The sequence below is a fragment of the Mya arenaria genome, chromosome 16 (genome assembly GCF_026914265.1).
Source record: "Mya arenaria isolate MELC-2E11 chromosome 16, ASM2691426v1".
In the NCBI taxonomy this organism is placed as follows: domain Eukaryota; kingdom Metazoa; phylum Mollusca; class Bivalvia; order Myida; family Myidae; genus Mya; species Mya arenaria.
The window spans coordinates 47,740,951-47,797,095 of record NC_069137.1 but is presented as its reverse complement, the minus strand read 5'-3'; the positions used below and the strand labels follow the sequence as shown (position 1 = coordinate 47,797,095).

At 35.1% G+C, this 56,145-nt stretch overlaps 5 protein-coding genes across 6 annotated transcripts; 2 read left to right on the top strand and 3 right to left on the bottom strand.

The window, feature by feature from the left end:
* Positions 1–7,693: 7,693 nt before the first annotated feature.
* Positions 7,694–10,833, bottom strand: LOC128221819 (microfibril-associated glycoprotein 4-like). Its single transcript, XM_052930423.1, has 7 exons — positions 10,805–10,833; positions 10,099–10,251; positions 9,945–9,980; positions 9,355–9,482; positions 9,025–9,121; positions 8,467–8,631; positions 7,694–7,956 (listed from the first exon to the last, which is right to left on the bottom strand). Exons 1-7 carry the CDS (start codon positions 10,809–10,811, stop codon positions 7,706–7,708), a joined length of 837 nt encoding a protein of 278 aa, XP_052786383.1. The 5' UTR covers positions 10,812–10,833; the 3' UTR covers positions 7,694–7,705.
* A 16,033-nt stretch (positions 10,834–26,866) lies between these two features.
* Positions 26,867–27,757, bottom strand: LOC128221738 (ctenidin-3-like). The gene is made up of 2 exons (XM_052930339.1): positions 27,523–27,757; positions 26,867–26,982 (listed from the first exon to the last, which is right to left on the bottom strand). The coding sequence occupies exons 1-2, from the start codon at positions 27,755–27,757 to the stop codon at positions 26,867–26,869; spliced, it is 351 nt and encodes a 116-aa protein (XP_052786299.1).
* A 9,399-nt stretch (positions 27,758–37,156) lies between these two features.
* On the bottom strand, positions 37,157–38,015 carry LOC128221737 (acanthoscurrin-2-like). The gene is made up of 2 exons (XM_052930338.1): positions 37,781–38,015; positions 37,157–37,272 (listed from the first exon to the last, which is right to left on the bottom strand). The coding sequence occupies exons 1-2, from the start codon at positions 38,013–38,015 to the stop codon at positions 37,157–37,159; spliced, it is 351 nt and encodes a 116-aa protein (XP_052786298.1).
* Positions 38,016–42,942: 4,927 nt separating this feature from the next.
* Positions 42,943–46,282, top strand: LOC128221821 (uncharacterized). 2 transcript variants are annotated; one of them, XM_052930426.1, is made up of 4 exons: positions 42,943–43,054; positions 43,919–44,117; positions 44,583–44,839; positions 46,161–46,282. In XM_052930426.1, the coding sequence occupies exons 2-3, from the start codon at positions 43,925–43,927 to the stop codon at positions 44,792–44,794; spliced, it is 405 nt and encodes a 134-aa protein (XP_052786386.1). In that variant the 5' UTR covers positions 42,943–43,054; positions 43,919–43,924; the 3' UTR covers positions 44,795–44,839; positions 46,161–46,282. The 2 variants fall into 2 exon arrangements, with proteins under 2 accessions (XP_052786386.1, XP_052786385.1); XM_052930425.1 differs by having other exon boundaries at positions 43,001–43,071.
* Positions 46,283–48,518: 2,236 nt separating this feature from the next.
* LOC128221736 (mucin-2-like) lies at positions 48,519–55,843 on the top strand (the record flags this gene model as incomplete). Its single annotated transcript, XM_052930337.1, has 2 exons — positions 48,519–48,594; positions 52,266–55,843. Coding segments are annotated over 2 exons (3,654 nt in total), but the record flags the coding sequence as incomplete, so codon positions are not given.
* Between the last annotated feature and the right edge of the window lie 302 nt (positions 55,844–56,145).

The window sequence follows — 56,145 nt, the reverse complement described above, 5'->3', positions numbered from 1 at the left end:
GAGTAGCAGATACACATTTTTGTGGAATTTTTCGTTAGGTTTGAGTAGCAGATACACATTTTGTGGAACTTGTCGTTAGGCTTGAGTAGCAGATACACATTTTTGTGGAACTTGTCGTGAGGCTTGAGTAGCAGATACACATTTTTGTTGAATTTGTCGTGAGGCTTGAGTAGCAGATACACATTTTTGTGGAATTTGTCGTTATGCTAGAGTAGCAGATACACATTGTTATGGAATTTGTCGTTAGTCTAGAGTAGCAGATACACATTGTTGTGGAATTTGTCGTTAGGCTAGAATAGCAGATACACATTTTAGTGGAATTTGTCATTAGGCTAGAGTAGCAGATACACACTTTTTTGTGGAATTTGTCGTTAGGCTAGAATAGCAGATACACATTTTCGTTGAATTTGTCGTTAGGCTAGAGTAGCAGATACTTATTTTTGTGGAAGTTGTCGTTGATAACAAATATAAAATCTAAGTTTATACAAATAAGGTCCACAATTGTACTAACAATTACAGAAAAGATGAAATTACGAAGTAAATAAGTATTAAACATATTGTACAATTTAGTGAAAAGTATCCCCACCTTGTAAAATTGTTTGAAGTTAGATTGTTAGATAATCTAGTATTATAAGTAATACAATATGACAACAATCTTATGTAACATATAAATTATATATTCATTGACAATTTTGACAAAATTACAATTAAAACATAACAATATTTTGATTGTCAATATATACAATATAATGTCAATATTTTTGTTTTAAATGTATGCTTTGTTTGAATTGAAATGTTTAAATAATGGGTGATGGTGACCTAATCTAAACAAATTATGTACGTGCTATTGTTTCTAAATAAAACTTTTTCTTCAAAATAAGCCTTTATTGTTTAAAGTTAATCTAAACAGAATATTTGGTAAACAATTTAAGACAAGCATTTGTTATTTACATGGGTAACATTACATGAAAATAGACCTATTGTATTTGCACAAAATAAATATAAGGAATAGAGAAAAAAGCTTGAAAGTAGAAACTATGCAAACCGTCATTCTGTGAACCTACAAAAATTGTGTTAAGGCTGTTATGTTTAATTTTTTTTTATAAAATGCGATATGATGAAAACTAATGGTAAAGTGGAGTAAGCGAACATATTAAAATATTAAGAAGGATGAGACAGGGTAAACGATAAGGGCAGGTCAATGGTGGATTCAATTTTGTTATAATTTATGAGATCAGAAACGTTAAGATTGTCAAATATAGTGCTGAACCTCTTTGAATATAATTTTGTTTGGCTTGTCCAAACAGATTTTTTTGAGACGACAATGGCCTGATATTGGATAACATGTCAAAAAGCTGATTACTTTGCGCATGATAAGGTCGAAAGGTGAAGACGAATTGATATGTATCCTCGATATCTTTACATTGGCGTTGGGGATTATTGACGGAGAACGGATTTGCTATCATCATCATGATAGCCTCAAGGTACACCAGTTCTTTTTTTGGTCAGAGTATGCTTGAAAGAAGGAAACGGTGGAGAAGAACGAATATCTTCTAATAGAGCTTTCCAAAGAGATATGGTAGATGGCAAAACGAAGGTCGATATTAGTTGTGATTTACATGCGATATTCCGAAGGTTAATATAGTTTCTATCAGTGTACGAGTTGGTACCTCTAACTCGGAATTGAATAAGTATCCCAAGATACGTAGGTGAAATAAAATGAAACATCTTGTAGAATAAGATTTGCTTATTTTTCTGACTTTTTTCTTTTGAAGGTTTAAATCCTGTTTCAGTGTCCACGTTTGATATAGAGACAAGTCTTGTTGCACCAGTAATGCCCCCTCGTGTTGTACTTTTACTACGTCTTCGACAGCTTGATTAAGATTGTACTTGGCAACGTCTGCATATTCTCACAAAGATCTTAGGAATGTTGTGTAAAGTACTTCCATAGATTTCGGATTACGCACGTATTTGAAGGATTGGATAAGGTAGATACGCTGCCAGGCCTGTTGGTTGAAGGATTGGATATATTAATGTCATTAACAGCTACTAGAAAGTGTGACATCCAACTGTTTGAGAGTTTTAACTTCTGCTACCTGAAGGCTAGTCATGGAAATAGGTGAAATCACCAATCTTTTTATTTTACGAGATACATGATTCTCTGTATTTGCTGGATTAAATGATACAGGTTACTTCTCAGCCAACGTCTGAAATATTTCCGTTTCAGCATTTAGCTGTTCGGCAGCAACAAATGGGTCATTTACAACAATATATAAGGTAGTGTCATCCCCAAAGAGACAAATAGTGATTGAATTTCACGAATAATATCATCGATATATATAAGGAAAAGTAAAAACCCTAGAATTGAGGATTGAGGGACCCCCAGCAGTTATTGAAACGGTGTCTGACTTAGTTAAAGATATAACAACGCACTGCTTTCTACTATGATAGTCAATAATCCATAACATTAAGGATCTGGAAATGCAACTATCTCGAAGCTTGAAAAGATGAAATTCGTGCTACACGCGATCAAAGGCGTTCGGGAGGTCAAAGAAAACTGCTACAACTTCGTTTCCCTTATCTATTGCAAGACATAACGAGTGATAAGTCGATAAAAGCTGATTGACAGTTGATTCCTTTGGAATGAAGCCTGACTGGAAGGGAGTAACGCAATCGTTTTGCTGTAAGAAGTTTTACCGATATTTATGCAAAACTATTTCTAAAACATTGCTAAGAACAGTCAAAAACGATATTGGTGGGTAATTACCAACGTCTTGGGGAATGAATTCTTATTAAATGCGTTTTTTATAATGCCATTGTTAAGCAGTTCTTACAAGATAGGTTACATGGTTTCGAAACTGATCGTATGTGCGGCACTGCTGTATATTGTCAGCACGTTTTTTTCACTTTTGTCAGCCCTTCTCCTCTGACGGATAGATTTTCCGATATCAGTATTTAACCATGGAAGGTAATTTGTGCGAATCGTGCCCACCTCACCACTAGGCATACATGTTCCACAAAAAGTTGATGAGTAAATTTCACTGCATAGATATTTATGTTGGCAAGAAAATATGAATTCCAATCAAAAGATGAAACAAGCGAAAGCAGATCGCTGTTTTCTCATTGTGAACAATTCCTTCGAGATTTTGCCAGCATCACACTCTTAGACAATATCTGGCGATGAAACTAGGATTAAAACGATGAGAGTATCGACCTAGCTTAATCAGTGAATGGTTTGGTTAACAGTTTACACACGCATCTACCTAGCTTTATCAGTGAATGGTTTGGTAAACAGTTTACACACGTATCAACCTAGCTTTATCAGTGAATGGTTTGGTAAACAGTTTACACACGTATCTATCTAGCTTTATCAGTGAATGGTTTGGAAAAAAGTTTACACACGTATCTACCTAGCTTTATCAGTGAATGGTTTGGTAAACAGTTTACACATGTATCTATCTAGCTTTATCAGTGAAAGGTTTGGTAAACAGTTTACACACGTATCTACCTAGCTTTAACAGTGAATGGTTTGGTAAACAGTTTACACACGTATCTACCTAGCTTTATCAGTGAATGGTTTGGTAAACAGTTCACAAACGTACCAACCTAGCTTTATCAATAAATGATTCGGTTAACAGTTTACACACGTACCAACCTAGCTTTATCAGTGAATGGTTTGGTAAACAGTTCACACACGTACAAACCTAGCTTTATCAGTGAATGATTCGGTTAACAGTTCACACACGTATCAACCTAGCTTTATCAGTGAATGGTTTGGTAAACAGTTCACACACGTATCAACCTAGGTTTATCAGTGAATGGTTTGGTAAATAGTTTACACACGTATCTACCTAGCTTTATCAGTGAATGGTTTGGTAAACAGTTTACACACGTATCTACCTAGCTTTAAAAGTGAAAGGTTTGGTAAACAGTTTACACACGTATCTATCTAGCTTTATCAATGAATGGTTTGGAAAACAGTTTACACAAATATCTACCTAGCTTTATCAGTGAATGGTTTGGTAAACAGTTTACACACGTATCTACCTAGCTTTATCAATGAATGGTTTGGTAAACAGTTCACACACGTACAAACCTAGCTTTATCAATGAATGATTCGGTAAACAGTTTACACACGTATCTACCTAGCTTTATCAATGAATGGTTTGGTAAACAGTTCACACACGTACAAACCTAGCTTTATCAATGAATGATTCGGTTAACAGTTTACACACGTACCAACCTAGCTTTATCAGTGAATGGTTTGGTAAACAGTTCACACACGTACAAACCTAGCTTTATCAGTGAATGATTCGGTTAACAGTTCACACACGTATCAACCTAGCTTTATCAGTGAATGGTTTGGTAAACAGTTCACACACGTATCAACCTAGGTTTATCAGTGAATGGTTTGGTAAATAGTTTACACACGTATCTACCTAGCTTTATCAGTGAATGGTTTGGTAAACAGTTTACACACGTATCTACCTAGCTTTAAAAGTGAAAGGTTTGGTAAACAGTTTACACACGTATCTATCTAGCTTTATCAATGAATGGTTTGGAAAACAGTTTACACAAATATCTACCTAGCTTTATCAGTGAATGGTTTGGTAAACAGTTTACACACGTATCTACCTAGCTTTATCAATGAATGGTTTGGTAAACAGTTCACAAACGTACCAATCTAGCTTTATCAATGAATGATTCGGTTAACAGTTTACACACGTACCTACCTAGCTTTATCAATGAATGATTCGGTAAACAGTTTACACACGTATCTACCTAGCTTTATCAATGAATGATTCGGTAAACAGTTTACACACGTATCAACCTAGCTTTATCAATGAATGATTCGGTAAACAGTTTACACACGTATCTACCTAGCTTTATCAATGAATGGTTTGGTAAACAGTTCACTCACGTACAAACCTAGCTTTATCAATGAATGATTCGGTAAACAGTTTACACACGTATCTACCTAGCTTTATCAATGAATGGTTTGGTAAACAGTTCACACACGTACAAACCTAGCTTTATCAATGAATGATTCGGTTAACAGTTTACACACGTACCAACCTAGCTTTATCAGTGAATGGTTTGGTAAACAGTTCACACACGTATCAACCTAGGTTTATCAGTGAATGGTTTGGTAAATAGTTTACACACGTATCTACCTAGCTTTATCAGTGAATGGTTTGGTAAACAGTTTACACACGTATCTACCTAGCTTTAACAGTGAATGGTTTGGTAAACAGTTTACACACGTATCTATCTAGCTTTATCAGTGAAAGGTTTGGTAAACAGTTTACACACGTATCTACCTAGCTTTATCAGTGAATGGTTTGGTAAACAGTTTACACACGTATCTACCTAGCTTTATCAGTGAATGGTTTGGTAAACAGTTTACACACGTATCTACCTAGCTTTAACAGTGAATGGTTTGGTAAACAGTTTACACACGTATCTACCTAGCTTTATCAGTGAATGGTTTGGTAAACAGTTCACAAACGTACCAATCTAGCTTTATCAATAAATGATTCGGTAAACAGTTTACACACGTACCAACCTAGCTTTATCAGTGAATGGTTTGGTAAACAGTTCACACACGTACAAACCTAGCTTTATCAGTGAATGATTCGGTTAACAGTTCACACACGTATCAACCTAGCTTTATCAGTGAATGGTTTGGTAAACAGTTCACACACGTATCAACCTAGGTTTATCAGTGAATGGTTTGGTAAATAGTTTACACACGTATCTACCTAGCTTTATCAGTGAATGGTTTGGTAAACAGTTTACACACGTATCTACCTAGCTTTAAAAGTGAAAGGTTTGGTAAACAGTTTACACACGTATCTATCTAGCTTTATCAATGAATGGTTTGGAAAACAGTTTACACAAATATCTACCTAGCTTTATCAGTGAATGGTTTGGTTAACAGTTTACACACGTATCTACCTAGCTTTATCAGTGAATGATTCGGTTAACAGTTCACACACGTACAAACCTAGCTTTATCAGTGAAAGATTCGGTTAAGACTTCACACACGTATCAACCTAGCTTTATCAGTGAATGATTCGGTTAACACTTCACACACGTACCAACCTAGCTTTATCAGTGAATGATTCGGTTAACAGTTTACACACGTATCAACCTAGCTTTATCAGTGAATGATTCGGTTAACACTTCACACATGTACCAACCTAGCTTTATCAGTGAAAGATTCGGTTAACAGTTCACACACGTATCAACCTAGATTTATCAGTGAATGATTCGGTTAACACTTCACACACGTACCAACCTAGCTTTATCAGTGAATGATTCGGTTAACAGTTCACACACGTACCAACCTAGCTTAATCAATGAATGGTTCGGTTAACAGTCCACACACGTATTAACGGACGGACGGACATACACACAGACACACACACAGACACACCCACAGACACACACACACACACACACACACAAACAGACGGACAGACAAACCGACGGGCGGCCGGTCAGGCGGGAGGACGGACGGACAGACAGACAGAAAGACAGACACACACACAGACACACACACAGGTAGACATAGACAGAAATACAGACACACAGACAGACACACACACACACACACACATACACAGACAGACATCCATTCATACAGGCAGACAGACATGTTTATCGTCGTAAACATGTGTAAAGCATATTTTCTTGATATATTATCATTCATATATATCAATATTGTGTATATTACCACATGACTGATTATTCGTTGACGGTATTAATATATTTAAACAAGTCTTTCGGGATGGTTCGTTTTTACATTTACTATTTATTATTTTTAAATACTTACGAGGGTAATTGACCTGAAGAAATCGTATTGTATTAGATTTTACTGTGTTATAACTTGTTGTAGTTTTAGAAACTTAAGTATGTTTCATTTATATCATTATGATAATTTAGTTTTGGTTTTCAAACTGTCTGACAGAGTTGTGCTTGAAAGATATATTTTCTGACCTTATTGAATTTTGGATCGAAGCAGTTTTATATATTCCTGCGTGCACTCATTGCGAATACATCACAGCTTGGAGCATACATAATTAGATAACTACGCACCATGTCCAACCGTGATGTTTACGCCGCTAGATAACGCAAAAGCAAAATATATATTTTAAGTACGACCATAAACACACTCTGAATCACTGCGCTAATATCCATGACAACCACGAATTAACGCATATCCGTACGCAATTATTTTCACTAAGCACAAAAGAGTTCCAGCAAAAAAATACATTTTAACTAAATTTTGTTTATCTGAGGTTGGAGAAAAAGCATCTTCCATAGCCGCTTGTGGCTCGGTAAACCTCGTTTCCGCAAAACACCCTACGCTCGGGTCGGAATGAACCTATCTTACATTCTTGGCCATGGAAGATACTTATATTCAGAGTACCTAATGCAAAGATGCGATGCAGTTATAACCCTAGTTTATTACGCAAAGACTTGTATTAGTTGTAATTTATTTATTTGTTATGTATTGTTTGCTTTGTATTAAACAAAGCACACATAACAAACAAACGCAATATAATTTGATATGTATTAAATGAACTGAGACAAAAACAGTTGCATAAGACTTTAATAAATATAATAGAACCAAAGAGTTGTTTAACTCTTGAGGTATTAATGGAAAATGGTATTGTATTATAACGGTTTTACTGGAGTCTTATTTAAACATCATTTTACTTTTTTTTACACTTTCAAAAGTTGCAAATGGCATATATACCATCCCTGTGTAATAAGGGAAACCGTTAACGAAGTAGCGTCCGTTAAGGTTAGCAGCGTAGCAGCCGTTATACCACCAACCACCGTGGTATGTAATAGCACAGCTGCTTGAAGAATGTTGATCCATATCGTGATCGTAAGTCGAAAATGGTTGGCCGTCGTGGTATGGCGATAGTAAATGGCCATAAGGCACTATGAAAAATAGATAAATTTAACATAATTATGTATACATCATTAAGGTATAAGCATGTACTTCCTTTTAAAAGTATTTTCACAGTTGACGATCTTCAAGGGCTTTGCATTTTTTTTCTTTTTTTGTGTTTTGTTTTTGCATCCTATGAGACATCTAATTTAAGAAATTTAAGAATCACCTTTAAATATCTCTGAAGGGAAGAATTACAATTATTGTTTCCATAGGAATTAACAACATCAGGATGACAGTTTTAAGAAAAAACGATATGTTATTAATAACCACCATGGTTTGACATGGTTTGACATTATGCGAAATTTACAATTACATTGATCATTTAACTGATAAACAATAGCACTCCTAAAGTTCCTATTAATTATTATCTATGTGGCATACCCAACCGAACCACTTGTAAAAAATGTCAGAATTATTATATTTCAATAGTTTAAATATTTGGTGAAAATCGACTGAAATTCATGATAAAAGAATTAAACCAGAGAATGTCAACATACGGTGTAATGAATCAACTCTGTGGTCCACATGTAGTGTATAGTTTGAACCAGCTCCAACACTAAATCCATCGTACACGTCATACATCCTTGTACCGTTATGTGCCTTAAGGTCTATACGTAACGTGTGATTTCGGCGTGATGTCAGCTCATTTAATAGCCGCAAACCTTAAAGACAATTCGCAAATTATTTTACGGAGTGCGGAATGCATAAAAATACTGTTTGCCATAAGATTTAACATTTCTTCTTTGGTCCTTAATACCTAGTGCATATAATAGTTATAATATATACTTCAAAGGAACATACAATACAGGGACATGCCACACACCAAAAACCAGCATAGAGTATCAGAATGACATTTTTTTTAACAACATAAACTGCAAAACAGATGCAATACCCATATTATGTTATGTATAAGTGGCACCAAAGATTTAACCGAACGTGACAAATGAACATTTTAATCATATAAAGATATTATACAACATTACCTATCAGTTTGAAACAGTACTGAAACATATTTGAGTTTGAAATATCTTTCCGAATATTCAATAAACGTCTACCTAGCCAGAACTCTCCATGGGGCGATCCAAATCCATTTTCATAGCTGCTAAAATTCTGGTAAAAATCCACACTTCCATTGACCCTGTGTTTGAACACCTGAAACAATTTCGTCTACATTTTCCTATTGATTTCTTGTGTGGTCACGTACCTACGTAGCGCATATGTAATTGCTAGTAATACGCTCAGAAATACATACGTTCATAACTGTGGTCTTAGCTCATTTCCAAACCATCACAGAAACGTAATAGTATTTCATTTGGCTGTCAGTGAGTTTCGTAATATATATATATTAGAAAATATAAACAAAATTCACAAATAGTTTGACTAACGGTCCATCCACCGCCATCTGTGTCCATGTCACAGAAAACATCTACTGTTGTGTGTGTCTTCCAGGTAACTATGGTGTAAACGCCAGAGGACCAAGAACGACCTCTCTTCAACAGGTCCGAGCAATCAGCTGCAATATTATTATATACTTATATCATCAACAGATATAAGCTTGATATTAATGTTATGATTGCTCATTAGATCTATGATGTCTTCAGTTAGTACATTATAAATATCAAATGTTATAAGATTACTCATAATGGATATGCTTGATTCACATAATACGTCCGATAACAAATTATTTTTTGTAATTAAATAACGATTGTTCATCAAAATTAAACGAGATTGACACATACGGATTGTAGAAATTTGAATATTTGTTAACACATGTGCAATACACAAAATAAGTCAAACTGGAAACAGGGTAAAGCAGAGATATATGTTTATATTGCTTGATGACCACTCCAGCTCTTTAAATATATTTTGAAGTAGATCTAGAACTCAAAATACCAATCGGATTTTGAACATACCAAAGTTTGAAGCCAGCATATTGTCTTGTTTTTGTATACAGTGTGGGTTAAAATGCATTTACCTGTCGTGTCAGCTTGCGTTGTTTGCGGAACATTTGCTGAAATATACCATTGTTTTATTTGAAATTTAAATCTATGTTATTCAAAGGCGTTTTTATAAAAATCGAATTCAACTGTAAATCTTTTAAGCAGTTTAGACACGAATATTTGACTCACGGCATCTGTTGCACATAACTGGACATGTGACTTCTGCGATAAGGGGGTCTTGACAGAGTTGCGGGTTGGTCCGGCAGCCGGTCACATCCAGGTCCACGCATGACCCAGAAGCTAGAGCCAAATTAAGGCAAACGGCCCCAATAAAAACAATTGCTGAAAGAAACGCATTTTTATATCAGACCTCTTGTCGGGAGACAATACATAACTTTATTAGTCACGTTTATATCGTAAAAGATATTGCCCTTACCGGGAAGAGGTCGAGAAGCGCTCTGTACGAGAATAAAATGTTTGACCTGTATCACGGTTAATATTTAGATTACTGAAACACATGTCTTTAGTTCATTTTATGATTTTTAGAAGGATAGCGGTCGAGGAATTCTCTGTACGAAGGTATTTTGTTGGCCCCTTGCAGGTATACTATTTACTTAACCAGCATATGTCTTTATTTAATTTTATAATTTTAAATTATTTGATCATTTTAATATGAATGATGAATATCGTTACAAATAAAAGTATATACTGTGTTTGTAAAGAAAATTGTTAGTGTACCTACATGTATATTGCGATATGCCGAATTCACTGAGAATTTGGTCGATTCAAAACAAGTCTTTATTATTAACAGTTTTCTTCAAAAATTACAACAAGTTAAGTTTGGAAATATAACTATAACATGTTTGAGAAAATTAATTATGTATTTGAAATTTACCTTCCATATGGCTTACAACTTTCACAACGTCGAACATGTTATCGCTTGAATAGTGATCTCTTCTACTGTGTTTCCCTTATATAATTCTAAATGTGACCTACTTACGATGACACTGCTCGATAAGGCCATTGGAAACTGGTTGTTAGCGTCACGTTCCATTTTAAATCTACAAATCATGTTTAGGAATACAAGCACGAGTCGACAACTAAAACAGCGCATCAGTATTACTCTAAATCAACGTGTTTGACGTACATACGGCAGGGAACAAGTCAAGCGTGGCTAGAATTCAAGACAAACCTGCATACTTTAAGGATCATGAAAAAATGTCAGAAATTTGTTTCAAGGTTCTACTATTAAAACATTTTTTTATAACATAGTCATAATAATCACGATATTTATATTAGCTATTTTCATCCTAGTGTAATGCTTTCTAGATATTGATATTAGAAATATGTTTTATTAGAGTTCAAACAACAGTGATAACTACTGCTTATAACGTTAAACAAATGGACAATTGATCATGGTATTTTCTTGATCCCTAGATCCGGATTTCGAGGTTCAAATACATTGCTACAGGTCCAAAATTGATAACTCACTTCTTCAAGTTTAAATACACTATAAAAATATAAAGGCACAGTTTTTACAAAAAAGGCAAGTGTTAACATTTTTGATACGTTTTAATCTTAGCAATGAAAAATGAAAAAGCGAATAGCTTGTGACCAACGCGTTATTGGTGCAATCATAAATGCATCATCTAGTAGTTTAATACACTAAATGATAAAACAGAGAACGCTTTCGATTTCTACCGATATTTTCTTTTAATTGTCTTCAGTGAATGTTGCAGTTTGGTGAATTAATTCCTTGTTTATGATAGTGTTATACACGGATTGCTTGGTCTCAATAAACGTGTTTTGTATTTCTTTAATTTGAACAACATTGTATTCGGATTGGTAATATAATACCGGCTGGTTATTTTAAATATCCCATTTGAACTCATCTGATTAAAAACGTTGTCTTTTATTTAATCTCAGTTGTAAGTCGCCCTCTTTTTACAAGGCTACATAAACTTCGAATTATGTCATTTTAAATGGCAGAAAACACACGAGATCATTATTTTTCGGACAAATGTAATGTTGGGAGCGAAAAATGGCAAAATATCTTTAGAGCAAAGTTAGCGAGAGGAAACATTTGTAGGAACAATAGATATGGATATCATACCATCAGGTACAAAGCAGGCATTCAAAAGAAAAATCTTTCTAGAATGAGAAAAATCGGAATAGTACAAAATAACACTTTCTTTTGCCTGTGTCCAATTTGTCTGCTTTATTGTAACAACGATTTGGAAACATGTAATATGAAAATACAAATAACCATACGAAAAACTGCATGAAATCAAACAAATAATTTGTTTACCTTTTATATGAAATGAATAAATCATCAACATAGTTTAATAACATTAACATCATATTTTTCTAAGCAGGATATCTTCGTCTTTTACCATTTTATCAAATTAATTTTGAGTTATGCCAATGTAAAAACGTTTGCACAACACTGAGGTGGCAACACACGTAAAGCCGACGTTACACCACTCCAATTACTGGAATTGATATAAGGAGTTAAGGCATTATTGTTTTGAACTTGAATACAATAAATAGGATGTTGTAGAAAAAAACGTAAGAGATTTATAGAGTATATCTGCCAGAAAAAAGTAAGACTTCTCTACTCAGTTATCGTGACAGACTCAGAATTTTATTGAAAGGGGGTTTCATGTCAAAGCTATTGAAGAAGCAGTATAGGGAGTCAACTGGATGGTATACCTGTATACAGAACACACAAGAAAATTTGCTGTATTCACAACACCCCGATGAATTGTTTTCGAACAACAACCGAGGTAACTAATATTATTTAAAATTAGGTTTGCAACTGTCCGTGAGAATAGGACATGAGATTGTACCCAATCAACAAATATGTGAAATTTAGATGCTCGATGACCCATCTAGTCTTCCGATATTATAGGAACGGAATCGATATGCGAAAAAGAGAAGCAATTTTGGGTTTTGAACAAAATTAAATTTATATGAATAATGTAGTTTTTGGTTATTTCTTTAACATAAGGACATAATAAAGCGGCAATATTCTTTCAAATGATACTGAAACCTTATGGAGTCATCCAATAAAACAACTTAACATTATTGTTAACGGAGCTATCAGAGCTTATCTTTGGGTCGGTTTTCCCAGATGTGGGCAAAAACACGCACCTGGCCAAAATTGTAGTAGGTGCATTGGACAAGTTAGCATTATTTGTGAGCCGCGATTAAACAAAAGACACTAATCGATATCTTTAGGTATAACGGGCAATTCTCCGTGCATGGCTATCACTATAAACACTGCTCCAAAATACACTATTTTCACTATTAAACATACATATTTCAAGTCAAAAACTTAATTTTACATTATTGCGCCCCTACCCCAAATATTTGGACATATCACACTTTCCCTTCCAGGACTTGGGGTCTTAAAGAGGCAATTTTACGGTAAAATATAACGGCCCACAGCCCTCAGAAATTTGTGTACGAATATACGTCGTCATCAGATTGAAAATACTCCGATTCCGAAATGTTTTCGTATAATATCACCTATTCCTTGTAGATATCTCGAGTACGTACAATTAGTTCCTCTAATGACAAAATATCATTTTGTAAATCCTAAGCTTTTTTCTGAAGCTCTGAATCTAGTTCTGACCTACCACGGTTAGAAAGTCTCGAGTAGACTAAAGACAACTAGAGGAATTGTAAACAGAAATAGTACCTATGCCTACTCTGCTTTTCCCTCGACTCCATGTTTCTCGTTTGTGATTATTAGTTTTGGTATTCTTTTTCTTTGGCGATTACCCAGTGCCATTAAACCGGGTCTTTGTTTAACCTTTTTGCTACTGAGCTTGTTTCTGTAAGTCTTCACATACGTATTACAAAAGTCGCTTCCTTCTGAGTTATGTTTAAATTTGTTAAAGCGATAGCCGAACCTGTAGGACCTATGACAGTGCTTGATAAACCTACCAGTGATATCTGGTGAACGACTTTTGATGAAGTTGCGATGGCATGTGCTCCACCAACTGCAGTTAGAACAGGCTTAGAAATGGCAAACACTGAAGAACGAAGAATGTGTCTGCGCGACCGTAAGTCCGACAATGAAACGCTGAACACGGTTTGTAAAATCCGCCCAATTCTCTGTCTTGGTAGGGCATTAACGATATTGTGCAACGGTTGGACAATCTTCATCAAACTTTTAATTGCATCATGGTTTTCATCAATAGCTTTGTTGGCACTTTCAAGCTTTTTCTCGACTAACACTTTGAACCCCTGTTGTGAAAGATAACCGTACACCATAGATGCAACCCCTTCCCTGGTTGCTGCAAGTGTTAAGCCAAGAGATCCACCGCCAGATACTGGTGCAAGCAAAACTCCAGCAAGTCCAAAGAAACCTGTTAAAACAACAAAATTACAAAATTGCACATTGTGTTAACTTAATATGAAATAAGGCACTGCCTTGGACGGACTCTAGGAATATTATCAACTACAGAAACTGCTAATGCCGTACAATGTTTCCTAGTTAAACAGGTGTAAAAGGCAAACTTGTTTTTATAGGACATATTACGACTATGATTATGACAAATTAGACCATTTAGGTGCATTAGAAGTAAAGTAAAAACAATCCAAAATAAATTGAATAGTTTCATGGTTGAAAAAGCTCATACATAAAAACACAATAAATATACTTACTGACCCAATACTGAATATAATACAAGCATGAAATAGTACAAAATAATGATTCCTACTTTAAACATTACAAGATAACTAAAACAGACTGAGTTTACTTAAAATTAATTATCACAGACTACAATTATCTGACAATTTAATTGTACTTTACTATTTTAATATGTGAAACACCATTTTGTATATTTTAGAATTTTAATGTTCTGCATAAACCCAGAAAAATAATTTGATCCCCTCAGCAGTTTGAAAAGAATATGAATCACCTGTAGTTGACGTTGTTAATGCCATTCAATCATTGAATATAACAATGTATGCAAAAGTATGTACATCTTTAATTATTTAAAGTGACACATTTATTAAAAAAATACATTCACATGTATATAAAACATAGATTTTGACAAATTAACCTTCAACTACTTACTAAATGAGGCAATTATGGAAAAATATTAATAACTGATAACAGGATTGTAGCTGTGTATTTAAAAGCAGAAAGCACAAAAATATTAAATGATAGGTGATTGCTTACTGTAGTCTACTATAGGCTCATAAAGTAGAAATACCGTGTTGTATGCTCATTTCTTTCATGCTTTACGATGAAATATGGGGTTTTAACAGTGAAATAACAACAGTGAAAATATCAATTTGATATTTTCACTGCAAAATAAGGAGTGAAAATATCAATTTTCAGAACTACTTTTAAAATCCTTTGTTGTTACATGTACTTGCCTTGGTCAAAACAGAACACTGGACTTCAGTAAATTATGTCAAAAAATGTTTAAAAAATAAAGAAATATTTATAAATTTAAATAAATATATAATTGGAAATTAACAACTTACCGTTTATTACCGGTTATCCCGTTTATCAAACATTTTACTGATCTTTGAAGCTGAATGTTCGAACATTTGCTTTCATTCCAAACAAATTACAGACAAAAACAACTGTTCGAACATATATAAAATTTTATAGCATCGTTCAAATGTATTTTGAACTGTTAACCGTTGTAGTACGTAAAATGAGCTTCCTGGAGAATTCACACAACAATTTACAGATAGATCCGATATTTTTTACCCCACCCACATCTCAAAATGTGTCAACAAACTAGCGTGGCATTTACTCTTCCGGAAAACAAACATTTTAAAGCGAAACATACTGGTCTCTGACAGTAAGATGACTGAATATTAACTTACTTTAAAAACACGCGTATATCCAGTCTTAAATTGAGAAGAATGGTTAAAATCCAATGAGTATCCACATTTGTTTTGCTAACACATTTGACCTTCCAAATTTTCATTCTATAAATAGCGGCGTAGTAATTTGGTTAAAATAAAAAGTGTTTTCATTATTTTTTGGAACATTAGTGCACTAATAATACTTCATGTTTACTATTCATAAAGCTTTGCAATAGAAAACGAGCGAATATTAAGCAATAAGAATGAATAGCAGAGAACTATTTCTCAGCAAACCGAAAGTAGAAAAGTTAACAGCTATAATCATGCATGAGGGGCGCCCCACGGGTAGCGGCGTAAAGCCCACCCTTTTCAAAAAAGGGGGTAATTCAGAAATAAATAAAAAAACAAATAAAACTCCGAAAATAAGCATAAAGGAAACAGAAAATTTGTTTATTTCAGTGTAAGATCGTATTTAATTTCACTCGTGATCATAAAAAAACTACATTTTCACTCGTGGCTTCGCCACTCGTGAAAATATGTTTTTCTATGACACTCGTGAAATAAAATACGTTCTTACACTGAAATAAACAAATATCCTCTATTTCTTTTTAACTAAACTCGGTACCCTTCATAAGTATCATTGTTTTCGACATTATTTTTTTTGGAATATTAAACAATATAATTGTGGTAACTTTTATTTGGAAGTAATAGTGCATCTTTAGTATGAGACTTTAAACTGAATATTGAACAACAATACATCTTTATCATTAATCCATAAAACATTAGTGACTGATATTAATATATATTATATATATGTTGTAAAATTGTTATATATTCACTATATTGCAGTTTAACAGTTCATAACATAATCAGAACAAGAATGCACTATAATTATGATTACATTACTCTCTCAAAAAGGAATATTCAATAACTTGATTTTTTGTGCCAATATACAAATTCAACATATATCTATGTAAAATGGAAATATAATGGAATCAGGACCTGGTTAATAAGCTAAAGAAGATATGGTACAAAAATATGACATGGTGATTCTACAATACTGACAAACTGATAGTATGTACAGTTTTTAATAATGTTCAGATGATGACTGATATTTGCATATACAATTTATCCTTTTGGCAGCAGGGAATAAGTAAATATGACGAAATTTTAATGATGCATATGAGATATGACCTTGATCTTTTACTCTTCGACCTCAAAATAAATAGAACTCATCAACTGGTCACCCAAAACCTAAATGTCAAGTTTTAGGGCCATGGATGCAGGCATTGTCAAGTTATCACACAGACAAGCTTTTTGCGTCCAAGGTCTCTGTGACCTTGACATTTGACCTGATGACCCTGAATCAAAAGGGGTCATCTACAGGTCAGGCCCAATCCCCCAAGTCAAGTTTGCGGATCATGGGTGCAGGCATTGTCGTGTTATCAACATTTCCGCATTGAAAGTTGACTGTAACTGTGACTTTTGACCCTTAGGGTCATCTACTGGTCAGGCCCAGCCTTCATGTCAAGTTTGATGACCATAGGTCCAGGAATTGGTGAGTGTGTCTTCAAGGTTAATGTGACCTTAACGTTTGACCAGATGTAACCAAAATCAATAGTGGTCTCTCGGTCATCTGCTGGTCAGGCCCAACCTCCAAGTCAAGTTTGAGGGCTATGGGTGCAGGCATTGTCACATTATCTTTCGAGCAACCTTTTATCATTCAAGGTCACTGTGACCTTGATCTTTGATCCGAACACGCTCTTATTAATAGGGGTGATCTTTTGGTCAAGTCCAAACTTCATGTCAAGTTTGATGACCATACGTCCAGGAATTGTTCAGTTATCACTCGGACAAACTTTGGTCTACCGACGGATCGACCGACCGACCGAACGACCGACAGGCTCAAGACAATATACCCCTATTCTTTGAAGGGGTTGGGGATAATAAAGATCGTCTTACAAACAATTTTAATAAACTAGTGTTTAATTAAAGTTTTTTTCATAACATTTAACCAATATCACTAATTAATTAAGATTAAAAGGATATATATTACAGTTATGATGCGCTTTTGAGAACACTTTGTGGTGCTTATATGCAATTCTTGTCTCCTAGCTTAAACGTTTTTGTTGATTTCGGTACTTAAGTCATCGATCCAAAATCCCATATGCAACTCTGGTTTAGGGTACTGAAGTGATCAATCTCAGATGCCACTCTGGTATCCTGGATAAAACGTTACTGGTGAATACAGTACTGAAGTGATCAATCTCAGATGCCACTCTGGTATCCTGGATAAAACGTTACTGGTGAATACGGTACTTAAGTGATCATTCACAGATGCCACTCTGGTATCCTGGATACAACGTTACTGGTAAATACAGTACTGACGTGATCAATCTCAGTTGCCACTCTGGTATCCTGGATAAAACGTTACTGGTGAATACGGTACTTAAGTGATCATTTACAGGTGCCACTCTGGTATCCTGGATAAAACGTTACTGATGAATACAGTACTGTAGTGATCAATCTCAGTTGCCACTCTCGTATCCTGGATAAAACGTTACTGGTGAATACGGTACTGAAGTGATCAATTCCAGATGCCAATCTGGTATTTTGCATTAAACTGTCACATTACAGTGGTGTTGCATGGTAGAAGAGTTCCTCTGCCACACAATTCCTGTGCATCTGTTTAGTATCAATCTTTCAAACAACCGTGTTGATGATTTAGAGTTGTTCCCATCCTTTGATCTAAGTCATAATCTGTCATTCAGCCATGGTTGTGGCTCACAGACCCGTCCATCTTTTCAGTAACAATATATCGATTTTTGAACTGGTCAACTGCATGTCATACGTTTATGAAATTAACACCTTCATTTACTGATAATGTTTTTACAAAATAATCATACCTGTTACATGTACGTTACAAGCTCTGTTATGTGTACCGGTGTAGTCAATGGTCGTAATTAAATCGGTAATCAAACAGGGATAAAAAAATGCAATTTATATCCGCTCAACAATTGTCAAACATTTAAATAGTATTGTAAAATCCATAATGACAACTACTGGAGAATAAACTGAAAAGTGACCTTCGTTTAGAATGGTAAACAATGCAAATAAATATCTTTACTGAAACAGTAAATACAAAATAAATATCTCCCACAACCTAATGAAATATGATTTATTTGTCTTTGTTTGTTTACCAAAAGTGTACATAGTAATTGTTTACAAGCATACTTTGAACTATTTTGGTAATTACTAGGGCGCTATTTCGCATCTCGTAGTTTCAATTTGCATGTGAATACGTTCTATTAGGTGATGACGAAAACTACAGAGCGCAGAAATGTTGGTGTCCGGCATTCACGCGCTCAATATGGTTTATGAAAAGAAACAGACTGGTTCCATCACCTTCACGTTTTTTGCAGGCTCATAGTGGTTGCCCTTTTGAAAAAAGTAGTGCTAAGTGTCTACGCGCCTTGTAGCCTATATGTAGCCTTAATAGGGCTCTGCCGAGCTTCGCTCGGTTTAGAGCCCTGATTAACACAAAATGTATCCACCAGCTTGTATTAAGGTATCGCTTAAGTGTTGTTTAATTTTTGTTATCTTATGGGGATCTGAGGCACATCCAGGGGTTGACTTTAGAGGCGGTGCACAGGCTGGGTGCGTCCCCAGAGGCAGAATATCTGGTATATATTATATATAGATATAGTATATAATAATAATAATATGATAAAATTGTATTTTTAAGGCTAGAAAGTACCTCCCCGCATTAAACTATGGCTACTTTTGTACAAATGTTGTACATTAATTTAATGTTAATACAATATTGACTTTGTGCCAATACTAATTGGCAATACATCGTACAAACAATGTTCAGAAAAATAAAGATAACGCAAATGAAACGTTTTATTCCTGAAAATTTCTAATCGTGGCAATAATAGGTTTTTAACAGGTTCATTGTCTACTAGGGAGTATACCTGCAACTTGTGTTTCTTTATTTACAACTGTTGAAGGGTAATTTAAAACCTCAAACCGTTACTGACATATGATAATTTAAACATACGTATTATGTTTATAAAAACCACGATGTCGTAGAGTATCAGTCTCTTCTTCTTTTGAACCTTTTGTTTAATTGTTGAAAACTTTGTATCGGTTTTTTAAAATATTATTTTGATATCCCTCCGAATTGTTTATAAACAAATTGGCGTCTACTATGGTACCGGTATGCGCATCTGTCAACAGATGGTTGCAGTAAAGGCATAATAACCATGCAAAAAATCACTGTAAATGACAAAATATAAACTTTGTTATGGGCTGCAATATTGAGATTGATATTCTCGTATCCAGGCAAAATTTGATAAATTGCACGAACGCTGGGAACGCCGCTAGGTTTCAAAGCGTCATTGACGACAATCTGCAGGACTCAGTTGTCAACTAGAAAAACACAAGTACTGTCCAGTAATTTAAACTTTCGTTCAATAAAACGTGACGTCACTTTGTTCCTAAATTAAAACAGTTAATAAAACGCGTGAAGTCAACAACATCACACCAAGTGAGCTTTGCAATCTCTTTTGCAAATAATTTGCAACTTTCCGCGGATACCTTGGTAGCTTTGAACAATATGTATATTATCAAAACTATGGGTTTTCTTTGATTCATAGGACTGAATTTGCTAAACTAAAAGAAATTTCATGCCAAACAGAAACAACTCAAAGATGAAAACCTCGGAAATAAACCTTAGAGGGCTGACATTACCGATGTAGAAATTTATCAGCTTTTGGAAACAGAACTACTCGGAAAAGCATCCTCCGATAGCATCATTTACTCACTCTGGATTAATAACACTGTTAACTTTGGATTATGGGGAAGTGATGAGCACAGAAGTATGTGCTGGTGTCACCTTTAGCTGTGTGTATATCAGCTATGCAGGAATATATAGAGTTTAAAGAAAAAACAACTGAAATCATGCAAGGAGGTATTTTTAGGGATGTACGGCCCGTTAAGCCCAATATAGGGGCATGTAGCACACAGCCAGAAAAATACCCTGTCGCTATTTACAAGTATTCCCTGTGGCTGACTATAGCATTGCATCTGACCCATAGTCTTTGCCATCCACACAGTTTAATTAGATATTACACCCAGTGACCAATGGTTTAATTACCAACCGACAAAACTTACTTCAATGATGTAGCTAAAGATGAAACGAATCATAGCGCCAGAAAACATATTTTTCAGAAACTTTTTGAGATCAATATTTCGCAAAAAAACAGAATATGCAGATCTATGGTCACTGAAATATTCAGTCAGTCAACAATTACTGCCACATTAATGACATCGAACATCTTAACAAATACAGGCTATATGTAACCAATGCAATTTCAGTGCCAGTTTAGTCAGCCAAGTTATGTCGTTTTCCGAATAAAAATACGAATTCCGCAGCCCAAGGTTCTCAGAGACATTTCATGGCGGTTTGAATAAAATGTTCGCACGAGACATTCTTGGTCCAACATCAACATAAAGGCAGTACCAAGTAACGCTTCGCCATCATCGTCTGATACTCCATTTACACACCGAACACGCCGCAGAGTCATCAAAGAAAGCTATAGCGAATAACTTTTAAATCTCTGCATATAGTTAAACATGACAGACCAACGTAGGTCATATCAACCACTTTAATGCATATACTACCAGTTGGATGTTATCAAATTGCGTATTTTTTGTATTGTTAAAATTGATTGTTATTCATGGTGTTCGATATTTTACTGCACATTGTTATCATTGTAAATTGTTAAAGGCTTCAGCAGAATTGCAAATTGATAAATGCTCTCTATTTTTGTCATTTTCAAATATTGATTTTGGAATATTGACCGCAGAGGCCCACTATTTTTAAATAGTCATACCAGTTAATCACAGAATTCCGAAATAGAATTTAACTGTACTTTTAGTGCAAAAACAGTGTCAGTTCATTTTGCAATGTCATCTATGAAATGTACGCATATTTCATCAACAATTTGTTCTGTATGTAAAACAATAAGTTCATTAGGAAAGTGGATGACTCATTATTATTTAGATTTAACAGTTTTGTTCTTCTTACGTTCCCTTGCCTCGAATAACTTTACAACTCAAGATTTGTGTAACTATGTCATCGCCACCTCGCACGCACCCGCATATATTTGAATATAAAATCTTTAATACACGGAAAAGCATTTCATTTACTCTTAAAACTAGTCAATAAGTTATGGTTGATCACGTCCTGGAAGCCCCGTTTTATAAATTGAAGTTTTATATATAAAATCTACCCCCCTCTTACCGGGCTTATTGGAATATTTCTGTATCATACAATGCAAAGTGTTTCATATAGTTTTTGTTGTCGAATATCCAGACCGAAAACCAGCCTATGCCTCATAAAGGTTTTCATACTATGCTGCCAATGTACATAATTATATATTATATTTGAAAAAAGGTAATACAAAAACGGTTTTCTTCAAAGCCCGCTTTTCGCACTTGGACAATAAAATACAATATACTATCTCTCCAAATATCAGGAAACATACCCGTATTCAAAACCCTAATAATTAATTGAAGCAGGGGAATGGGTTTTTCGTTTAATAAAAAATGAAACGGCCCATAAGGAAAATTAGTATATTGTTGGCTGGATTATTGATTTCTAAATAGGACAAACATACATTGTTTTATCGATCAAAGGGTATTATTTTTCTATTTAAATTCAATATGACGATATCATTGGAAGTGATTGTGTAATCATTTATGGCAATACAATATGTTAATTAAAAGTCACTCGTATGATTTCAAAAAATTTGCGCAATACCGAATTTCTAAATATAGCTGAATCACAATCGAGGCTCGTCTTTCTGTTATTAAATATGATATTTAGAGCAAAGCGTCAATTAAATGGCTGCCGCACAAAATATAATGCATTTAAAATGGCGACCGTGCATGTACATTTATATACTTATTTAAATACTCGTTGACTATCAACCCCCACAGTAGAATTTTTAACAAACCGTTGTTGGAGAGCGACACTCTACATGTGTTATGGGATCAATTTTCGAAAATGATCTAGTGTTTTTAACCGAATGTTCTAGTGTCTCCAGATCTATTCGTACGGATTATGAACATACTTGTAGAGAACTCATGATACCTAATGAAATATCGACACTGATTAATTCGATGCTGTCGCCTTTAGTTAAGCTCGGTGTCAGCAAAAATACTTTAGGATCCACCCGTTGCTAAACGTTAATACAATTACTTTCCTTGCACTTCAATTTTTGTCGCAAGGTCCATGTCTTAAAATATTTGCCTGAAATTAAAACAAATAAGAATCATTTCATTCTGAAATCGGTTATCATATTATTTTTTTACTATATTTTTACTATACATATTATGTTGTTTGATGCTTTGTTCTATTCAGTTTATTTCATGTTCTTTGATGCTATATTCCATTTAGTTTATTTTCAATGTAAACAACGGAATTATAATAATCTGCTTAGTAAAGTGGTAAGGCTATGAAGTATATAAATCATTTAGGAAAATCAAATTTTCCAGAGCAAGCACTTTTTATGTGCCACGAAGCAGAAAGTATTACAGTTCCGTTTTGGGCACAGGAGAGCGCATGTTCGCAGTGTTATACGGAACCGAACGGAATTCTCGACCAGTTATACTTATATTATATTTTGAGCTGCACACTAATGCCGGTCACCGTTTCGTTTGTTAAAACTATTTTAGAAATGACCGACATTGTTTGCGCAGAGCTAGGTGGCGAAATAAAAAGAAACACTGGTATTAGTAAAATTTTCAGGGTGCTGGCTAAATTCGGCTACACAGTATTCGTCCTGATGCTTGCTGACATTTGTCATTCATGTTGAATATTGGAAAAATAAGCCAGGAAAGACAATAAGTTAGTAAGTACGCTATAAACCTAGCTAGAGATAAAGAGAGCTTTTATAAGACTATTTAACACGATTGTTTCTGGGACTAATGAATTAATTGACAATTGACCGCTAAGTAATACAGAAAACATACACATGCACATGTATGTATAGGCAAACGTTACACCAGCAATTATAAAAGAAAGTAACTTTCAAGAAGCTAGCAAGACGGATCCCTACACTGGCGTTTTACAATAGCCAATGGAAATACTGGATATTTATTTTAGCAAGCGTGATTTAACTGACTAAGATGGTTTGCCGATCAAATTATAGCACGCATCTGGGTCAACGCTGATGCAAAGCATAAATTATAACGAATGAAAACATACAAGTAGGGTGGAATTCTGATTTATTTAGATGTAACAAAACTCGACGAGTACTTATACTTTTAAGTGTTAAACGTGTTTATTTTACAACGATTGTGAAGTACTAATGCTATTATATTAATCAGCTTAACCGACACGATGTTAAGCGAGAATGTGGTACGGTGTTGTGGGGGAACCCAATGGTACGACTTGGTGACTACAAACCAAAGTCACAAGCAGGAATGATAACTCAGCTCGCCTTGGTGAAAAGCGAGAGCGATAACTGCACAAAATACACGTTAGCCGCACAAAGTACACGTTGACCGCACAAAGTACACGTTGACCGCACAAAGTACACGTAAACCACACAAAAAACACGTTAAAACTACAATGGGGTTTAAAAGTCTCAAAGAAAAGATCACTTAGAACTTGAACTGTTAAGACTCGCTGACACTGCATTTATCACTCTCCTCGCACGCAACTACATGTTAATCTTAATATCTTCATACGAATTTTTAATACCTTTGCATTCACTTAAACATCTGCCATAGAACCAAGCCATTGAAAACCACAGTTTGTCAATGTTTTTTTGGGGGGAAACAAACGCATTTTTTCAGCTAATATTTATTTATGATATGTATGTTTACGAAAGAATGAACAGAGAACAAACTACACAGCTCTTGTTGATGTTCTTTATACTGTATATTATCATTTATGTAACTTTATACAAGTATAGACTTATTTTCCTATTATGTTTACCTGACTCAGATAGATTTGATTTTGATATACGCATGGAAGGGAGATAACACAATGTAGGATTGTAATTTCATTATTTCCCATTTTGCTTCGATCGTCTGAAAGGACGTACCTCACATAACTTATATTGGAGAATCCCCCATAATTATTCAGAGTGATTCTTGTTAATAATTGGGTAATCTTATCAACGACCGCAGCGTAGGTTCGATTTCCGAATCGTATTTTCTTGGTTGTAATGTGACATATGTTTTTAACAGTTGGAAAGACTGGAAATATTAGGCAGAGTGTACAAGAAAAAAACGAGTTTAAATCTTAATTCGATTTCTGTTATTTAGTAAGTATCAACCTGAATTTCCTGATCTAACTATGTATGTTAATACTCTCGGTAGTATAATGGCCAAATTGTTATTAAATAAATAAATAAATAAAAACGAACAAACTTAATTAGAAACGTTAGTAAAATTGAATTATTCAATTATATTTCCAGCATTGAATTGCGTTGATAACGTTGTTTTTTCGCAGATTGTGGCATTTAAATATATACCATCAAATATGAGTGTACATATGACCACTCATTCATACCTCTGATATATAATATAATGTTGTCGCGTGTATTGTTTTACATTGCACATGGACCTTTAAATTAAAAGTCAGACTGTATACAACCTGGGAAAGAGTCATTAACCGTTATTTATCACCTTTGAGTTAAATGTCAGACTATATAAACCCATAAAAAGTGCCTTTAGCGATTATGTTTTCTCAATTATTGTAATGGCTTACGGTATATAACCTAAAAAAGTCCCTTCAATGGTTATGTTTCCCTTTTAATTTTAATGGCTTACGGTATAAAACCTTAATAAGTGCCTTTAATGGCTATGTATCACTTTTAATTTTAATGGCTTACTGTATACAACCTTAAATGGTTATGTATCCTTTTTACATGACTTTATGACTGTTTAAAACATGAGAACATCTCTTTAATGATGACGGTGATGACTCACGTTAATAGCTTCGTATGGTGGTTATGACTATCGTTTGGTTAAATATTAGACACACATGTTTACATTGAGCAAGATAGTATTGATAAACGTGAGTTTAATATTGCAAAATGTTACAACAAATATACGAAATATTATTGATCATTCAGGTCCTGTCCATATCTGAAATAAACAAAAATATTATATTGCATCACTCAACGTTTTGAAATTATAACGTTTTCGACTATGTACGTTTTTCGAAATCAGATCTGTCAAGTAAATCAGAAACCAAATCCTACTCGACACAATGAATGTCAGTGTAAATAATGTTGTATCTAAGTTCTGGATAATCCAAAGCAAATACTATTTTTATATCAGAGAAGAATTTAAGTTATCTGACATGTTAAACAATGAAATTTGGCAGAGTATTAGTATAATGATGTTTCCGATAATTCATATTATAAAATGTAAACTCATTTGTAATAGTTGCGAAACTTTTATTTCAATAACTACATACACTTTAACTTCATCTGTCCCGAGGAAATCAATATTCGGAAAACATCGGCCATTTTCTATCGAAAAGATCTTTGGGCGGTTTACAATGTCATAAATCTTTACATTTTACTACTCGGCAAGTAAATCGCGTAGAAATTTCAGTTCAGAAGTTAAACTTCATGACTTTACTCTTATGACTCGTAATTATTTATGCAATAATACAATTTATTGGCAATCAATTTAAACTCAGATAGACAAAATATACGTTTAAACTATACTGATGTACCGGCATACATCCTTGGTTGGTTTCGATCGAAAATGGCCGAGGTATTCCGAATGAGATATCAAATGTATATCAATATAAAACGTTCTGTATTTAACACTGGACATTGTATATTAATGTATATAAACATTATAAATTATATATAAATGTATATAAACATTGTAAACTTCATATAAATGATTATAAACAATATAAATTATATATAAATGTATATAAACATTATAAATTATAAATCAATGTATATAAACATTAAAAACTATCAATAAATGTTTATTAACATTATAAAATATAAATAAATGTATATAAACATTTTAAACTCCTTTTTAATTAACGGATAATTTCTCACCAGAAGCTTGTCTAGTAACCGTTGCCGCCTTTTCCGCTCTTGCCTCCAATTTCGCCCAAACCACCGCCAATGCCACCCAAACCACCGCCGCCGAAAAGAAGTTGGATGATGAAAATGAACACGAACACTGCAAATATGAGCAGTAGAATTGATTCAGGCACTTGGCATTATTAAAATCATTGCAATTGTACAACGGAGGCAATTGGCCGATTATTTAGAATTTTGTAAGTTAACAGCGTTGTTGTCATTATTGTTGCTTATTCTACAATTCCTTACTGCACTGAAAAGTGAAAAGATACACTTGTGAACTCATGCATTTTTAACACTATTCGAAACAAACGACTGTTTCAGCTGTACATGTACTATTCAAATATATGAGCATTTCATCAATTATGACTTCTTTTAAAGTTGATAACGATTTCGTTAAGAAAGTTGTTAATTAAAACACAGTTCTGAACGATTCGCCCAATGTTTAAAATAATAGTACGTTGTTTGTACATTTGTGGTTTGATAATATTATAATGACCAGAATTTGGTATGCATGTCGAGGCGTGTGTTTTGAATAATGACAGTTTTGTAAAAAAAACATCCGTATGAAACAATCGTTTATATACACTGTGAAAAAATTGAAGTTATATGCAATTGTAAATCCTTTCAAGATACTTACAGTAAATGATGGTCCCAAAAATACCGCCGAATCCACCCTTGCCTCCGCCGAAACCACCACCGAAACCGCCTCCACCATATTGTCCACCGCCTCCGTAGTAGGGCATGGTCGCCATCCCGTAGCCATAGTTACCGTACCCCGCGCCAACACCGCTGCTGTACATGTACTGTTCCGTGGCAGTGACCAGCAACACCACACTCATCAAGCAGATACCAGTTACAATGGCGACCTTCATCTTTGCTTTTATAATATTCTTTCACCTCTGTAAGATAACAAAGCGATAGTTTAAATTCCTTATTAAATTTTATAGTGTGTTTAAAAAATTATTTTATCTTTGATATCTAAACGCATCGGTCGAATACTTAGGTGCTTTAACGTCTATCTTAGAATACCTATAATAATACTTGTAAATTCCGAACCAGATTAACAGTTACACAAAACAAAAATCAACATTAAAATACACATTCTATGATAATAAATTTCCTTAACTATTGTTTTATAGTTATAGTAAACAAACAGATCCCTTGATTTATTTTTCCCTTCCAGGTGATGAAATCAGTAATTTATCAAAAAAGGTTACATTAAAGTGCTATTTTCGATTTGTCCCTTACACACGTAAATTAAATGTTAAATATTAAACATTCACTTGCCAAGCAGATGGAAACCTTTCTCCTATAGTTGAATTGCACGATATATCGGATCATTTATACTCATAAGTATGACCCTCCCTTTTGCCCCGTGGGCCCCAGTAGGGAAATACCTTATAACGTAGTCTTCCTTTGTCACAAATATAACTACAACCAATGTACCTATACGTACAGGACATGAACAATTAATACGAACATACCTATGACGCACGAGATATGTCAATAAATATTAGTCAATCACTCCCTTACTTTTAAAAAAGTACTTTAGTATAAACGCCCAATATGTCAAAAAAGAAACTGTGCAAAAACAAAACGGTAAGTTGTTTATATGTAGAAGTGTTCACATTTCTCAAAATCCATCCACACTTATTTTAATCATACAAAACAACCATGTGGAAAGATTCAAATTTTTCAAGCCAAAGCAAAGATTATTTAAATTATACTCAAATGAACCGTTTTCGGTAATTCTAGTTTTTGACATTAACAATACAAAAATATTAACGTGGAGAACGCTGGAAATCGTGTGTTTAGGATAGTCCAGCACTTAGGTGTTTGAAGAAACCGTTAAAGACAATTAAGTCAGGTCAAGCCTAGCGAAGCACACTAATCAGGGACAATTTATTCAGGTCAAGCTTAGCCAAGCACACTAATCAAGGACAATCTAGTGAGGTCAATCGCAGAAAAACAAACTAATCGAAGACAAATTAGTGACGTCAATCCTAGCCAAGCACACAAATCGAAGACAATTTAGTTAGATCAAGCCTAGCCAACAGCAGATTAATCGAAAAAAAACGACAGTGAGGTCAAGCCGAGCCAAGCACACAAAGAAGACAATTTAGCAATTAGCAGATTAATCGAAAAAGACGATAGTGAGGTCAAGCTAATCCAACAGTAGCGTAATCGAAGAAACGAAAGTGTGGTCAAGATTAGCCAACAGAAGAGTAATCGAAGAACGTTAATGCGGACGAATTAAGCCAACAGGAGAGTAATCGAAGAAAAGATAGTGAGGCCAGGCTGAGTCAACAGCACAGTAATCGAAAGAACGAGTGTGGTCAGGCTTAGCCAACAGTAGAGTAATCGAAGAGACGATAGTGAGGTCAGGCCTAGCCAACAGTAGAGTATTCGAAAAAACGATAGTGAGGTCAAACCTAGCCAAACGTAGAGAAATCGAAAGAACGAAAGTTCGGTCAGGCTTAGCCAACAGTAGAGGAATCGAAGAAACGATAGTGAAGTCAGGCCTAGCCAACAGTAGCGTAATCGAAGAACAATAGTGAGGTCAAACCTAGCCAACAGTAGAGAATTCGAAAGAACGAAAGTGTGGTCAGGCTTAGCCAACAGTAGAGTAATCGAAGAAACGATAGTGAGGTAAGGCCAAGCCAACAGCAGAGTAATCGAAAAAACAAGAGTGAAGTCAGGCTTAGCCAACAGCAGAGTAATCGAAGAAACGTTAGTGCGGACAAATTTAGCCAACAGCAGTGTAATCGAAGAAATGATAGTGAGATCAAGTCTAGCCAACAGTAGAGTAATCGAAGAAACGATAGTGAGATCAAGTCTAGCCAACAGTAGAGTAATCGAAGAAACGATAGTGAGGTCAAGCTTAGCCAACAGCAGAGTAATCGAACAAACGATAGTGAGGTCAAGCTGAGTCAACAGTAAAGTAATCGAAAGAACGAAAGTGTGGTCAGGCTTAGCCAACAGTAATCGTTGAAACGATAGTGAGGTCAAACCCAGCCAACAGCAGAGTAATCGAAAAAACGATAGTAAGGTCAAGCTTAGCCAACAGCACAGTAATCGAAGAAACGATAGTGAGGTCAAGCTTAGTCAAAAGTAGAGTAATCGAAGAAACGATCGTAGGGTCAAGCTTAGCCAACAGCAGAGTAATCGAAGAAACGAGAGTGAGGTCAAGCTTAGCTAACAGCAGAGAAGTCGAAGAAACGACCGTAAGGTCAAGCTTAGCCAACAGCCGTGTAAGCGAAGAAACGATAGTGAGGTCAAGTCTAGCCAACAGCAGAGTTATTAAAGAAACGAAAATGTGATCAAGTTTAGGCTGCAGCAGAGTAATTGAAGCAACGATAGTGACATTCAGCTTAGTCAACAGCAGAGTAATCGAAGCTACGATAGTGACGTTAAGCTTAGCCAACAATACATGAATAGAAAAAAAAAACATAAGTAAGGTCAAATCGAGCCATGGGCACATTAAGAAAACAGGTGAAATATTCAAAATATACATTAATGAAAAGACACATTGGTGCCGTAAAGATTAGTAAACAGCAAGCTTAACGAAGAAACTTTACTTAGGTCAAGTCTAGCCAACAGAACAATGATAAATGACATTTTAGCGGGGTCAAGAATAAGCCTAGCTTATCGAAGGAACTTTAGCCAACAACACACTAATCGAAGAAACATAAATAAGTTCAAGCCTAACCAGCATCAAATTTATCGACTTTTTGTAAGGTTAAGCGAGGCCAACAGCATACAGATTGAAGAAACTTCCGTTAGGTCAAGCCTAGCGAATAGCAAAATGATTGAAGGAACTTTAATTAGGTCATGCCTAGCCAACATCAAATAATCGGAAAAAACGTTAGTTAGGTTAATCCTAGCCAACAACAAAAAGTCGAAAAAAACGTTAGTTAGGTCAAGACAAGCCAATAACAAACTTATCGAAGAAATTTTAGTGAGTTCAACCCCTAGCCAACGGTGAAGGTGATCACAGCAAAAGGGATATTGAAAGAAAATATTTAGTGCGGTCAACCTAGTAAATAGCAAACTAAAAGAAAAGATTATTGAGGTGATGTTTAGCCATAAACACACTGAATGAAGAAATTTTAGTGAGCTCAAGCCTAGCCAACAGACCCTAATCATAAAATACTTAGTGCGGTCAAGCCTGGCCAACAACATCCTTATCAAAGAAATTTTAGTTCGCTCAAGCCAAGCCAATTATATCCTACTTGAAACAATTTTAGTGCGGTCAAGCCAAGACAACAACACCCTTATAAAATATTTGTTTGCGGTCAAGCCAAACCAGCAACACACTAATCAAAGAAAACTCAGTGAGGTCAAGGCTAGCTTACCACATCTTAATAAAAAAAAAATTGTACGGTCAAGCTAAGGCAACAGCACCCTTATCAAAGAAAATTTAGTGAGGTCAAGTCTAGTCAGCAACACCCCAATCAAAGCAACTTTAGTGAATTGAAGCCAGGCAATCGAAACTCTAATCGAAGCAATATAAGTGCGGTCAAGCCTAGCCAACAACACTCCAATCGAAGCAATTTTAGTTGGGTCAAGCCAAGCCAACAAAACCCTCATCAAAGAAAATGTATTCATCTATCAAATCGTATTGTCATCTATTCCGTGCACAACTTAAATGTGACAATATTCATATACAAATCTCATTCACGTTTTTACCTTACAAATGTTCTTTGTAATATAAAACCAATCAAACAAATTCAATATCAAAATGTGGAATCTTTTATTGATCATAATGAATAAAAAAGGTGCAATCAACTCTAAGGTAATTCTAATACTCTGAATATCGACAGTTTATAAACGAAAAGTATTGTGAACGATCATTTTTTCAATGCTTTCCCATTTTTGTACAAACATCAATCAATTTCACTTGCTTTTATTAACATATTCACAAAGCCAGTGCAATCAACCAACTACTTTCGCGCCAAATTACCACGTGACTACACAAAGTGTGGACCTAGTGTGTCAACTAATCAAACACCAAACTTAGTTTAGTGCGACCTCGCTGCGCTTGCTCTATTTTCTGTAGATCGCAAAAATGAATTAACATATTCATACATTTCTTAATATGACCCCCAAAAAAGATGATTTAGGCAGGGAACTGATATAAGATTGTTTATGGACACTGGGCGATATTGAAACAAACATTACATCCTGCGTTCTGACTTGTATGTCTTGTCATATTGTATCCTTAATTCATCATTTGAGCGAATATGTGATTAAATGCTATTATATTGGTTATGTTTCTTCATGCTAAATTCCAATCAATTTATTTTGAATGTTAACAACGGAATTGTAATACTTAAGCTGCAGGAGTTTGGAGTATATTAATCATTTGGAAACATTGGAAATTCTCCTTACGACCGTTAAGCATATTGAAGCAAGTACTATGTGATGAGCCACGAAGCAGAATGTATAACAGTTCCGTTTTGGGCACAGGAGGGCGAAAGTTCGCAAAGTTATACGGAACTGAACGGATTTTTTGACCAGTTACCAATGTATTATATTTTGAACTGCACGCTTATGCCTGTCACCGTTCCATGTGTATAAAACTATTTTTAGAAATTACCGATATTGTTTGCGCAGAGCTACCTGGTGAAATAAAAAAGCACTCATATTAGTGACATTTGCATCATGTTTGCTAAATTCGGCTACGTAGTATTCGTCCTGATGTTTGCTGACATTAGATATTCATGTTGAATATTAGAAAATAAGGAAGACAAGTAAGTCAGGAAGTAAGCTGTAAAGCTAGCTAGAGGTAAAGACAGTTTTAATAAGACTTTTTAAAACGATTTTATCTGAGACGAATCAATTAATTGACAATTGACCGCTATGTAATAAAGAACACATACACATGTGCATGAATGCATAGGCTAACGTTGAACCAGCCATGATAAAAGAAAGTAACTTTCACGAAGCTAGCAAAACAGATGCCCAAACAATGAATAAAGGATACAATACTGTACGTTGTGCAACTTTCACAATGCTAGCAAGTCAGATGCCCAGTTATCGAAGAGAGGTTGCAATACTGCAAGATGTGCAAATTTCGCGAAGCTAGCTAAACAGATGCCGAATTAACGAATAGAGAATGAAATTCTGCCAGATGTGCAACTTTCGCGAAGCTAGCAAGACAGATGCCCAGAAAGACAGATGCCCATTTAACGAATAGAGGATGAAATACTGCAAGATGTGCAACTTTCGCTTAGCTAGCAAGACAGATGCCCAATTAACGAATAGAGGATTCAATATTGCAAGATGTGCAACTTTCACGAAGCTAGCAAGAGAGCTGACCAATTAACAAAAAATGGATGCATTTCTGCAAGATGTGAAATTTTCACGAAGCTAGCCAGACAGATGCCCAATTAACAAATAGTGAATTCAATACTGCAGGATGTGCAACTTCCACAGAGCTAGCAAGACAGATGCCCAATTAACGAATAGAGGATTCAATATTGCAAGATGTGCATTTTTCACGAAGCTTGCAAATCACATGCTAAATTAACGAATAGGGGATTCAATACTGCAAGATGTGCAAGTAAGAAAGCACAATGTACAAAGCAGCAGGCAAGGTGTTCAATGGCGTGTAACAATAGCAAACACAAATATCTCTCCGATTGATATACAGGATATTTATTTCAGCAAGCGTGATGCTACTGACTATGTAAGACGTTTCGCAACTATTAATAATTAAGGTTTGATAGGCATAAGATCTCACATCATTCAATCTTATACCGCACACCACTCCATGTGCATATATTACCCTCTCATATACAAATATATTTATAAACATGACATAAACATGGCATCATCACATTAATATGAATTCAATTTTAAAAAAAAACAACAGTCTTTACAGGGACACCATGTGTTTCTTTTAAATTTGAATAATGAATTTACTTGTATTTTATTTGTCCATTTTGAATTCCTTTATCTGTACATGTGCAGAATATTAGGACTAAAACACACATCACTCTTTGGTGCGATGTTAGGCGAGAGTGTGTCCTTGTGTTGTAGGGGAAACGGAAGCACCCGTAGGAAACAAATTTGTACGACTTGGTGACCACAATCTTAACTCACATGCGCCCTGGCAGGAAAGATAACTCAGTCCGCCTTGGTGAAAAGCGAGAGTGATGATTGCACAAAGTACAGTAAAGTAAATGATCATTATAGTTTCATTATTTCCCATTTTGGCTTCGATAGTCTAGAAGGACGGACCACTATTGACTTATATTGGAGAATCCCCCATAATTATTTAGAGTGATTCTTGTTATTAATTGGGTAATCTTATCAACGTCCGCACCGTACATTCGATTTCCGAATCGCATTTTCTTGGTTGTAATGTTTTTAACAGTTGGAAATACTGGAATTATTTGGCAGGGTGTTTAAAGGAAATGAGTTAAGATCTGAATACGAGTATTTTGATACTTCGTTAATATTAACCTGAATTTCCTGATCTTACAATGTATGGTCGTATGTTTGGTAATATGATGGCACCAATTGTAATTAAATAAATAAAAAACACAGACAAACTTTATAAGAAACCTTAGTAAAATTCAATTATTCAATCATATGTTCAGCATTGAGTTGCGTTGATAACGGTTTTCTTTTCGCAGATTGAGGTATTTTGATATATATATCCAAACATTTGTGTATATAAGACCACTCATTCATACTTCTGGTTGTCGCATGTATTGTTTTACATTGCACACGAACCTTTAAATTAATGATCAGACCGTATATAACCTGAGAAAGGCTCGTTAACCGTTATTTATCACCTTTGAGTTTAATGTCAGACCATATAAATCCATAGAAAGTCCCTTTAGCGGTTATGTTTCCGTAATTATTGTAATGGCTTACGGTATAAAACCTAAAAAAAGTCCCTTCAATGGTTATGTTTCCCTTTTAATTTTAATTGGTTACGGTATAAAACCTAAAAAAAGTCGTAATTTATCACTATTAAATTGAATGGCTGACGGTGTAAACCCTAAGAAAGTCCCTTTAATGGTAATGTATCAGTATTGATTTTAACCTTTGTCAGGCTATATAAACCCTTAGAAAGTCCCTTTAACAATTATGTTTTTCCTGTAATTGTATTGGCTTACGGTATAAAACTTAAAGAAGTCCCTTCAATGATTATGTTTCCCTTTTAATTTTAAACCCTGAGAAAGTCCCTTTAATGGATAAATGTCACTATGAATTTAAATGGCTAACGGTTTAAAACCTTAACAATGTCCCTTTAATGGTTATGTATCACTATCAATTTAAATCACTTTTAATTTTAAAGTCGTACGGTTTAAAACCTGAGAAAGTCCCTTTAATGGTTATGTATCACTATCAATTTAAATCACTATTAATTTTAAAGTCGTACGGTTTAAAACCTGAGAAAGTCCCTTGAATGGTTATGTTTCACTATTAATTTAAATGGCTTACGGTATAAAACCTGAGAAAGTTCCTTTAATGGTTATGTATCACTATTAATTTAAATGGCTTACGGTATAAAACCTGAGAAAGTTCCTTTAATGGTTATGTATCACTATTAATTTAAATGGCTTACGGTATAAAACCTGAGAAAGTCCCTTTAATGGTTTGTATCACTATTAATTTAAATGTCTTACGGTATTAAACCTGAGAAAGTCCCTTTAATGGTTATGTAACACTATTAATTTAAATGGCTTACGGTATAAAACCTGAGAAAGTCCCTTTAATGGTTATGTATCACTATTAATTTAAATGGCTTACGGTATAAAACCTGAGAAAGTCCCTTTAATGGTTATATATCACTATCATTTTAAATGGCTTACGGTATAAAACCTGAGAAAGTCCCTTTAATGGTTATATATCACTATCATTTTAAATGGCTTACGGTATAAAATCTGAGAAAGTCCCTTTAATGGTAATGTATCACTATTGAGTTTAATGGCTCACGGTATACAACCTTAAATGGTTATGTATCCTTTTAACATGACTAGTACTTTTTGACCTTTAAAAACATGAGAACATCCCTTGATTATGACGGCGATGACTCACATTAAAAGCTTTGTATAGTGCTTTTTACTATCGTTTGGTTAAATATTAAACACACATGTTCACATTGAGCAAGATAGTATTGATAAACGTGAGTTTAATACTGCAAGATGTTACAACAAATATACGAAATATTATTGATCATTCAGGTCCTGTCCATATCTGAAATAAACAAAAATATTATATTGCATCACTCAACGTTTTCAAATTATAACGTTCTCATGTACAGTCGAAACCCGTTGGCTTGAAATTAAAACGTTTTCAACTATGTCCGTTTTTAGTAATCAGATCTGTCAAGTAAATCGGAGACCAAATAGTACTCGACACAATTAATGTCAGTTGTAATAGCGCTGTATCGCATTTCTGTATAATCTACAGAATATACTATGTATCGCATGAAAGCATTTAAGTTTTTTGATATGTAAAACAATGAAATTTTGCCGAGAATTAACATATTGATATTTTAAAAGATTGATAAAGACCATATTCTACACGACACAATTAATGTCACTGTTAATAACGTTGTATCTTAGTTCTGAATAATGTAAACCATATGCTATTTATTGTATAAGAACATTTAAGTTGCCTCATATGTTAAACAACAAAATTTTGCAGAGGATTAATAAAATGATTTTCTCGAAAATACATATAATAAGTTGTTAAACTCATTTGTAATATTTGCGAAACTTTTATTTCACTAACTACATACACATCTATTTCGCTTGAACCGAAGTTTCAACATTCGGAAATTCTCGGCCATTTTCTATCGAAAAGAAAATTGGGCGATTCACAATGTCATAAATCTTTACATTTTACTACGCTGCAAGTAGATCGCGTTGTAATTTCAATGAAGCAGTTAAACTTCATGACTTTACTCTTATGAATCTTAATTATTTATGCAATAATACACTTTATTGGAAATTTATTCAAACTTAGATACACAAAATGCACGTTTTAACTCTACTTATGAATCGGCATACATCCTTGGTTGGTTTCGATGGAAAATGCCCGAGGTGTTCCGAATGAGGTATCAAATGTATATTAATATCATAAACTCTATATTAAACATTAAAATTTTATATAAATGTATATCCACATAATAAATTCTATATAAATGTATATAAACATTATAAATTTTATATAAATGAATATAAACATTTTAAACTCTATATAAACTGTTTGGGTAATGAATGGTTAACATCTCACCGGAGGCTTGTCTAGTAACCGTTGCCACCTTTTCCGCTTTTGCCACCAATTCCGCCCAAACCGCCGCCAATGCCGCCCAAACCACCGCCGCCAAACAAAAGTTGGATGATGAAAATGAACACGAACACTGCAAATATGAATAGTTTGATTGGTTCAGGCACTTGGCATTATTAAAATCGTTGTAATTGTAAAGCAGGGGCAATGGGCCGATTATTTAGAATTTCGTTAGTGTTAACAACGTTCTTGTCATTACTGTTGCTTACTCTCAAATCCTTACTGTACTGGAAGTTGAAAAGATACACTTGTTAACGCATTATTTTCAACACTATTCAAAACAACTGTTTCAGCTCAAAAATATGAGCACTTCATCAAATATTTCTTCTTTAAAAGTTGATAACGATACCGTTATTAATTAAAGCAAAGTTCTGAAAGACCGGCCCATTATTTTAAATACAATTACGTTGTATGTACATTTGTGGTTTGTTGATATAATGGCCAAAGTTTGGTATGTATGTCGAGACGTGTGTTTTGAATAACGACAGTTTTGTAAAAAAGAATCCGTATGAAACAATCGTTTATATACACCCTTAAAAATTAAAGTTATATGCAATTGTAATTTTTTTCAAAATACTTACAGTAAATGATGGTCCCAAAAATACCGCCGAATCCACCCTTGCCTCCGCCGAAACCACCACCGAAACCGCCTCCACCATATTGTCCACCGCCTCCGTAGTAGGGCATGGCCGCCATCCCGTAGCCATAGTTACCGTACCCCGCGCCAACACCGCTGTTGTACATATACTGTTCCGTGGCGGTGACTAGCAACACCACACTCATCAAGCAGATACCAGTTACAATGGCGACCTTCATCTTTGCGTTTTAAAATACTCTTTCGTCTCTGTAAGATAACAAAGTTTAAATTCCATATTAGACTTTATAGTGTGTTTAAAAATTTAATTTCTCTTTTATATCTAAACGCCTCCATCAAATTCTTGAGTGCTTTTACCGCTATCTTAGAATACCTATAGTAAGTACATTCCGAAACTGGTTTGCAGTTACACAAAACATAAATCAGCATTATATTTCACGTCCTATAATAATATATTTCCTAAACTATTGCTTCATAGTTATAGTAAACAAAACGATCAATTGGTTTACATTAACTTTTCCCCGCATACATAATTCACATCCCATCTAATTAAATCAATAATTAAAAGTTATTTTAAATTGCTATTTTTCGATGTTCACTTAAAATTAAGTTAAATGTTAAAGTAATAATTAAAGAACTTGCAAAATTTGAACCCAAATATTAGTTTAAATCATTCACTTGCCAAGCAGATGGAAACCTTTCTCCTATAATTGAATTACACAATATGACGGATCATTTATAATCATAAGTAAGACCCTCCCTTTTGCCCCGTGGCCCCACTGGGGAAATACCTAATTACGTGGTCTTCCTTTGTCGCACCCAGTATAATTACAAACCAATATACCTACACATACAGGACATGAACAATAAAAATGAACATACGTATGACACACGAGATTTATCAATAATTATTAGTTAATCACTCCCTAACTTTTAACAAAGTACTTTATTATAAACGCCAAAAGTGTCAAAATAGAAACTATGTAAAAACAAAACGGTAAGTTGTTTATATGTAGAAGTGTTCACATTTTTCAATAGCAGCCAAACTTATTGTAATCATACAATACAACCATAATTATGTGGAAAGATTCAAATTTTCGAAGCTTAAGCAAAGCTTTTTTAAATTATACTCAAATGAACCGAGCACACTGATCGAATACAATTTAGTGAGGTCAAGCCTAACCAAGCACCCAAATCGAAGACAATTTAGTAAGGTCAGGCCTAGCCAGCACATTAATAGAAGACAATTCAGTGAAGTCAAGCTTAGCCACGTACATTAATCGAAGACAATTTAGTGTGGTCAAGCCTAGCCAATCACACTAATCGAAGACAATTTTGGTGAGGTCAAGCCTAGCCAACCACACTCATTGAAGACAATTTAGTGAAATCAAGCCTGGCCAAGCACAATAATTGAAGACAATTTAGTGAGGTCAACCCTAGCCAACAGCAGATTAATTGAAGAAACGATATTGGGGTCAAATTAAGCCAACAGTAGAGTAATCGAACAAACGTTAGTGTGGTCAAGCTTAGCAAACAGTAGAGTAATCAAAGAAACGATAGTGAGATTAAACCTAGCCAATATAAGAGTTATCGAAGAAACGATAGTGAGGTCAAGCCTAGCCAACAGTAGAGTAATAGAAGAAACAATAGAGGGTTGATGCCTAGCCAACAGTTGATTAATCGAAGAAATGATAGTGAGGTCAAGCCTAGCCAACAGCAGAGAAATCGCAGAAACGATAGCGTAGTCGGGCTTATGCACCAGCAGAGAAATCGAAGAAACGATAGTGTGGTCAGGCTTAAGCAACAGTATAGTTATCGAACAAACGATAGTGTGGTCAGTCTAGTCAACATCAGAGTAATCGAAAAAACCATAGTGTGGTCAGACATAGCGAAGAGCAGAGTAATCGAAGAAACGATAGTGTGATCAGGCTTAGTCAACAACAGAGTTATTGAAAAAACGATAGTGTGGTTAGGCTTATCCAACAGAAGAAGAATCGAAGAAGCGTTAGTATGGTCAGACAAAGAAAACAGGTGAGCAATCGAAGAAACGATAGTATGGTCAATCTTTGCCAACAGTAGAGTAAAAACACATTAATTAAATAAACATTGATGATCTCAAGACCTGCAAGCAGCAAACTTGACGAAATGAGGTCAAGCTTAGCCAACAGCACAGTCAAAGAAAAATGGCGAAATAAGCCAAAAACAACATTAATGAAATAACATAGGTGATGTCAAGACCTGCCATCAGCAAACTTAGCAAAGAAACATCACTGAGGTCAAGCCTAGCCAACAGAACAATGATTGAAGACATTTAGTGTGGTCAAGCATAGCTTATAGAAGAAGGTTTAAATAGTGAGGTTTAGCTTAGTCAACAACACATTAATAGAAGAAACTTTAGTGGGGTCAAGCCTATCCAACATGAAACTATTCGTTTTTTGGTGAAGTTAAGCCAGGGCAACAGTATAGTAATGGACGAAAATTCAGTTATGACAAGCCTTGTGAACAGCGCAATGATTAAAGAAACTTATGTTTGGTTAAGCCTAGACGACAACAAACTAATCGAATGAGTTTTAGTAAGTTAAACCTAGCCAACAGCACAGTGAATGAAAATATGAAGTCAGCCAAAAGAGCATTGAAATAATAAATTTTAGTGAAGTCAACCCTAGCCAACAACACCCTTCTCAAAGAAATTTAAGTACGGTCAAGCCTAGCCAACAGCACCCAAATCAAAAGACATTTCAATAAGGTCAAGTCTAACCAACTTCACCCAAATCAAAGAAATTTCAGTAAGGTCAAGCCTAGCCAACAACACCCTAATCACAATTTTTAGTGAGATCAAGCCTAGTCAACAACATCCTAATAAAAGACATTTTAGTGAGGTCAAGCTTAGCCAACATCACCCTAATCAGGGCAATTTTAGTGAGGTCAAGACAAGCCAACAGCACCTTAATCGAAGCAATTTTGGTGAAGTGAAGCCTAGCCAATAACATCCTAATCGAAGCAATTTTTGTGAAGTCAAGCCTAGCCAACAATATCTTAATCAGAGCAATTTGAGTGCGGTCAAGCCTAGTCAACAACATCCTAATCAAAGCAATTTTAGTGAGGTCAAACCTAGCCAACAACACCCTAATCGATTTCTATATTGCGGCCAAGCTCACCAAAAAACACTATTCTAAGCAATTTAAGTGCGGTCAAGCCTAGACAAAATCATAATCAAGCCTAGTCAACCTCACTGTAATCAGAGACATTTAATTGCGATCAAGACGATCCAACAGCACCCTAATCAAGTAAATTTTTATGAGGTCGAGCCTTTCCAACAGCAAACAAAATGAGGAACTTTTATTGAGGTCAAGCCTAGCCAACAACACCCTAATCAAAGACATTAAAGTGGAGTCATGTTTAGCCAACAGCACCATAATCGAAGCAATTTTAGTGAGTTCAAGCCTTGTCAACAGCACACTTTTGAAATGAGTTTTAGTGAGTTCAAGCCTTGTCAACAGCACACTTTTGAAATGAGTTTTAGTGAGTTCAAGCCTTGTCAACAGCACACTTTTGAAATGAGTTTTAGTGAGTTCAAGCCTTGTCAACAGCACACTTTTGAAATGAGTTTTAGTGAGTTCAAGCCTTGTCAACAGCACACTTTTGAAATGAGTTTAAGTGAGTTCAAGCCTTGTCAACAGCACACTTTTGAAATGAGATTTAGTGAGTTCAAGCCTTGTCAACAGCACACTTTTGAAATGAGTTTTAGTGAGTTCAAGCCTTGTCAACAGCACACTTTTGAAATGAGTTTTAGTGAGTTCAAGCCTTGTCAACAGCACACTTTTGAAATGAGTTTTAGTGAGTTCAAGCCTTGTCAACAGCACACTTTTGAAATGAGTTTTAGTGAGTTCAAGCCTTGTCAACAGCACACTTTTGAAATGAGTTTAAGTGAGTTCAAGCCTTGTCAACAGCACACTTTTGAAATAAGTTTAAGTGAGTTCAAGCCTTGTCAACAGCACACTTTTGAAATGAGTTTTAGTGAGTTCAAGCCTTGTCAACAGCACACTTTTGAAATGAGTTTTAGTGAGTTCAAGCCTTGTCAACAGCACACTTTTGAAATGAGTTTTAGTGAGGTCAAGACAAGCTAACAACAGCCAAATCGAAGCAATATTAGTGAGGTCAAGACAAGCCAACAACACCCAAATCGAAGCAATATTAGTGAGGTCAAGCTTAGCGAACAGCACCAAATCGAAGCAATATTAGTGAGGTCAAGCCTAGCGAACAGCACCAAATCGAAGCAATATTAGTGAGGTCAAGCCTAGCGAACAGCACCAAAATCAAAGATATTTCAGTTTGATCATACCTAGTCAACAGCACCCAAATCAAAGTTATTTGAGTGCGGTCAAGCCTAGCCAACAGCACCCTAATTAAGCAATTTGAGTGTGGTCAAGCCTTACCAACAACACAATAATTGAAGACATTTAAGTGCGGTCAATCCTAGTCAACAGCACAATAAACTAAGCAATTTGAGTGCAGTCAAGCCCTAGCCAATAACACCCTTATCAAAGCAATACGAGTGTGGTCAAGCCTAACCAACAGCTGATTGAAGAAACTTAAAAATGGTAAAGTCACGTACTCGGATAAAAACCTTTACTTATTGGCATTAAAGATTAAGCTTACTGATATTTAAACAGGTACTTGACACAGTCAGAACAGACCTTCAAAATGATTCAAAGATATAAGTTAGAGCTTCTTCATTTTCTTCTTTGCCTTTTGACGTTTAAGTGATTTTAATTAATTGTGAATCAATAATGTACTTTATAAGTTAAAACGTAACTTATTACTCACGCTATAAGCGTTTAACTAAGTACGTCAATATTGTTTAAAGGATAGTCCGTCCGTTCAGAGTCATCTCATACACGTATATATTTTTGAATCGATAACGCGTATTTGGTTTTTAAAAATATTGCTTAAGGAAGCCATCAAATATATTGTTTATAAATCGTGTTGCTCTTATCTTAAAATTAATCATTGAACGGAAATCCGTTGCTTAAGGCAGCAGGAATCAGATATTTCGTAACTATAAAAGACACGGCTCAACCTTAGTCAACATGATATCACTGACAGGTTTAAAGAAACTTTTTTATTACAGTTTTAATCGTTCAAACTTTAAAAGTAAACAAATTAAAATTTATAAAAAAAAATATAGCGAAACAATATACTAATTAACTAAAGTGCTAAGGAATAACAGCAAAACTTGTGTCTAAAAGGGATACTAGTGGTACGTACATATTTAAGGTAAGGATATGAGGATGTGTTAGTGCAATTTAAATACTAACATCGATATCAAAATATTACTAGATCTTTTAATACTATCAATAAATTTGTAGCCATCATGTTAAGTAATAACAGTCAGAAAATAAGAAATCTTTCACAATTTATATTCAATGCTATGAAGAAACGTACTGAAGCTCTCGCTATTGTTGCTTCTTGATTGATTCCAATGTATTGCTGTATTTATTGATATCCATATCTTTTGTAGATAATCGTCATATGATGAATCAAAGACAGGTTTTAAAGCAAAATGTTCCAATCATTATATAGCAAATTCATATTTTTTTTGTTTCTGAACTTAATTTATGCCTTTATAATATCACTCTCGTTTAAACTTCAAACATATTTAAACTTGACATTTTGTAACTTTATGACCAACTATTTTATGTAATGATGGAAGGCGAATTTTAAGGTGTCTCGTATTAAAAATCAATGCATACACATGTATTACAAACACACGTTTTGAGTGATAAACCTTTAACTTATTGCTAAATAAATGCATTTCTCGAAAATATAAATTACTAATGTTAAAATTGAAACTGTGTGTTTAATAGCTGAAATCGTACAAATAGTAAATGATTGTTGGGTCCGAAAATACTTACGGTGATCAACTATTGTCTTTTAATGTAGAAATACCGTGTTTTTTACACCTTTTTGTCAAATTAGAAACGGTACCCTTCACAAGTACCAGTGTTTTCGATATGTATTCATCCTGTTCGGTAATAAAATTAAAACAACTGTATTAATTGTGGTACATCTTATCTTGGGAGTAAGAGTACATCTTTTAATATAAATGTAATTTCATTTTCAGATCATCATGAAGCTGTTATTACTCGGAGTCCTGTGCGTATTCAGCCTGGCTGTGCTGACTAGTGCCGGTAATGTAGGGTACGGGAGTTACGGTATGGGAATGGGACAAGGAAGCTACGGGTACGGAGGTGGCTTTGGAGGTTTCGGGGGAGGACAATCTGGAGGAGGAGGCGGTGGACTATTCAGCATGATCATCTTTTGTAAGTGTACATGCTGTTGCTGTTTTGTTGCTCTTATTGTTAGTGATTATGTTGTTGTTGTTGTTGCTGTTGTTGTTATTGTTGTTGTTGTTGGTGGTGGTGGTGGTGGTGGTAAAGATGATGATGATGATGATGATGATGATGATGATGATGATGATGATGATGATGATAATGATGATGATGATGATGATGATGATGATGATGATGATGATGATGATGATGATGATGATGATGATGATGATGATGGTGGTGGTGTTGTTGCAGGAGTACAACGTTTTTTTTGTTTATATTAGATTCAAGTCATATTACTGATTTGTTTCGCAGCTGGCTAAATCAAAAGAAAATAGTTTGTTGTTTATTAAAAAAATGTAAACCACAGCATATAATTGTTGGTACATATGTTACAAACAACAACATTTACTTGTGCATGTAGCCCTTTTGAAGATCTTTTTTTTTTTCTTCCAGTGTTCGTATTCATCCTCATCATCAACGTCCTGTTTGGAAGCCTCGGTGGTGGCGGTGGCATAGGTATTGGAGGTCGTGGCAGTAATGGAGGCTCCAACTATGGCTCAGGTGGCAGCCATGGAGGCTCCAACTACGGCTCAGGAGGTAGTCACGGAGGCTCCAGTTACGGAGGTAGCGGTGGTAGTGGAGTGGTGGACGAATACAGAAAATAATCCTCTACATAGTGAAGACCTCATCGAGAAGCGACACACATTTCAGTAAGTAATTGCTTATTCGCAACTAGCACACGTTCTTGGTAAAATATTTATAAAACTTGTTGTAAGTAGATGGTTTTGATATGTGACACAATTCCAGTACCATTTCATCTGCCCTAAGTTTGAAATATACATGTAGTATACTACTGTTTAGTGTAATAATAAAACAATATTTCAAACCGTATACTTGTCAACAAAACAAAAAAGTGTATAGTGTATGTCAAGTCAATCTTCTTCTTTAAGCTAAGAGCATATTTGTATAACTCGTTTAGCTTAAGGACAAGTACGTGATGTTTAATACATATATGATACCAAATAATATAGCATATGTAACAATACAACCTTTTAACTGCATATAAGATACCGAATACTTTAGCATATAAAACAATACAACCTTTTAACTGCATATAAGATACTCAAAACATTAGCATATATAACAATAGTACCATTCAACTACATATAATAGTTTATACACCATACCATTAAATGATTATATGAAAAGTTTAAGTTAATAAATCTAACATCCTTATAAGCCTTTGGACTTGTTATTACAATGCCATGTCACTATCTCATTCTGATTGTAAATTGTATTTGTTGGCTTAAAATGCTATTACATTTAGGGCGGATTGCTCATTTACTTTGTTAAAGTTAACAACGTGATTAACGACGACATCTTTTTATAAAGACCTAGTTTAAGGAATGTTTGGCATGACAATCCCCTGCTGTACATCTCCTGCTAATTGCACTGATGTCACAGTAGGGGCCAATTTTCTGTGTATCTGTTTATCGGCTCAGGGCCAATTAGGGTCCATTTTTGTTAAAAAAAACTACAAAACTGCACAGCAGGATACTCAGATCATAGATCTGATAAGACAATTAGGCAATTAAATTAAGATCAATACACAGAGGTTGTTTACTATACACGGTTTGGGGGAGAGGTCACTCAAAGAAGGATAAAACTAGGCATTTAACTTGTAAATGTGAACTATTTGATGATATGTAAATGTATCCAAATAAATAAAGTACAGCTAAAGCTAAAGTCTCAACTCTTCAAAGGAATGGATCATTTATATTTCCATAGCAGTAACAATTGGAAAGTTAACAACGATGGCTTTTGCAACGTTGTTAACTTTAAACAATCCGCCACTTATGCTGAATTTTTTGTTTGTTTTGTTTATGTTAGTGAATGTTAACCGTGAAATTTTATTATTGTCATCAAATGTTTACAAATGCTTTCAATATACAACAGAGGGACATAAATATCATATGACTTTGTGTGTTTTCTTTTTCATGGAATGACATTAATATCTCTGTTTATTTTCAGGACGTAGACGGTCTTATTTCTAGAGCAGCTATGGCTGAAATCGAATTGCGCCATGACAAATCTACCAGCTGGAACTATTTATTGTATTGTACAATTAGTTTAAATAAATAACGCATAATACACATGCTTTTGTCTTTTCTTATTGTTTTGGTTAACAAAAAAACAACATGTTAACATCAAAACGAAAGTGAACAAAAATGACTTATCCCAAAGTACAATAACTTAACTGTATTTCCGAACAAAACTTAAATATGCACACTTACTCCCAAATAAGATTTACCAAAATTAATACAACTGTTTAAATGTACCAAAAAGGACATAGAAATGTCAAAAGTAATTGTTCTTATAGAAGGATACCGAGTTAAATTTGAAAGGAAGGTGCAGTAAACACGCCTTTTCTACCTTATGAGACGATAGTAAATCACAGTAAATATTTTAGCACTCACCAATCATATGACATATTTGCATTTTCAGCTATTAAATGCACGGTTTCAATCTACTTATCAGTAATATATATTTTCTATAAATGCATTTCTTAGTAAGGAGTTAAAGATTAATCACTCGAAAATTATGTTTTTTATACACGTGTATGTATTGATTTTGAATAAGAGTGTCACTTAAGCTAAGCTGATTAACAACGAGAATAAGGGGGCTCGTCACAGAAATGTATGTTCGCAACACTTTTTTTTTGCAAGCTGTTGAAATTAAATAACAAAACGTATTTGTTTATGAAGATAGCCTTACTTTGAAATGCAAGACAGTCAAATAAACAGAATTTAATATAGCCAAACCTAAATTGATTAAATTTTAAAAAGGGTTATAATAGCTTTTTGGCAAATTACAGCTTCGATGTGTTCCAATTACTTTATAAAAAACAGCTCATATGAGACTTTATTTATGTTAAATCATTGTTGCATGTTTATTTTGTATATTTTTATACATTCCACACGAAATAAAACAAAATGTGAAAAAGTATGTTCAAGCCCATTTAAGCAGCTAAACTAAGATATAAAGAAATACTAAGAAATAAAACTCTGGTATTATTCATAATAACTTTATGAATTGAAGCGAATACAATACGGCTTTTATAAAAAATATCAACTGCAAATGATAACAAATGAAAAATTAAACAACGCAAGCACGCAACATGCACCAGCACACACACGCATCTTAACTTGAATAATTCAAGAAACAAAGATTAAAATACGTAGGCTTAAAAAAAATATGTCTGTTTCGGGTAACCCGACTCTACCTATAAAATGCGCCGACCCTAAGTATTTTTTCCGTTTCTGAGCAAATAAATATTCGTTAGCGAATAGAGAGTTACAAAGGGCGGATAAATGCGAATTGGACGATCAGAATTATTGTTTATATGATATTATTAAAACAAAGTCAGGCAATGACAGTAATGTAGGAAAGACTGCCATGTGCAAGGAAACACTCTGAACTTACGACAGATTTTGAAAAAAATAAAATAAAAATATAAAAAAAAATCCCTACCTACCCTACCTAAAAATTTTGAGAGTTTACCCTAAACAAACATTTTTTTTTGGCCTAATACAAGGAAAAGGAAAAATGAACGAGCTCAGAAGTAAACAATTCAGAACATAATCCTGTTAAGAGGAACAAGGCAAGAGCTCAAACAACCTATGTTGATTTACGCCTAGCGGACACAGTCTCTGTCACACTGTGAATAACGTGGTGACATTTGATGGTCTCTAACCGGCACCCACAGAACTGCTATAAGTAAGTCTCATTTTGCTCTGCAGTGACCTCCCTTGATAGAGTGTCAGCAGTTTTATAAATACAGAAACGATCATTTTCCCAATCAATGTCTCTTCTTTTTAATCTTGTTTAAATAAGACAAATACGCTAACTTGTTTAAAATCGTTGTACTTATATAGGTATTAAGTGAAATATGTTCCTAGTTCTCATTATAAAATTTCCACAGTCAATTCATACATTACCTGTTCCTGCGGAATCATTGAAAAATTAGCCTTAACAATTAGCTAGGGCTAAGATGATCGTGCTAGACTGCTTTACTCTATATAATCAACTATCCGATACTGATGTTTCAATACCTTTTGTACAACAATTTTCATCATCATCATCATCATCATCATCATCATCATCATCATCATCATCATCATCATCATCATCATCAGCAGCAGCAGCAGCAGCAGCAGCAGCAGCAGCAGCAGCAGCAGCAGCAGCAGCAGCAGCAGCAGCAGCAGCAGCATCATCATCATCATCATTACAATCATTATTCATCATTATTCATCATTATTCATCATTATTCATCATCATTACCATCATTATTCATCACTATTCATCATTATTCATCATTATTCATCATCATCATCATCATCATCATCATCATCATCATCATCATCATCATCATCATCATCATCATCATCATCATCATCATCATCATCATCATTATAATCTTCATGATCATTATGATCATCATCACCATCATCATCACCATCATCATCATCATCATCATCATCATCATCATCATCATCATCATCATCATCATCATCATCATCATTATTCATCATCATCATCATCATCATCATCATCATCATCATCATCATCATCATCATCTAATCATTAATTATTATCATTATTGGATCATTTTGACATAGTTCTTTTGCATGCTTTATATTTCGTGTCCAACCTGTTTTTTCGCCATGTTTGTGTTCTTATAAATTATGTGGTTACTAGACCATGTACCTAATAGAAGTCCTCAAGAGGCTAGACACCTGATGGTCCAAAAATCGGCAATTACAGTATATTCTCAAAACAAGCCTAGAATTGTCAATGGGAGCTAGTAGGAGGCTGATAATACATCACTTTATATAGTTCGAATAATAAACGCAACAATCGTGTTGCTGTCCCATCTATGTTTACATGTTTAAAACAGCGCATCCAACGATGTCAATTTTATGTAAGTTTTTGACATTTTTTTCTTGCAATTGTAGTGGCTAGTCCCTTTAAAGGGTCAGACGACTAAGGTGCCTGGCCCCTTTAACTATGTTCTGTTTTGTCCTGTTTCGTCCTGTTCTAGCCCAACATAGTTTCTGTTTCAGTATCAAACAACGATCTATGTTCGGATTACATTATAGGTCATTGACACATAAGTTGACATTTATTATGACAGGAAGATACTTATAATCAATAATTGAGTCGAAAAGCTCGAGGAGCTGGCTTCACAAAAGAGTCAATGACATTTTAAATGCTTGAATGTGTCTGTTTAAATATTTAAATATCGACAGTGTATGTCTATATTACGCGAAAATGTCTTGTGGAAGAACAGTGAAAGACAAATACATACAATCGACTTAGTTATTATTTTATTAATTTCGTCCTCTAATGTATATGTGTTTACATTTGGCATGCTACTAGTTGTAATATTTGCTAGTTGCTGAGTGCCGCCGCTTCATTAGATTTCGCTGTAACATTTGTGGTTGCTTTCGAGAGTAATAATTATATTTGTTTTATATGTATTGATTGTATTCCCGATGTCTGGATGATGACGCGGCGGACGAAGCCGATATTGTTATTGTTTTCACACTGATTGCTCATGCAGAACATTCTAATTTGTATATTTTACAACAAATTAAATATAAATAAATATATCTCCAATCCGACAGTTTTTGCAGTTTATTACATCGTAGATAACATAAAACAATTTGTTTAGATTATCTAGTTTTTCCATTTGTGGATTGACATCGAGCTTTTCTCAATACAGACAGACTTATGATTTATTCAACCTTAAAGGGACTAGAAACCAGATGGTCCCAAAATCAGCAAATTCTGTATTGCCTCAAAGCAAGCCTAGAATTGTCATTACGAACTTGCATTCGGTCCGTTTATACATCACTGGGCATGATTAAATTAATATTTCGTCGCTGTTTCAGCTGACTTTACCCGTTGGAAGTGGCGCGTAATGGTTTCCAAGTTTATAGTGTGTATATTTAGCATTGGAAAATGACTTAATTAGAACAGGTACATGAAATAACGCTATTTTTAAAATTTAGGTGGAAGATATACCCAGTAAATTTCAGTTTAAAAAAGCAAGAACTGCGCACGTACATGTGTCGTAGGTAAGATTATATGCGTTGTTCAATATCATGCACGTTTTTGACATTTTTTTGCTTGCAATTAAATCACGAAAATACTTAAGTCAAATCTCAAACTCAATTTCAACTCAATTTACAATAAAACATCATCATATCTTGAAAACATATATGTTTTTACACATTTTTAAACCGCATTCTATCATTGAATATGTTGATTGAAACCTTTTGTCTAGATTCCAATGGAAAAATATTCTACAGCCAAAAATGTACTTGAGTAAAATTCATTGCATTTTAACAATTACTCATGTATATTTTTTGCTCTAGAATAAGTTTTCTTTGAAATATTGCAAAAATCTTTCAATAACAGATTCTATGAGAAAATACGTTTTCAGAAAGTATAAAATATGCTTTTATGTGGTTAAATGAGTTCAGACTGAGATTGAGTTTTGACTTCAGTATTCTCGTGATAAATACGGGCCAATTGTCTAGTCCCTATGACGTCACACTTAAACCGTTTTGTAGACGCACTATATTTGTTTATCAAGAATGCATCCGGCACAGTCCTAGAAAAATTCGTGTATCCTTCCGCTGTCATATGTAATCAGTCTGGGGGTTTTGTTTCAAGCGTTTTGAACATATTCACTTGAGACTATTGATATATTGCTCAATGAGTGTTCCAGACTAAAGCATTGTATGCATCTTTGTTTATATATATCTATAAAATCAGAAATATAAGTAAACAGTTTGATCCATTTCAAGAGACGCATGAAAACCACTTTTTTTAGGTCAGACAAACGATTCCTGGTCAAATAGATATTTACTAATGTCACTTTGTTTGAAATATACATCCGTTATGAAATGTAAAATAGTTCAAGTGTTTGTAATATTTTAAAATGACGTTTTTGTTCAAAAAATGATAAAGATTTCTACAGGCAATCTTCGATTGCTTCATTTTGGGACCATTTAGTGATAGTAAAAAGCGATCCAAATACGAAGTATGATTAACATTTGTCACAATCAAACAGAAGTAAAGTTTATCTCATTAAATGAGGTTTTGTATTGCATTAAGTTTGTGTTAAACAGATCACTCAGTTTCCTGAAAATGCGTTTACTTTAAAATACGTTTTTTCAGTCGGATTTTATTGATAATATACTGCTTGGAAAACTTCGTTCAAAATTAATTTGACTTGAATGATAAATTTAATGAAGGAAATGTTTTCATATCTTTGTTAGTTTTAATTAACGTGCATTGGATGTCCACGTAAACAGACATTTATTTTAAAGAAGGCATACATTTTTCAAAATCATCATTTTCAAACTAAATATGATCAGTTTATACTGGATTACCATTTCTCTCTATATATTCTGTGAAAAGACGCAAGCATTGACCCAGAATTATGAGCAGTGGACCATTTCCCTACAAAAGTGCTACACCGCCGATGCGGCTAACCAAATTATCTATAGTGGAGTATCCCTCCTACAGTGTGTTGATAAATGTGTGACACCTCCTCGGTGTACACTTGCTGTGTATACTGAAACAGAGAAACATTGCAGTTTGATCTACAGCGGATCACATATGAGCAACATCGCTCCCCAAGTTTTCCTTAATACTGGATGTAACACAGGTACGACTTTTTTTAATTTCAATTCAACTTCAGCTGAAGTATCCGCCTCACTGTATGTTACTTCAGCAATATTAGCTGGAGTACCGGTCACATTAAAAACATGGGAAAGCACTTTTTTTGTATTTTACAATATCGTCATAATAGTGCTATAACTCAATAGTTGCATATGAAAATAGCAGCAAATATTGAGTTATTGCACTAAAGTGACGATATGCTTTCTGTGATTGTCTTCTATCGTTTTTTCGAAATTATGATACTGCAAATAACTACAATTTCTTCATTTTCCTATTTTGCACTTACTACAGCTGCAACAACTACAACCCATCCGACAGCATCTGCTTCTACATTGATTCCATCAACTATGGATTTACCTACTGCAATTACTCCATCTTCAGTTTCACCTACTACGGTCGCGACTTCTACGGCGGCACTTACGACGGCTGCCCCGACTACAGCTCCAACTCCAACAGCTGAATCTACCACAACTACACCTATTGCAGCTTCTACTACCACATATACATCTACCAAAGCTACACCTTTCACAGATTCACCTACCATAACTACTCCTACCACAGCTACACCTACAACAGCTACACCTACAACAGATACACCTAACACAGCTACACCTACCACAACTACCCCTAACACAATTACACCTACCACAACGACTCCTACCACAACTATTCCTACCACAACTTCATATATCACAGCTACTCCTACCACAGCTTCTCCTACCACAACTACTCCTACCACAATAACACCTACCACAACTTCTCCTACCACTGCTACTCCTACCACAACTACTCCTACCACAACTACATCTACAACAGCTTCTCCTACCACAACTTCTCCTACCCCAACTACATCTACCACAACTACTTCTACCACAGCTACTCCTATCACAACTACTCCTACCACAACTACATCTACCACAGTTACTCCTACCACAGCCACACCTAACACAGCTACACATATTACAACTACACCTACCACAACTACTCCTACCACAACTACATCTACCACAACTTCTTCTACCACAGCTACTCCTACCACAATTACTCCTACCACATCTACATCTACCACAACAACATCTACCACAGCTACACCTAACACAGCTACACATATCACAACTACTCCTACCACAACTACTCCTACCACAACTACATCTACCACAACTACTTCTACCACAGCTACTCCTACCACAACTACTTTTAACACAATTACACCTACCACAACTACCCCTACCACAACTACAACTACCATTGCTTCTCCTACCACAACTACTTCTACCACAATTACACCTACCACAACTACTCCTACCACAACTACCCCTACCACAACTACAACTACCATTGCTTCTCCTACCACAACTACTTGTACCACAATTACACCTACCACAACTACTCCTACCACAATTAAAAATACCACAACTACTCCTAACACAATTACACCTACTACAACTACTCCTACCACAACTACTCCTACCACAACTACCCCTACCACAACTACATCTACCGCAGCTTCTCCTACCACAACTACTCCTACCACAATTACACCTACCACAACTGCTCCTACCACAATTACACCTACCACAACTAATCCTACCACAACTACATCTACCACAGTAACTCCTACCACAACTACACCTACCACAGCTACACCTACCACAACTACTCCTACCACAACTACACCTACCACAGCTACTCCTACCACAACAACTACACATACCACAACTACTCCTTCCACTGCTACTCCTACCACAATTACACCTACCACTACTACTCCTTCCACAAATACAGCTTCCACAACTTCACCTGTCACAACTTCTCTTACCACAGCTAATCTTTCCATAGCTACACCTACCACAACTACTCCTACCACAATTATACCAGCCACAACTTCACCTATCACAAATATACCTTCCACAGCTACACCTATCACAACTACTCCTACCACAACTACTCCTTCAACAGTTACACATACCACAACTACACCTACCACAACTACTCCTTCCACAGTTACACATACCACATCTACATATACCACAACTACTCCTTTCACAGTTACTCCCACCACAACTACACCTACCACAGCTTCTCTTACCATAGCTACTCTTACCACAGCTACCCCTACAACAATTACTCCTACCACAACTACTACTACCTTAACAACACCTACCACAGCTACTCCTACCACATCTACACCTACCACAGCTACTCCTACAACAATTACACCTACCACAATTACACCTACCACAACAAATACTACCTTAACAACACCTACCACAGCTACTCCTACCACATCTACACCTTCCACAGCTACTCCTACAACAATTACACCTACCACAACTACTACTACCTTAACAACACCTACCACAGCTACTCCTACCACATCTATACCTACCACAGCTACACCTACCACAGTAACTCCTACTACAACTACACATTTCACAACTACACCTACCACAACTAACACTACCACAACTACTCCTACCACAACTACACTTACCACAACTACTCATTCCACAGCTACTCCTACCACAATTACATATACCACAACTACTCCTACCGTAACTACTCCTACCACAACTACACCTACAACAGCTGCTTCTACCACAACCTATCCTGCCATGACTATTCCTACCACAACTTCACCGTCCACAACTACTCCTACCACAACTACTCCTACCACATTTACTCCTACCACAACTACCCCTACTACAACTTTACCTACCACAACTACTCATTCCACAGCTACTCCTACCACAATTACATATACCACAACTACTCCTACCACAATTACACCTACAGCAAGTACTCCTACCACAATTACACCTACCACAACTACATCTACCACAACTACTCCTATCACAACTACTCCTACCACAATTACACCTACCACAACTACTCCTACCACAATTACACCTACCACAACTACTCCTACCACAAGTACTTTTACCACAATTACACCTACCACAACTACTCCTACCACAATTACACCTACCACAACTTCTCCTACCACAATTACACCTAACACAACTACACCTACCACAGCTACTCCTACCACAATTACACCTACCACAACTTCTCCTAACACAATTACACCTACCACAACTACTCCTACCACAATTACACCTACCACAACTACATCTACCACAGCTACTCCTACCACAACTACATCTACCACAACTACTCCTACCACAACTACTCCTACCACAATAACACCTACCACAACTACTCCTACCACAATTACACCTACCACAACTTCTCCTACCACAATTGCACCTAACACAACTACACCTACCACAGCTACTCCTACCACAATTACACCTACCACAACTACTCCTACCACAATTACACCTACCACAACTACATCTACCACAGCTACTCCTACCACAACTACTTCTACCACAACTACTCCTACCACTACTACTCCTACCACAATTACACCTACCACAACTACATCTACCACAGCTACTCCTACCACAACTACATCTACCACAACTACTCCTACCACAACTACTCCTACCACAATTACACCTACCACAACTACATCTACCACAGCTACTCCTACCACAACTACATCTACCACAACTACTCCTACCACAACTACTCCTACCACAATTACACCTACCACAACTACTCCTACCACAATTACACCTACCACAACTACTCCTATCACAACTATACCTACCACAACTACACCTACTACAACCGCTTCTTCAACAACTACTTCTACCACAACTACTCCTACCACAATTACACCAACCACAGCTACATCTACCACTGTTTCACCTTCTACAACCACAATTTCCACTATTACACTTTTTCCATCCACACCTTCTACAGCTACGCCTACTTCAGCTACACCTTCTACAGCTACACATTCTACTGCTTCACCCTCTTCAGATTCACCTACATCACCGTCGCCAAGTGTAGGTGAGTGCATGATCATCAAACTAAACAACTTTTAATGGTCTAAATGGCTTTTAGAGCCAAACCACCATAAATATGTACACTCGGAACACCTTGCCCATTTTCCAACGAAGGCAACCTCGGATATATACCGGTAGATCAGTAGTTCGAAGAATTTCAAATAGTATAATTAAGGTAGTGTAGTGTTTAACGTGTATTGTGTATGAATAAGTATATATTGACTGTCACTGAAATCTATTATTGCATAAATAATTATGATTCCCAAGAGTAAAGTCACTAAGTTTAACTTCTAAAATGAAATTACTACAACATGCAGCGTAGTTAAATGTATAAATGTATA

Coding starts and splice junctions, on each gene's coding strand:
- LOC128221738 (XM_052930339.1), bottom strand. CDS start 27,757: ATGAAGGTCGCCATTGTAACTGGTATCTGCTTGATGAGTGTGGTGTTG. Junction 26,983..27,522: donor TTTTGGGACCATCATTTACT/GTAAGTATCTTG, acceptor TCATATTTGCAG/TGTTCGTGTTCATTTTCATC.
- LOC128221819 (XM_052930423.1), bottom strand. Junction 9,483..9,944: donor AACGCAAGCTGACACGACAG/GTAAATGCATTT, acceptor ATAATATTGCAG/CTGATTGCTCGGACCTGTTG. Junction 8,632..9,024: donor CCATGGAGAGTTCTGGCTAG/GTAGACGTTTAT, acceptor ATTGTCTTTAAG/GTTTGCGGCTATTAAATGAG.
- LOC128221737 (XM_052930338.1), bottom strand. CDS start 38,015: ATGAAGGTCGCCATTGTAACTGGTATCTGCTTGATGAGTGTGGTGTTG. Junction 37,273..37,780: donor TTTTGGGACCATCATTTACT/GTAAGTATTTTG, acceptor TCATATTTGCAG/TGTTCGTGTTCATTTTCATC.
- LOC128221821 (XM_052930426.1), top strand. CDS start 43,925: ATGAAGCTGTTATTACTCGGAGTCCTGTGCGTATTCAGCCTGGCTGTG. Junction 44,118..44,582: donor ATTCAGCATGATCATCTTTT/GTAAGTGTACAT, acceptor TTTTTCTTCCAG/TGTTCGTATTCATCCTCATC.